Below are 72,089 nucleotides of genomic sequence, written 5' to 3' on the forward strand. Positions count from 1 at the left end.
TAATTCAGAATTTTTACTTTTTTTTTATGAAATTTAACGTTGTTAATAAATAATAAATATTAAATCAAGTATAATAAAAAATAAAATAATTATTAAAATATTTTTATTTTTTCTCCCATTATTTTGCTTTCATTTTTCATTTATTCTCTTCTATTCTTGAAGAAAAAAGATCGTTTTTTTTCTGATTTGATAATGAAATATTGGTTTAATAAATAACATTATTTTTTATCTCATAAGTCTTTTGCATATTATCTTTTATTAATATAAAGGAAAAAGTAATGCATTATGTGTTTTTTCAAAACCAATTTTTAATTGTGACCGATTATGATAAAAGTTTTTTTAGTCTTTAATATTATTTTTAAAACCAAAGGTATAATGTGAAATTAAATGTAAAATGATTTTTTTACGACAATATGGTTATTTTCATTGAAAAATAAATAGCTGAAAATTTTAGTTCATAAAATAACATATTTCAAACATTTACAAAATATTAAACGTATAATTATAGCCTCTTTAGACTCAATTATCCAAATCTATGCATTGACTCAGATATAAGTTGTGCACCGGTCATAAAAGTGAATTACGGTAAAGGCCCTGGCTCCACTTGGCCATACTAATATGAATCAATTTCTTGTGGACATGGTAAGTTACTTATGGCATCGTCTGATTAGGGATCTGACCCAATCCCATTGTAAAAACCTCCTTCAAATCTCACCACATAGACCACGACACTCTATATGAGTTTGTAAACCTAGTGGAGTATAGGATAGCTTCTGACCAGTAGATATCCCTAACCAATGCATACCAATCTACTAACGAGGACTGCACTTCTTCCTTATAAGCCAATACTCAAAACAATCATGTAATTCAACCTTAACCATTTCATTACACTGATTCACTTTTATACCCATAACCTCGTCACTTCTCCATAAAGCATGATTCCACATCAAGTACCTCATACCAAATAATCATACATAGCTCTTTCATCATATTCTTGCATAATCTTCATTCATCACATTCAATTACAATCTCAAACATATACAAACACAAAGTATATCAAAATGGTGAAAATTATTCATCTAACCACAAACTTCAAAACAATGATCCCACCAGTTAAACTAAAGAATCATGTGTCTAGGATCAACTGTCAAAATTTCAGCTCGATCCGACGATTAACAAAGCGAGAATGTTAATTTTATCAAGAGGACGACACCAAAAAAACAAGGTGGTGTCCGATGTTGGAAAAGTGGCACCCAACGCTCAGCCCCTAGAACCCACTGACTTCTAGCGCCTAGCTGTCCAAAAGTGATGTTCGGCGATGCCAAGTCAATGTGATAGAAGACTATCCCAAGATTCCATACAAGAAGAACTTGAAAATGAAGCTTTACAATTTAAAGGACCTATGACAAGTGCAAGGAGCAAGATATTGGAATATCAAATCTATTCAAGGCTCCTGATGCTACAAGAAATAAAAAATTCAAAAGATATGAAGATCATGGCTTGGAGCACATTTGAAGGATAATTTTTAGGAAAATTACTTTATGTTTTTAGACTTTGGGTTTTCTTTTGGAAATTAGTTATGTTTCTATGTCTTTGGGCTTTCTTTTATAGATTAGTTTATGTTTTTATGTTTTTGGACTTGAGCTTTCTTGTAGGGTTCTCAGATTTTCTTAAACTTATGTGCCTATATATAGAGGTACCACAAACTAATGTGGACACTTTTAGTCATATATTGAATTTGATTTCATTAACGAGAAGATTCTCTTTGTTCTTGGCTTGGGCCTCTGGTTCTTATCAAATATTAACATCTTTGTGGCGAATCTTCACTTGACTTATCAATATGCTAGATTGTGATGTCCTCCATATATGTCTCATTTCATGTTCTTCTCTGATTTATTCATATCATGTTTCTTGAGGATTCAAATTCAAAAACGGTCATACTATTTCCTGGATAGGATCGTATCATCTGGTATCAAAGAAAGGTTCTGGTTTGAATTTCCTCTTCTATCTTTTTTTTTGTCTGTCATATGAAAGAAAAACTAATTTTTTTGAATGTATGTGTGTTTTATGCTTTGTTTTGAAATTTTGTTTGTTTCATTATTCTTGGAATTTTGTTAGAAGTAAAGCCCTTAAGGTTTTTTCCAATTTGGTTGAATTTTTAATTTGTCATTTTTTTGTTCTCCGTTTAAATTGTGTATTTCTACATTTGATTCGTGAAAATTATTTGTTTTTGTGTTTAGGGATTTGCAAGTGCACTTACATTGATTTACATGAGTCTGAGGGTTTGAAGGATAAATTGTTTAGTTTGTTTGTGTGTTGAACTGCAAGAAAAAAAAATTATGATAAAAGTCAAAAGGAAAAAAATATATATTGAAAAAAAAAGTAAGGATAAAAAAAAAAAACAAAAAGGGGAGTTCAATATACTTTTTGTTGCAATTTTATTTGTGGTTTATTGATATTTTACTTGCAATCAGTCTTTCTTGTAGAGTCTCTGTGTTGTCTCCTTAACTCACTTTTGGTAGTCCTATATTTTTTTTTAATTTATTATGTTGTGTCTTTAAAATTCCTTGCAGTTTTGTCTAAACTTTTGTATTTTCTTTGATATTTTGAGTCAAGATTTAGATCTCGCAACATTTTTTACATTGTTTGTTCACTCTTTGCTTAAGCTACTAGAGTTTTTTGCCAAGCTCAAAAGGGAATTTGAGTGGTAAAAAGCAACAAAGTACATTCAAGAAAAAACCTATAAGTTTAATACACAAGGAAAATTTGAGTGAAACACTTAGAGGAATGCTGAGGTCCAACCAATAAAAAAAATTATTATTCCTAACATTTTCTTGCAGGACATGGCTTCTTCTTAGAATAGTGATCCTCCATCACCTAAGATTGCGATAATTATGGTTGCACTTGATAAACTCACATTACAAATGAATCAAATGCAGCAACACAATCAGCAACAATTTGCAAGGCTGCAAAAGGCTAATGAAGATGTGAGTGTAAGACTAGAGGGGGTGGAGAGAAGAAGGAGGAGACATGATGGGTCAAACCATTCTTCTCAGTATGATGAAGATGAACGTGAATTTAGACCAAGGAAAGGCCAAATACGAGAGGCGTTTGGGAACCACACGCCTAGGAGGGATAATGATGAAAATGAGTATGGTTTTAGACCAAGGCGAGGCCAAAGACGAGAAGAGTTTGGGAACCACACACTTAGTAGGGATAAGATGTGGAGGAAGATTATAATCCCTAAATTTAATGGAGCTAATGACCCGGAAGCCTTCCTGGCATGGGAAATGAAGCTTGACCAAATCTTTAGCTTTTATGATTATGAAGATGATGATAAGGTTCATATGGCTTCCTTGGAGTTTGAAGGGTATGCTATGAATTGGTGGAGTCAAATTATAGTGGACATAGCTAGAAGAAGGCAGTTGCCAATCGCTACATGGGAGCAATTAAAGGTGGCGATGAAGGAAAGATTTGCGCCTCCTTATTATAAAAAGTAGATCTTCAACAAATTACAAAGACTTACACAAGGAAATGGGAGTGTTGAAAAGTATGTTCAAGAGATAAAGGTCATCTTGATGAAAGCTGAAGTGGAAGAAACACCTATGACTACAGTGGCTAGTTTCTTGAATAAATTAAATAGAGAGATTCAAGATGTGGATGAAATGCACCATTATGAGACCTTGGAGGATCTTATTCACCAAGCCACCAAAGTGGAACAATAACTCAAGAGAAGAAACGCCTATAGGAAGTAATCCCCCTCATGGAGAGATAAGGAGAAATATAAGGAGGGTGTTACTTCTGCCATTTCTAAATCTAGGGAGAAGGAGTCTTCAAATGGTAAAGTAACTTCTTAATCTAATAATGATGATTCTTCACGTTCTAGTTCAAAAAAAATGTTTTAAATGGTTGGGTAGAGGATATAGCAGCTGAATGTCCCAACAAAAGAACTATGATGTTGTTGGAGAATGGTGAGTACATTAGTGAGCATTACGCAGGTGAATCATATGAATTGTAACATCCCGTCATGATATTACAAATTAAATAAAAGAAAATAAAAATAAACCATTAAATATCATTTATTATAATTCCATTTTCCAAAACGCGGGAAATTTAAAACTTTATTTCATCGTAAACTAAATTTAAATCCATACTTATAAAAATCAAGTACAATATTCAGGTATGATAATATAAAAGTTTACAATTGATTCAAAAACATAATAAAAACTCTGATAAACTTTTCTCCCATACTAGCCCCGCTCTAGCTCTATGCCTCACCAGACCCACCTGCAAGATCATCTGCTCACGTGTGACGCAATACACGATCATCGCAAAACACAAGTAGATAGGGTGAGCTATATTATAAAACATATCCAATTCAGATATATCAACACACAAACATCAAAGGAACTTCATCCTTTGATTCCAAACCACATGGCCACCACCATGTTATCCATGTTCTACGTCTTTATATGAATACCTCAAGATGTCTTGCCACCACAAATACAAGCCACAACTTATATAACACGTGCGGGAAACCAGTAATAGACCATACTCTGTAATGCCAGGTGGAGTTCCCAATACGAACATAGTTCGTATAGTCCCAAAACTACCAAACTCGTTAGCCACATATTATGGAGGGCAATCTATCTGGACCCATCCGTACGAGCCACACCTTGCACACTCACACCGGTAACACTTGCCAACCGAGCCACAAGTCAAGAGTTTCTCATGTTCATCCGTCATCCCAAGCCACAACTCAAGAGATGTCATTCTGAGCCACAACTCAAGGAATGCCATGTGTTTAACTCCTATCCCGAGCCACAACTCAAGGGATACGTTCCGAGCCATAACTCAAGGAACATCAGCAAGCCGACCTTAGAGGTATCACCAAAGCCTTGTAGACCACGCACATAAAAATCAACCAATCACTATTCCTTTGCATTATCACATGGTGCTGCTTCTGAGCCACAAGACGAAACACGATTCCAGACTGCCTGGCGGGGGACACGTGCTGCCAGGCTCCAAGCACCTCAGAGCCCACTGATCTGCAGACATCGCCTAACGGGACCATCCTCACCGCCATGCGTTGCTCACTCCAGGACCCCACTGTTTTTGTAGCTATCGCTTGGCGGGTCAATCATCCCTGCCAGGTGCTACATCAGTACTTGCGTAGTACTGATTTCTCAGATATCCCTGGACAATCCTTAGACATCCAACTCGTATTCATTTCATCCCGATTACCTCCAACATCTTTAGCTACCTTCAACCACAATCATTTTGTCACCCTTCATTATATATATATATATATATATATATATATATATATATATATATATATATCCAGTCGCTAGTAATTTAAAGCTAGGCATATAACCCTAATTGTGTACAATTTTTGTTAACTTATGGCAAAGCTAGGTATCCACCATGGTATCCATAATGTTACTGCTATCTCACACACTAGCCCCATCTTCCTTTCATACCAGTTGGTATTTGCACTAAGTGTACGCAAGGTAAACCATTTCACACAGACCACCCATTCTCATTACTTAACTACTCACTATCAATCCATACTTCCCACCATTTCTTACTTCTATTATTTCTCGTGTACTTATTCCTAGTTTTTCTCCTATTTAATTCAACCTGAATCCCCTTCATAGACCTTTAACTCGAGCCACACAGATTTAATCTCTAAAATCTAATTCATCATTGTCGCTTGGCGGCAAGTTATGAGCCGCCAGGTGGTGCATCACTTTCTACACAATTCTAGATTTGGTTATGCACCCTGTGCGAATTCTAATCACACACAACTCATACCGGTTTATCAATTTTCCACTCAATACCCTTCTATTATCCGTTTATAATTACCAATTGTATATTAGGCCTCCAGTACATAAAATCACATTATTTTTGTCTATGTAATTTACTCCAAAACGTAAATCCCCAAATGATCAAACCCTAATATGCACATCTATCATTTTTATTAATTTATTTCGCATCATACTAAAATTTCACCATAATCCCTTCCCATTTAATCAATCTATGATTAAAACACCTTTTCCACCTATCAAAAATAGCCCAAAGAGCTCAAAACATTAAAATTGAACCAGTTTGGCTCGCGTAGCCTGGCGGGTGATCATCACCGCTAGGCATTTCATTCAAAAACCCAGAAATTGGGTGATAAGGGATGTGTCACATGGCAGCACACGAAGTAAGATGAGTCGCCTAACGGCATTGAAGGCCCGCTTGGGGATTTCTGAAAAATTTCCAGAATTTCGCAATTTCATAACTTAAGCAATATTAAATCATCCAGAATACATGCAATTCATACAATTAAATGATACAATTTAAAAGGAATGGAGTCCAACTCCCCTAACCTGGATATGCTTGCCAAAGCTTAAAGATTCTTGGCTTCTTCCTTGATAAAATGATCTCCTAGAGCTTCCCATTTCAACTTTCCTTCTCACTAAATTAGCACAGTGCACACTCTAATTTTTCTCTCCTCATAGTTCTCTACAATGGGAGACTCATAAAACCCTCCTTCTCAACTCTAATTGGCCTTTTAATTAGGTCTTAATGGTGGTTAATAGCCAAAAACGAAATTTGATTTAATGGTGATTGTAATTGCCATTCAAGGACCATTATGAGTTGTTTTTCAGCCTCTCTTGGTTGTTCCCTTATCAACTAGGGTTTCTTTGCCCTTTCACATTCATACCAACGAAAATTTTGGCAAAAAAAAAGTTTAATTTGGATCTACCAAGATTCGAACCCATAACCATGCCAATGTCCATTGGTACACAACCATTCAACCAATTCATGTTTCATGATAAATCTTAACTCTCTAAGAACTGCTAGCACCACTCTCAGATGATCCGCGTGTTCTTCTCGACTCTTTGAATATATTAGTATGTTGTCAATGAACACTACGACAAACTGATCCAAGTACGACCGGAAGATCTTGTTCATGTAGTCCATGAATATGGCAAGAGCATTTGTCACTCCAAATGGCATCACCACATATTCATAGTGTCCATATCGTGACCTGAAGGTTGTCTTTTGCACATCCTTTCGCTTGACTAAGATCTAATGATATCCAAACCTCAAGTCAATCTTAGAGAACACCACTACTCCCGTTAGTTGATCCAACAAGTCATCAATCCTCGGCAGTGGATACTTGTTCTTGATGGTCAGCTTGTTCAACTAACGGTAGTCAACACACAGTGTGGAGATGTCGTCCTTCTTCTTCACTAACAACACCAGTGCTCCCCATGGTGATGCACTCGGTCAGATGAACTTTTTCTCAAGCAAATCCTCAATTTTCTTCTGTAGTTCAGCTAACTCTGCTGGTGCCATCTGATATGGTGCCATCGATATTGGGCCAGCTCCAGGGATGAGATCAATAGTGAAATCCACATCCCTACTTGGTAGTAGTTCTGGAATCTCATCTAGAAAGACATTTGCATACTCATCCACCAATGGTATGCTTCTGATCTACTCAGTTGTACTCCTCTTTTTTGCCTAAGCCACTATCATAAAGCAAGTAGCTCTAGCTTTTATCTCCTTCATCACCTTGTTAAACGATATCATCTCCTGGTTAAATGATATCATCTCCAGTCCTTCTGTATTTGGGAACACTACTTTGTGCAGTCTGCAATTGATAACAATGTGGTTGTTGGATAGCTAGTCCATCCCTAGAATCACGTCCAGACCCTCCATCGATAAGCATATGAGATTCACCTTGAACCTGCGACCTGCCACTTTTGTAGGGTATCCCACACAAACAGAATTGGTGGATACCTGTCCAGATGTTGGCGTCGCGACTATTAACTCGCACCCTAACTCTCGAATCACAAGTTCGGGCCTCCTCACACATTCAATGGATACGAATGAATGGGTAACTCTTGAGTCAAAAACACCACCACAGTATAATCAAAAGGCAAGCAAGTGTTCTGCACCAGATTACCTGACTGAGTCGCCTCAATGGTAGTCAGTGCAAAAACATGCCCCAGCGATCTTGGTCGCTATCCTATTGGCTTCTTTGCTAGACAGCCACCGGCTGGTTTCTTATTGGGACACTATCGAGCCCATGTCCAGTCTGCTCACATATATATTTTTGTACATGATATATTTTTATAGTCTTATCTTCAATAAAACTGTATTAATATACTTTAAACATTGCATTACCTATTTTAAATATTATAATGAAGTATTCTATTTATCAATTTTAAGATGGTAAAATGTGATGTTACACTTAACAAGTTGTTAGACGTTTTCATTATTTCAACGTATCTTCACTTTAATTCTAAGATTTATAAAAAACCTTTAATAATAGATTTATATGTCGATTTTTAATTGTATAATTTATTGATGTTTTAAAAGTAATATATTCAAATAAGTTGCTCGTGAAACCTAAAAGTTTCTTAGGCTCAAACTTAAAATTTATATCAAGACTCATCTTTAATGAGATTTTGATGGTCTAATATATTTGCACTCTGAAAGGTAATAGTAATTCGTGTATAAAGTTATAGCAAAGAAACACGTTTCAATATCAAAAGGATATATCCAGAGCCAAATTATAGAAGGGGTAAGATACCATGGTTCCTAAAATTTTTTAAATTAAATGTAGCATATATTAAAAATATTGAAAATTAATGAAAAAATTTAATTAAGTATTTTTTACCTTTTTTTATAAAAAATAACATTTAATAATAATAAAATATAAAATTAAATATAATAAAAAATAAAATAATTATTAAAATATTGTTATTTTCCCTCTCATTGTCTTGCTTTAATTTTTCATTTATTTTCTTTCATTTTTGAAGAAAAAAGATATTTTTTTTTTGTTTGGTTTGATCGAGAAATATTAGTTTAATAATTAATTTTAATTTTTATCTCATAATTCTTTTGTATATTATTTTTATGAATATAAAAGAAAAAGTAATGCACTATGTGTTTTTTCAAAATTAGTTTTTAATTGTGATCGAATATGGTTAAATATTTTTTAGTCTTAAACATAATTTTTAAGAAACAAAGGTATATTGTGAAATAAAATGGAAAATGAATTTTTTTACGATAGTCTGATTATTTTTATGGAAAAATAAATAGCACAAATTTTAGTTCTGATTCAATTATTGATGAGTTAAAGAATTTGAAAGAACAAGATAATCCTTTATACATGTGCGATGTATTCATCTTGATTGTATTAGTGAAATTTATTAAATATATAAATTTTTAGTATATTACTTTTATTTCTCACAATTATCGGTGAAGATCTCACAATTACTTTAACATAGAAATTTACACAATTGAACAATTAAAACTAAGTTATGTGAAAAAATAATATATAAAAATAATAAAAATGAGAAAAATAATAATATATATTTTAAAATCTATTTGAAAGTTAAATTTTCTCAAAATGAAATACACCATTTAAATAAAATTACTTAATAAAAAACAAATAATTAAGATTATAAGAAAGAGTGTATTTTGTGGACATTAAACAAGTTGAACATGAGTTAAGAAAGATAATAAAAAATTGTGTGACAATAGTAAGAAAAGAGATTTTTTCAAATAAAATGAAACTAAGGACATAATAAAATAGAAAAATAAGTTTGTTAAATTATACAAGAAATTTAATAATTTAAAACAAAGATAAAAATGAGAACGAAGACATTTAAAAAAACGAAAATAAAGATGGAAACATTATATATATATATATATATATATATATATATATATATATATATATATATATTCGTCTTTATTTAAATTTTCATACCCAATAGCAAATATCATTTGCTCTTATTCTCACCCAGTTAACGAACTTCCCGTCAAAATCATAATAAATTTGAACAGCATGAACAAATATTTTATGAAATCTAAGAAGTTGCTTCGTTTTATGAAAATACCTATAATTCTTTACTTTCAGTCTTTTTTATTTTCATATAATAGTAAGCATACATATGAAACATAATTAAAAATGAAATGAAGAGTAACTATAACAGAAAAAAAAATCGATATTTTATTAAACTTGAAAATCGGACTATTAAAAAGGGAAGAAAGTATTAAATAATTTTCCATTAATAATCATTTAGTGCTTTACATTATCAATCAATTATTATCTTAACATTGGCGTTTAAATTTTACAAGAATTACATAACATATTAATTAATTAATTTTAGTTTCAATGAAAATATGTCATATGAAAATACATTTTAAAAATAATTTTAAATACATAATTAAATTTCGCACCATTTACATAATTCATGTAAAGTAATATTGACATGTACATACTAATGTAAATATAAAAGATTATAGTACATTATAAAGAAGAGATGGATGAAAAGTAAAAGAAGCACAACCATTTATTTAATTATTGAGGTACAATACCATAGATATCAAGAAAATTAAAGTATAACATTAAAGTTGATAAAAAGAATCGAAACTAAATCAAGGACACTTAGGTTTTCCTTCCTTATTTTTCCAGGTGTTATAACATGGACATTCTTCCTTATTACCAAATGTTCCTGATGGAACACACAAACACTTGTCACAACACAAGTTACAGTAGAACAAACATGCTTGCCTAGCATTAGCCTTTGAACAACGATAGTCACATGCTCTAGGACACCCTGGAATTATACATGTAACCAATTACGACAGTATACATGAATTTAAATTAAAAAAAAAAACAATATAGAATACAAATGTTTAACAAACACAATTAAAATTAATCAAATTTTATAAAAAACTTAAAATTTAATTAAGCCGGATATTTTTCAAAGATTGATCTAAAATTAGTACCTTGTACTGTAAGAGATCCTTCACCACCACCCTAAACATGTACCAGAAAAAAAGAATTAGAATTGAAGAATGCAATTGAAACTACAATATACTTAGCGTCTTAAGCTTTTTCAAATGAATCTAAATAAATAAGAAGAAATGTAAATAATAAAGATGTAAGGAAAAATGTGTAGGAGAGAAGAGACTCACATAAACAAGTTGAGTTACAGAAGCCATGAGAAAGATGAGAAGAAATGCACACACAAACTTAGTCATGACTATTACTTTCTCTATAATGTTTCTTGTTTTTGGAATGCAACAAAGATTGAATGTGTAAAAGCTCTGGAAGTGAAGGATTTATATATAGATAAAAAAAATCACTAAGTAATTTAATTTAATTTAAGAGTTATGATTTCTTTCCATTTGAGACTTATGGGAGTATGTATATATGTAAGTACGTGTTTATGACTATTATTTGCAATAATTTGTATCTTTGACATATTAATAAAGAATGGTAATTTATTCTTGTCATTTATAGTTTAGAATCATCTCATTTAAGGATGAATTTAATTTTACTACATAAACCCGAACTCCACTTAAAACAAATTCAACTAAATATTTTGATCAAAAACTTTGAAAGACTAATAAAATAATTTGGATTGGCACCTAAATAAAAAAAAAAAAACCCTATATGTAAAACTAAGTATTTTTTTTAATTTAGAAACAATCACATATAATTGTTCATTTATGTAACATCACATTTTAATAGTTTAATACTACTAAAATAAAACATTTGATTAAGTATATTAAGCAGATAGATAAACCAATGTATATCGTAAATTAGTACAATCTTACAAGATAAGACTATAGTAATATCACTTATATACATTCTCAAGCTACTATACTAGTATCCTATCACAACACGATACATAACATGATCTAAAGTCATTCATCGTCCAGACAATTAACTCCTTAACATCAAGAGGTGCCTCTACACCTGTATCTCCATCTACTCACACCAATAAGGTGATCATTGTAAAAGAAGAACACAACACATACAAACAAACAAAAGCTGGTAAACTAGTTTATAGAATAAATAATCATATAACAATTAAACTTATTACATCATAAAATAGCATATTTCAAACATTCAAAAATATACCAAACGTACAATTACAGACTCTCTAAACTCAATTATGTCGATCTATACATTGTTAATACTTAATTACACGTTTTCATTATTTAAGTGTATTTTCACTTTTAATTCTAAGATTTATAAATAAAAAATTTAATAATAGATTTAAATAGGTCGATTTTTAATTATATAATTTATCGATGTTTTAAAAGTAATATATTCAAATTAGTTACTCATTCTTAAAACGTTTTTTAGGCTAAAAATGCCCATCTTTAGTGGGATTTTGATGGTCTAGTCTATTTTTACTTCCAATGGATAATAAATATTCGTGTATTAATTTATAAAATAATAATAAAAAATTATAACAAATAAACACGTCAATATTAAAAAGATATATCAAGGGCAAAATTATAAATGGTTCCTGAAATCTTTTGAATTAAATGGAAGATATATAAAAAATATTAAAATTAATGAAAATTTAATTCAGAATTTTACTTTTTTTTATGAAATATAACCTTTAATATTAATAAATAAAAAATATTAAATCAATTATAATAAAAAATAAAATAATTATTAAAACATTTTTATTTTCTCTCCCGTTATCTTGCTTTAATTTTTCATTTATTTTCTTTTATTTTTTAAGAAAAAAGATAACTTTTTTTTATAACTTGATAGTGAAAGATTAGTTTAATAAATAACATTATTTTTTTATCTCATAAGTCTTTTGCATATTATCTTTTATGAATATAAAAGAAAAAGTAATGCATTATGTGTTTTTTCAAAACCAATTTTTAATTGTGACCGATTATGATAAAATATTTTTTAGTCTTAAATAGTATTTTTAAAACCAAAGGTATAATGTGAAATTAAATATAAAATGAATTTTTTTTACAACAATATTGTTATCGTTATTGAAAAATAAATAACTGAAAATTTTAGTTCATAAAATAACATATTTAAAACATTCATAAAAATATTAAACGTATAATTATAGCCTTTTTAGACTCAATTATCCATATCTATGGATTGACTCAAATATAAGAAGTTTGCACCTGTATAAAAAGTGGATTACGGTAAAAGCCCTTGCTCCACTTGGCTATACTAATATGAATCAATTTCTTGTGGACATGGTAAGTTACTTATGGCATCGTCTGATTAGGGATTCGACACTCTATATGAGTTTGTAAACTTAGTGGAGTATAGGATAGCTTCTGACCAGCAAATATCCCTAGCCAATGCATAACAATCTACTAGTGAGGACCACACTTCTTCCTTATAAGCCAAGACTCAAAACAAGCATGTAATTCAACCTTAATCATTTCATTCCACTGATTCACTTTTATACCTATAACCTCGTCACTTCTCCATAAAACATGATTCCACACCAAGTTCCTCATACCAAATAATCATGCATAGCTCTTTCATCATATTCTTGAATAATCTTCATTCATTACATTCAATTACAATCTCAAACATATATAAACACAAAGTATATCAAAATTGTGAAAATCATTTATCTAACCATAGACTTCAAAAAAATGATCCCACCAGTCAAACTAAAGAATCATGTGTCTAGGATCAAATGTCAAAATTTCAGCTTGACCTGACGATTAACAAAGCGGGAATGTTAATTTTATCAAGAGGACGTAGACCAAAAAAAACAAGGTGGCATACGATGTTGGAAAAGTGGTGCCCAACGCTCAGCCCCTAGAACCTATTGACTTCTAGCGCCTAGCTGTCCAAAAGTAATGTTCGGCGATGCAAAGTCAATGAGATAGAGGACTATCCCAAGATTCCATACAAGATGAACTTGAAGATGGAACTTTACAATTTAAAGGACTTATGACAAGGGCAAGGAACAAGATATTGGAAAATCAAATCTATTCAAGGATCTTGATGCTACAAGCAATAAAAAATTCAAAGGATTTGAAGATCATGACTTGTAGCACATTTGAAGGATAATATTTAGGAAAATTACTTTATGTTTTTAGACTTTGGATTTTCTTTTAGAAATTAGTTATGTTTCTATGTCTTTGGGCTTTGGATTTTCTTTTATAAATTAGTTTATGTTTTTATTTTTTGGACTTGGGCTTTCTTGTAGGGTTCTCAAGTTTTCTTAAACTTATGGGCTTATATATAGAGGTACAAAAAACTAATGTGGACATTTTTAGTCATATATTGAATTTGATTTCATTAAAGAGAGGATTCTCTTTGTTCTTGGCTTGGGTCTCTGGTTCTTATCGAAGATTAATATCTTTGTGGCGAATCTTCACTTGACTTATCAATCTACTAGATTATGACGTCCTCCATATATGTCTTATTCCTTGTTCTTCTCTAATTTATTCATGTCGTGTCTCTTGAGGATTCAAACTCAGAAACGATCTTACTATTTCTTGGATAGGACCGTATCATCTGGTATCAGAGCAAGGTTCTGGTTTGAATTTCCTTTTCTATCTTATTTTTTTTCTATCATATGAAGAAAAAAAACTAAATTTTTTTAATATATGTGTGTTTTGTTCTTTGTTTTGAAATTTTGTTTGTTTCATTATTCTTAGAATTTTGTTAGAAGTAAAGTTCTTAAGGTTTTTTCCAATTTAGTTGAATTTTTAATTTGTCATTTTTTTTAATTTGTACATTTGATTCGTGGAAATTATTTGTTTTTGTGTTTGGGGATTTGCAAGTGCACTTACATTGATTTACATGAGTATGAGGGTTTGAAGGATAAATTGTTTACTTTGTGTGTTGAGCTGCAAAAAAAAATGAGGATCAAAGTCAAAAGGAAACAAATATATATTGAAAAGAAAAGTAAGGATCCAAAAAAAAAAACAAAAAGGAGAGTTCAACACAACTTTTTGTTGCAATTTTATTTGTGGTTTATTGATATTTTAATTGCAATCAGTCTTTCTCTTAGAGTCTCTTTATTGTCTCCTTAACATTCTTTAGGTAGTCCTATTTTTTTTTAATTTATTATGTTATGTCTTTAAAATTCCTTGAAGTTTTGTCTAGATTTTTGTATTTTCTTTGATATTTTGAGTCAAGATTTAGATCTCGCAACATTTTTTACATTGTTTGTTCACTCTTTACTTAAGCTACTGGAGTTCTTTGCCAAGCCCAAAAGGGAATTTGAGTGGTAAAAAGCAAGAGAGTACATTCAGGAAAAAGCCTAGAAGTTTAAAGCATGAGGAAAATTTGAGTGAAACACTTAGAGGAGTGGTGAGGTCCAACCAATAAAAACAATTAGGTTAAATTACTCTTTTGGTCCATCTATTTGTCAAGTAATATCAGTTTGGTCCTCAAATTTTTCGTTGTCTCAATTTGGTCCTCATTTTCTTAAAAATGATTCAATTTGGTCCTTACCGTTAATTTTGACCAAACGGTGTTAAAGTCAACTCCACATGTCAATTTCTGTTTTTTTTAATTTTAATTTTTTTTTAATTTTACTTTTACTTTTATATTTAAGTTTTTTATTTTTACACGTGTCACTTCACAGTTGTGCCACGTGTCAAAATGACTCAATTTGGTCTCTGTATTTGATTTTAGTTTCAATTTAGTCTCAATTTTTTGTAAAAATGGAACAATATTGTCCCTCCTTAAATTGACACTCAATTTAATTTTTTTTATAAATCTTATGATGATATTCTTAATAAAATTGACATTTTTATTAAATATTTGTCAAAATGTTTTTAAACAAGTTTTTTTTTTAGTTTTATTATTAAACAAAGTTAAACCCCAAACTTAATTTCAAAAATTAATAATTTTGTCATCATATATAAAGGCATCAAGTGTATCAAATTATACAAACTTAGTGAAGATTAAAAATCAAATAACTTGTCACACATAAGTTTGGAACTAAATTTCAAGCTCAAAACAAAATCAAAGTTTAATGTTTTGTATAGAATTTAAAGTTAATTTAAAATATTTATAGAAATATTTAATAAAAACGTTAATTTTAGTAAGAATATCATCATAAGACTTATAAAAAAGTAAATCAAGTGTCAATTTAAGGAGGGACAATATTACTTCATTTTTAAAAAAATTGGGACTAAATTGAAACTACAAACAAATATAGGGATCAAATTGAGTCATTTTGACACGTGGCACAACTATGATGTGACACGTGTAAAAATTTAAAGAATTCAAAAAAAATCACAAAATTCAAAAAATTCAAAAAAACCCAGAAATTGACATGTGGTGTTGACTTTAACATTGTTGGGTCAAACTAACGGTGAGGACTAAACTGAATCATTTTTAAGAAAATGAGGACCAAATTGAGACAACGAAAAACTTGAGAATCAGATTGATATTAGTTGACAAATAGAGGAACCAAAAGAGTAATTTAACCAAAAAATTATTATTCCTAACATTTTCTTGCAAAATATAGCTTCTTCTTAGAATAATGATCCATCACCTAAGACTTCCACAATTATGGTTGCACTTGATAAAATCACATTACAAATGAATCAAATGCAACAACATAATCAACAATAGTTTGCAAGGCTCCAAAAGTCTAATGAAGATGTAAGTGTGAGATTAGAGGGGGTGGAGAGAAGAAGGATGAGACATGATAGTTCAAAACATTCTTCTCAGTACGATGAAGATGAGCATGATTTTAGACCAAGGAGAGGCCAAAGATGAGAGGCATTTGGGAACCACGCGCCTAGGAGGGATAATGATGAAGAAGAGCATGGTTTTATACTAAGGTGATGTAACATCCCGACCGGATATTACGGATTTAAAATAATTATAAAGAAAATATAATTACTTCATTGAATGAAACCTCACAAAATCATGGGAAATTTAAAACTTTAATATGCAATAATGAAATACCTCAATTCATAATTATAATTATAAACTCCAATACATAACCAAAATCCGAGCAAAGGAAAGTTTACAAATCACTAAAACCAAAAACATTAAAAACTGCAGATAAAACTTTTCATCCCAAAATAGCCCCGCTCCGGCTTTAAGTCTCACCAGTTCCACCTGCAATATCCTCTACTCACGTCTACCGCATACACGATCATTGCCAAACACAAGCAGATAGGGTGAGCTAATATAATAAACACATATATATCAAATATACATATAACAAAACACATCAAAGAAAGCCCTTCTTTCATCCCACATGGCCACAACCATGTTTGATAACCATTCGCATCAAAGGAACCTCATCCTTTTCTTCAACATGGCCACAACCATGTTAATCGTGTTCTACATCTTTCGGTGAGTATCTCAAGATGCCTTGCTGCCTTACCTATCGGCCACAACCGATAGAGCACGTGCGAGAAACCATGCTATGGATCATACACTGTAACGCCAGGTGGAGTTCCCAAATACGAACATAGTCTGTAACGTCCCAAGACTACCAAACTCGTCGGCTAATTACTGAGGAGGGCAATCTATCTGGACCCATCCGTACTGGCCACAACCAGCACACTCACACCGGTAACACTCGCCAACCCGAGCCACAACTCAAGTGTTCTTTGTGTTCATCCGCTATCCCGAGCCACAACTCAAGGGACGTCATTCCGAGCCACAACTCAGAGGATGTCATGTGCTTAACCCCTATCTCGAGCCACAACTCAAGGGATACGTTCCGAGTCACAACTTAAGGAACACCAGCAAGCCCACCTTTGAGATATCATAGAAGCCTCATAGACCACACATCGTCATTCAAACATCAATAAATTCGATACCGTATAATTGATTGCCTTGAAACACACCATTGCTTCATCCTTCGCTTAAGCTTGAATCCTTTGCCTAAGCAACCAAGCCTAACTTGCTTAAGCTAGGTTACCTCGCTTAAGCGAGCAAGTAGCACAGTAGCAGCCCACGAAATCTCGCCTAAGCGAACTCCTTCTCGCTTGGGCGAGACCATCCCTCGCCCTGAGAAGAGATAAATTAAGATGGGAGTGAGAAGAGAGCAAGAGAGAAAAGAAGAAAGTGAGAAAATTCCAGAAAAAGGCAAGAAAAAGGAAAGTAAAAAATAAAGAGTGATAAAAGTCTTTTCTTGAGAGAAAAAGAGATAAATAGAGCGTTGATTAAGAAACAACCCTTATATTTGCTTATGCCTAACAATATTTGTCTCTCTTATATGTAAGCTTATTTGTCTTAAGGTATGGAGCAACTTTTTAAGAAGTATGATGATGTCTTTCCGAAAGACATCCTTCATCGTTTACCTCCTAAAAAAGGAGTATTGAGTATAATATAAATCTCATTTAGGGTGCATCCCTTCCTAAACGATCAACCTATAGGAGTAAACCAAAAGAAACTAAAGAGACATAAAAGCAAGTGGAGCAACTTATGGAAAAAAGATGGGTTCGGAAAAGTTTGAGTCCTTGTGCTATGTTAGTAATTCCGAAACCTAAGAAGGATGGATTGTGGAGGATATGTAATGACTACAGAGCCATCAATATCACTTTAAGGTGGGTATTTGACCTTGGAGGACCTTCCAAAATTTGGGTCGAATTCTCTCCAAATAAGGGAGAATGGTAAGGAATTTTCAAATGAGACGAATTTGAGGAAAAATTCTCTTTAAGAAGGAGGGTATGATAAAGGACTATCTCTTAAACTTTAAGTGATATGAATTTGAGGACAAATTCTCTTCAAGAAGGAGGGAATGATAGAGGACTATCCCAAGATTCCATACAAGAAGAACTTGAAGATGAACATTTACAATTTAAAGAACCTATGGCAAGGGCAATGAGCAAGATATTTGAAGATCAAATCTATTCAAGGCTCCTAATGCTACAAGGAATAAAAAATACAAAGGATATGAAGATCATGGCTTGAAGCACATTTGAAGGATAATTGATCATCATAGACTCATATAGAAGATTAAAAGGACACATGCAAGAAGAAAAGTCTCAAAAGCAACAGAAACTAGAAGAACAAGGAAAATGGCTAAAACTTAACTTACACGAATGGAGAAACTGGTCGGTCCAAATTGAAGAGTTTGCCACAAGGATCTCTTGTGGTCTTATATCTTCAATCTGGTGAACAAAGAATGAGAACTCCTAGTGAGAAGTCAAAGAACTCTGGAAAAGTGGTTTCTAGAGGGATGATGTGTTTTAAAATAATGAAACTCGTTTATAACAAAGTTATTTGGTTTAATTACTCGTAAGGTACCCAGTTTGGGTCAAGGGTGTCAAATTGGTACCCCGCGAAAAAAAAAGGTGTCAATTTGGTACCCAAATAATTTTAAGTGCATCAATCAAGTACATTTTCATTGACGCAGTTAAAGTCATTAACGTTGACGAATGAACAGAGTCTGTTGACACAAATATTTGACACGTGGTATGGCAATCATTTCTAACGTGGTATTTGAAAAAAAACAAATAGAAGAATTTGTAAATGAATTAAAAAAATTATAATTTTGAAAGTGTGAAGTGAGGAAAGGAGAAAAACTGAGTGAGAAGTGAGAAGGTGTTGAGGTATCTGCGATCAGGGTTTCTGGAATTCGAAGGGCAAATCGATTGGATAAGGTGGAATTGAGGTTCAAGCGATCAAAGGTGCGTATTTTTAAGACCCTTGTTCTTCCTTCTCTTCAGGTCATGGTTTTAGGGTTATTTTATTCGAATGCGTTTGCTTTGGAATTGGTGTGTTGCTATGCTTTAGGGTTTTCTTTTTATACGCGTTTATTGTTTCAATGTGCTTTTTTAGTAATGTGGTTGGGTGTGTAGTTGTTTAATCAATTTGGTGGTCCACCGTTTGTGTGAAAGTGACGGTGTTATAGTTGTGGTCCCCCATTTTAAAGTGTTTATCGGTGTGTATGTGGTCTTGATTGTAAATTTGGTATTATTGTTTGGGCAATTTTATAGTTAACAGATGGACGAGCAGTTTGAAGTTGTCTTCCACCTTGGGGGAAAGTTTATAAGTGATGGGTCACTAAAATATGTGGGTGAGAGCAATACCCTTACACCCAGACAGGTGGAGCTATTTTGAAATATTGTCAATTCTGAAGGAAATGGGGTATGTGAACGTCAAAGAGATGTGGTATTCAGTGGGTGAAGGTTCCGTGTTGGAAGGAAGGTTAGAGTTGCTAAGTGATGACAAAGGTGCATGCCATATGGTGAATATTGCCATACTCAATGGCCAAGTGCATCTTTATGTTGTACACATGTGTCTGAACCTCAAATAGTTCATTTGTTGGAATATGGTGTTAATGAGGTTGTAGCTGATGAAGAAGTTGATGTGGAAGATGGTGCAGAGGTAGGAGAAGATGGTGAAATTGGAGCTGCTGCAAAGGTATGAGAAGATGGTAGAATTGGAGCTATTGTAGAGGTAGAAGAAGATGGTGGAATTGGAGTTGCTCTAGAGGTAAATGTCGAGGTTGGGATTGGGGTTGCTCTGGTTGTTGATGTGGATGTTGGGATAGGAGGTGGTGCAGTTGTTGGAGAGGATGGTGGAATTAGAACTGCTGCAAAGGTTGATGTGGAGGATGGGATTGGAAGTGGTGCAAAGGTTGGAGAGGTTGATGGAATTGGAACTAATACAGAGTATGGGGTAGAAGGTGAGAATAAATCAGCTCAAAAGGTTGGGTTGGATGGTGGTGCAGAGGTGTCTGAGGAGGAATTATTTGAGGGCCATAGTGAGAGCGGTGATGATTTTGATGTTCATAGTTGGAATGAATCTGAGGAGGAATTATCTTCTGCTGATGCAGTGGAAGATGGTCTTTTTGATGTACCTATTGGAGGAGATGATGCAGTGCAAGATGATCTTTTTGAGGTCAGAATTAAAGAAGGTAAGGTTGGTGGAGTGAGAGGTTCATCTTCCCAAAAGCCCAACCTTAAACATGTGGATCAAAGAGGATTCTCTGACACCGAATGGCAGTCTGAAACATTAGACAATGATACAAGTGATGAAGATAAAGATATATATGGGAGTTTTGGTATATTTTCTAAGCCCAAAAATATGGAGGACTATAACTGGGAGGTTGGGACTTACTTCACCGAAAAGGAAACACTTCACTGATTCAATAAGAACGTATGGGGTGCATAGTGGGAGGAAGCTGAAAATATTTAGAAATGATAAAAGAAGAATTTGTGTTAAATGTTTAGGTGTGAAAGGTAAGTGCAAGTGGTATGTCTATTGTGCTTATAAGGCTGGCAAAAGCACTTGGCAATTGAGGAAAATAATAAACAAGCACACTTGTAGTCGTGAATTCAATGTCAGGCTAATGACTTCTAAATGGTTGAGTGGACGGTTGGAGAAGATATTAAGAGACAATACAAGTGTTAAATTGAATGCCTTGAAAAACAAGATTGGAAGGAAATGGAATATCGGTGTTTCTAGGTCTATGACCTTCAGGGCAAGGACAATGGCATATACAAACATAGATGGATCATTTAAGGAAGAGATGGAAATGACCAGATGCTCCCTTTGGCATACGCAGTAGTTGAAGTTGAAAATAAGGAGACATGGAGTTGGTTTCTGGATTTAGTGATTGGAGACCTTGGTGGGCCTGAACTGTGTTCCACTTATACATTTATTTCAGACCAACAAAAAGTAAGTTTCTTTTACATTTTTGTTCACTTTTCATATTCTTCTGCAACTGCTATGCTTTTAATAATGCATTACTTAACATTCATTTGACAGGGACTATTCCCAGCATTGCAAGAACTGTTACCTGGTGTGGACCAAAGGTTTTGCGTGAGGCATATCTATTCAAATTTCAGGAAGAAATTTCCTGTAAAAAATCTGAAGTTGTTGTTATGGAAAGTAGCATACTGCACACATCCTCAAGCATGGGAGGCAGTCATGAGGGAAATCAAATAAGTGAATGTAGACGCTTTCAAACACTTGTTAGCCATCCCCCAAGGTATGTTGTACTAATTCCTGCATTGTATTGTATATATTATGAACTGTTTTTAAAGTCAAATTCGTTTTGCAAACTAGGTTTTGGTCAAGGTCCAGATTTATAGCCAAACCTGCATGTGGTACACCGGTGAATAATATGTCTGAGGGGTTTAACAGTACAATTCTGGATGCAAGGAGCAAACCAATTATCACTATGATGGAAGAAATTCAGATTTATCTCATGAAGAGATGTGCAAGCAACAGAAAGAAGGTTAATACATTTGAAGGTACAATATGCCCACAAAGTAAGAAAAGAATGGAAGAGGATGCAAAAAAGACTAAATATTGGCTTCCAAGGTAATAATTGTGATTAAATTATTGTGATACTCATACATTTCATTTTCTATATCAATTGACTTTTTGTATTTTCACTCATAATAGTTGGTCAATCCAAAAATTGTTTGAGGTGAGCCATAGGCCAATGATTGGAGAACAATTTGTGGTTGACATTGACAAACAAGAATGCAGCTGTAGAAAGTGGACCATAACAGCAATCCCATGCTGCCATGCACTGACTGCAATTAGATTTTTAAATCTGAATGTTGAAGACTTCCTTCCACATTGGTTTCTTGCCTCAACTTATGAAGAGACATATTTGTCACTCATATACCCTGTCAACAGACCTCATCTGTGGGAGATGAGTTCTACATGTGATGTTTTGCCTCTAACAAAGAGGGTCCTGCCAAGAAGACCGAAAAAGAAACGAAGATTGGAGGCTTGGGAATTGAGGAAGGATGACACTCAACTGAGACAAGGTGGTACCCGTAAAAAATGTGGGTTATGTAGAGAGGTTGGCCATAAAAGAACAAATTGCCCACATGCTCCTCTTGCACCACCAGAAACTGCTCCATCTGGAACACAACAAAACACAGCTGCAAGTCCAGACCTTCAAGGAAGTCAGCCTACTCAACCAAGTCAGACTTCTCCACAAGATACTCAACCAAGTGAGACTACTCAAGTCACAGAGCCACAAAATCACATTCTTCCCACACAAGTAAGTCAGACTATTGTAGTCCATCAACCACAGTCTACTACAATAGCAACCTACAAAGAAAAATTGTCATTCAAGAGGGGCCCAATACTGAATTCGTGATTGCCTAATATTATGTCAATTTTAATTTTATTTGCTGTTGTGTTTTGGGGTATCTTGGAAGTACCTTTTGTAATCTGGTGTTGTATTTTGGTTAGCATTATGTATTTTGAACATCAAGTTGGTACCAACTTCAATTAGCACCTTTTGTGTTAGGAGAACAATATTGGATGAATATGATATTGGCTTATTATGCATAGATTGACTTATTATTGGATGAATATGATATTACTACAAAAATGATGTCAAAGGAAAATTGAGTTTGTGTGCTTTCATGATCCAGTTTGTGTGCTTTGATTACAAGGCTATATATTATTGCTTTCATTCATTCACTACAAAGCTCTTTTCATTGACTACAAAGCTCTTTTCAAATATAGTTCAAATAAAGTGATAGGAAAATTTTCTGCAAAGCTCTTTTCATTCCATAATCAAAATCCATTACAATAACATAAAGTAAATACAAATATTCGAACCCACTATACTGCATCCACACCCACTATATTGCATCCAGTTTAGAACAAAATAAAAAAAAATTGTTCAACGTACAAACCAATATTACATTCACCAAACCCAGAAAACAAATAACCCCTGTTAAAAACTTAATCCTTTTTTCAGACACCATAACTGATTTTTCAAGAGCATAGATTTTTCTCGTTTGTCTTCCTATGGTTGCATCACTTTCATCCCCATTGTCTTCGTTGAACCACTTGAAATAATTGCATCCTTTAGATTCTTCATTGGCACCACTTCGCTGGTTACAGGAAATGAAACCCACAAAATTGCTTACCACAAACAAACATTATGGAAGCAAAAATTCAAACAATAATTCATACCTTGTAGTTAGGGCAGCCAAGAAATTGTTTTCCAAAATTCTTAACTGTTTTAGCAACTCTCAACACTGCAACTTCCCCACAATAGCACATTGGTATTCCACCCACACCCCTATACGAAACAGTAGGGGAGAAGACACTATATTTTTGTGATGCCCACGAAGAACACACACAACCCTCAGTGCGAGACATTGAAAAATTGATTGGAAAACACCCTTAAGCTACGAACCACACACCACGAAACCACTTCTTCAGGTCTAAACGTGCAACCGAATGGAGAGGAAGAAGAAGATGATAAGGAACTATTACAGAGTTAGGGCAAATTTACACTTCACCATTCATTAAATGACCAATGCACACTGTACAATTATTTTTTTTACACGTCTTCTTCTTTCAATGACACGTATTCATTATGCATTGCCACATTACCACAATTTTAACTTCATTTCTAACAATCTAACGCGATGGACCTGATTGATGCACTTAAAATTATTTAGGTACCAAATTGACATTTTTTTTCGCGGGGTACCAAGTTGACACCTTTGACCCAAACTGGGTACCTTACGAGTAATTAAACCAAGTTATTTATACTAAAACCTTTTAATGTTAAAATAATTGAGTCTCACTATTTTTAAACCACTATCACTTTTATAATGCCATTTTCTAGGGTTTTACATTCTTCCCAACAAGAAAAATTTTCATCCTCGAAAGTTCACTCATTAGGTAGAAAGAAAACTATGCTCTCCTCATTTTCTATTACAACAACCACCTAGACTTGGTCGACTTATCGGCCTTAACACCTTAACTAATTAGAAATCTTGCCTTTGTGTTAAGCGTTATGGTGTTCAACAATATAGATTGGCCTAACCACTGCTCTCAAAAGCAATTTCTCAACCTATAACCTAAAGCTTTAATGATCCTTTACGCTCGACCAACCAATCTGTTTCTGATATACTGAACTCACCTTCCACATGCCTTCCACTACCTCTTGTAGGTTTTACCAAAATCTAAAGATAACCTTAAGTCTCAAACTAAAACATGCTAATTATCACTTCACACCACTTTATTCCTCATCAAAGCACCATTCAACTAACTTGGCCATGCACGACTCTTGACATACCAACAAGAAGTGAACGCTCTTCATCACCTTATCCACCACCATCCTCATCACATCATGCTTCCTTTATTGACTTGGACCAGTGGGTAACAAAGTCCATAACAATGTTATCCCACTTTTAAACTATTCATTTCAATCGTTGCAATGAAAAAACCAAATTCATGAAGGGACTTTCAGTACACACATGAATGGACACTCTATGTCTAGAAAGGTTCTGAGAGTTGGTTACTTTTGTTTGGCTATGGAGAATGATTGTTGCATGCATTTAAAAAATGCTAAACGTGTCAAACCTATATAGATAATATTAATATAGCTCATACAACCCTAAATGTTGTATCTGCACCATGGCCTTTTTCGATGTTTGAAATAGATGTTATTGGAGCCATAAGCCAAAGGCGTCTATGGGGCATCGTTTCATTCTAGTTGCAATTGACTATTTCACTAAGTGGGTGGAAACGACTTCTTACACCAAAGTGACCAGAAAAGTGGTGGTAAGATTTATAAAAAGGAAATTGATATGTCGATATGGGTTGCCTAACAAAATCATTACTGATAATGCAACCAATCTGAATAATCAAATGATAACAAAGTTGCGTGAAGATTTCAAAATTCAACATCACAATTTGTCTCCTTATTGTCCCAAACATGAATGAGGCAATTGAAGTTGCTAATAAGAGTTGTTCCTTAATGTATGGGATGGAAACAGTTCTTCCTTTCGAGGTAGAAATCTCGTCTTTAATAGTATTAATGGAAACTCAGTTAGAAGAAGTAGAATGGGTTTAGGCTAGGTTTGATCAACACAAACTGATTGAAGAGAAAAAGCTGATAGTGGCTTGTCATGGACAGTTATATCAAAGAAGGACAAAAATGATGTTTGATAAAAAAGTTCATCCTAGGGAGTTCCATGAAGGTGATCTCGTATTAAAAAAGATTTTACCTATATAAAAGGATCACAAAAGGAAATGGACTTCAAATTATGAAGGCCTATACGTAGTGAAGAAAGCATTTTTGGGCGGGGCGCTAGTTCTCACAATAGTGGATGGGGAAGAGTTACCTCTACCGATCAACTTTGATGTAGTAAAAACGTTTTATGCATGATGATCTCATAATGACAGGGAAATATTGACATTGTTCTTATGATTAATTGAATTATGCTTTATTGTAGTCAAGTTTGATTTGTTTTCATTTATTTATAACTTCATTTTACTTTCTTTTGTAAACATCTTTGGCATCACATTGAACTTTTTGAAATAAAATACCATGGATTCAATCACGAAGTACAATTTGTTTGGTATACCTAGAGATGTTCTTGAAGGGTGTCACAGAAGTGAGCAAAATAAACAAGGATCACATATTAAATTTTTTGACAACGAAATTATGAATATAATGCATCACTAGAAGAGACAAAAGAAAGTGACAAAAATTAATCAAAGTGAAGAGGCATGGCTTGTCTATGTTTTGTTGCATTGAGGGTAACAGATCAATACTTCCTATTTGAAGCACTTACATCCATGTTGCTAAAATCCTCCAATTCATTAGCTTTTCCCAAGACAAAGAATTAGCCAAGAAAAGAGAACATAAATATTACACTAGGGCACATTCGATAGCCTTGTTTGACTAAAAGGCTTATCTAAGTAAAGTTGAAAAATAAAAAAGAGAGAATAAATTTTGTGTGTACAAATAAAAAGATAAAGGGTGGAATGCATTAGAAGTCATTGAATTTTGTCATTATGTTAGTTCTCTAACAAAAATGGGGCAGTTAGGTGTTGAAGTGACGTGTGACCATCTTTTTCCTTATCCGAAAAAGTAAAAATATTCCCATTGTACCCTCTTTGAGCTAAAAATAATAATTTGTTTCTAAATACCCCTAAATAGGGATAATCAACATGTCAAGAGTTAGCTTGGACACATATTGTTGAGACCTAGAGTGAGGGTGAGTCTTGTTAATTAGTCCAACAAGTGCACTGGGTCAATTGTAGCACAAGGTCGTACCCACATGGATTTGATTTGATAAAACAATAATCTATAATTTATTCAAGTTTGTAATATCATAGTGATAAATGTTTGATAGTTTTGAATATAAGTTTTAATAATAGTAAATATAAGTGATGTTGATTAAGGTCTTGGGATTGAACTTGGCTTCATGTTTGAGCATTAGAGCCGTAGAGGTGTCATTCTAGATATTTCCAAACCGTCTTTCTTAAGCTTAAGCTGCACATTTTGGGCTTGGGCTACTCCAGATCTTTCCTCCTTATGAGGGTTTCCTTAATCGCCTTTGTGGCGCTTAACACCATTTCTACTGCTCAGCCCCATTAGTCACAATTTCCTTCATTTGACATGCAAAAATAGTACAAATACATGAAATTCCACTTTTAACTACTTCTTCTCTCCTCATTATGTATTTTAATGCAAAAGGGGTTGTTTTAGTGATTTTTACATTAAATTTATGCACGATAAGTGTCTAAATGAAATGCAATTTTACTAATGTTAGAAAAGGCCAAAATAGGAAAAAGTCCAAAATTAATTCAAAATTAAAAGAAAAAAGTAATACAAAAAATAGAAAAGGCCAAAATTCATAAATACAAAGAAAAAAAATCCCAAAGTGATAATAATTTGAAAGGCTTGAAAAGGGAACTGAAAAGAAATTGAAATGAAAAGAAATCCAAAGCTCAAAACCCTAGATGATAGTCGATGTGATAATCTTGCAGATGATCCTTGTTTAAGCATTTAAAAGCCACTAATAGTTTATTTGGGCCTTCAATATCCATTTCTTCGTAGCCCATCTTAATCCTCGGCCACGTTACAAGCTAACAAAAGTCCACACGGATTGAAAAATGTTTGTCAGATTTTGTTCATGGAATTAACTTGGAGACAGAAGAGTTTGGTTGATGACACGGTCATTGAAAAGAAAGTGAAATTGGAAAAAAGAAAAGAAGGATGATAGAAAAATAATAAAAATGATAAAAAAATAAAAAGAAGAAAGAAACATATCTCAGTCAACCGATAAAGTTAGACAAAAGAGTTTAAATGGGGCAATATTTTTCATACAATCTTTTCAATCAAATCATACCGTTGTTACAAAAACTGGGACAGCTTGGGAAAACCTTGTCCATTTATCCATGTGTTCAAGCATACATGAATTATATTATGCATTAAAAAGGAAAGTTAGAACATACAATGCCCTCATTTCACGTAAAGATTTGCCTAGTCTCTTGTGGTTCTGATATGAAGTGTGAAATGATAGTAAGAAAAACAAGTTCTGAGTATCTATTGAATATGATAATTGCAGTGACACTTGATTATAGACATGTGCCTTTTTGAAGAGAGAGAGAGAGAGAGAGAGAGAGAGAGAGAGAGAGAGAGAGAGAGAGAGAGAGAGAGAGAGAGAGCAAAGAAAAGGAAGAGAATAAGAAAGGAAAGAAAAATGAAAAGACAAAGGTCTTAGGTGATTCATGCATAACATGCATTTCATTAAAAAAAAGGATAAAAGACCAAGCAAATTTGCTCCTCTTTCAAAATATTTGTCTTTACTTCAAGGCCCTCTATGAGACTACGAGTATTGATTTCTTATGTTACATGAAGACCTTCTCTGATGGAATGGTCATTGATTTCTTTGTCACATCGAGACCCTCTGTGAGGCAATGGTCATCGATTTTCTTTACAATGAGACTATCTTTGATAGAATGGTCATTGATTTTTTTGTCACATTGAGGCCTTCTACGAGGAAATGTTCATTGATTTTCTTATGTTACATTAAGACCCTCTCCGATGAAATGGTCACTGATTTCTTTGTCATATTGAGGACCTCTTCGAGGCAATAGTCATCAAATATTTCTACATGAATACCCTCTCTGATGGAATAATCATTGATTTTGTTCTGTTTGCATCTCGGCCCTCTCCACAAGAAGTCAAACTTGTTTTCTTGCCTCGGGACACTCTCATGATCATGACCTTCTTCGTGGAATTATTTGCTTTAATTAGTTATTCTAGCTAATCATCGTTTCTTTGGTTTCTTTCATAATTTGAACAAAATATGTGTTTATTTCTTTACTTGCTTTTTAGTCCTATAATATAAAAATATCAAATTTTCATATTATCTAAGTAAAATATAAGAAAAGAGTGGAGAACTGTAAACATCCTATTTCGTTTAGGTAAGTAAAATTGTTTTAGAAAAATTTGAAGTTAAATTCTAGTGATAAATAAGTAAAAAAGGAGAAAAGTAAATAAAATGTGTGAGAAAAAAGAATTACTTTATGTTTGTGTATTTTGTTTTTTGTAGTCTTTTCATTTTCTTTTTCAAAATGGGTTAGCAGCAACCCAATTTTTTTTCCACACCTTTTCTTTTCTAAAGTGGCTGACAGAAGCCCAACTTTTATTTCTACCCTTTTCTAATTTTTGCACTTTTTTTTTGGCAGTGGGCTGACAGAAGCCCAACAATGGCCTATTGTTTTTTCTTTCCACCACTCTGTTTTAATTTTTCCACCCTTAGTTTCTGCACCTTCTTCCACAACTGGACCCAAGAACCCAATATTTTATTTTCATACCACCGTTTTGCTCCCCAAACAAAACGAAAACAAAAAATATAAACTAATAAAAATAAAAGTTTGTTCTGAATGTGAGGCGGGAGCCGTTGTTCACAGGCAGAGAAAAAAGACAAGAGCGGGAAATAAGCACAATCACGGTACACAATCTTCAACTTTGCTATGATTTTTTTTTCCTTTATTGTCGTTGCACGTTAATTTTAATCGTATGATGATCAAGTGAAAAGAACCAATTTCTCAATCTGTTACTATGAGATAACTAAGCATTCCACTGAAAAATTAAAATGACCTTAAGTAGGAACAGGGTTTAAGGGAATTAAAGTAGAAGAGAATCAGTGAATGCCGCCGGTGAATAGGGTGGTGATGGCGGCGCTCATTCGAACCTTGGCAGTAGCGGTGGTGATGTTTTCTCCGGTGAGGCAGTGGCGTCGTTGATTAATAATGTTGTCCCCCACGGTTGTGCGCGGAAGCGGAAACCCACGCGCAAAGGTGGTTTTGTTTAAGCACTGTGATGGCCCCTTTCTGTTTCCGGAAACGCTAGGCTTGGACCAAAGTGACAAGGGTTAGAAGAATGGAGAAGGAGAAATCGCGGTTGGGGTGGTGCCGATGTTGGAGTTTCGCGTGAGTGGCTGAGTGGTGGCTCTGTGGTGGTCGGCGCCGCTATTAACAATGAAGAAGATTAAAGAAGAAATCTTAGGGTTTGGTTTTGGAAAAGATGGAACCCTTGTGCGTGGGAGAAAGGTGTTGACGGCAGTGGTCTTGGTGGCTCGAAGAAGACGCAATCAAAGGAGGCAGTGCGGTGGTGTTTCGCACGGCTATGAGTGGTGAGGTTACGAGCAGCGCCGGGGCCGGCGTCGGCAGACTTTCGAGAGTGTCCGCCGTCGCTGCTGGTGGTCTTGCCGTGAGCATGGTCGGCGTCTGTAGTTGGTGGCCGCGCGTAAGAATGCATTGTGAGGTTGACGATGAAGTTGGAAGGAAGACTATTAAGTGCTACGTTTTGAAAGGTGAAGGTAAATTGTATTAAGGTTTGCCAGATCCGATATTACTTTATGCACCTCCATAATTTAATTTTCATATCTTGTTTCATGATTGGACCATTATTATTATTTTTTTTATTTACTTCATTTAATTTTATTTTACTTCCTGCGTTTTAACTAAGGATACACCCACACTACTTTAAGGACTAGGTTACATTTTACTTTCTGCATCACGCACCATATATCATGCACTACGCGATTCTCTTCATACACCTCATCCGGAGTGTTTAACTTTTTCTTTCTATACCACATACTATTATATACTTCCATATTTTCATTTCCAATTTTACTATTTTTTCCAACTTAATCTTTATATTTCACACATTTTCATTTTATAATATTTTATTTTTATTTTTATTTTTATTTTTACTCCATCAACTTATTATATATCTCAATTTTTTCTAAAATAATAAAAATATTTAACTTGAAATAAAAACTGAAATGGTTTTCCAAAAATGATAAAAATATAAATAAATAAAATTAAAAAAATATTTTCTTTTTCTTTTTTATCTTTTAGTGTGTATCTGAATACTAATGTTGCATGATATTCGTTTTCAAAATATAAGAAAAATGTAAAATGTAAAAAAATATTTTTTGTGTCTATTTGATCGCTCCCGTTGCATGATGCTTATTTTCAAAATATAAAAAATGTAAACAAAAACTATTAGAGTCAAGTCGGCTGCATGTGTCGCATGACACTAATTTTCAAAAATGTAAAAATGGAAAAGAAAACTTTTAAGAGAATAACAAAGTCAAACAAATATTCTAACCTTTTTAACAAAGAACTATGTAGCCTTGATTTCTCATTTTTAATGAGAATACGTAGGACCAAGGTTAAACCTTGTCAAGTTCTTTTCACCCAAAAATTTTATTTTTTCAATAATTTTTTATTTTTAGGAAAAATGAATATTTTAAAATAAACACATCTCTTTTTGAATATTAAATTAAAGGTATCGCCTTTGGGCGGGCGTTGTAGGGTTTCTAATACATTTCCTAAGCATAACTGATTCCCATATCCAAAATCTGATTTTCACGAACTATGTTTTATTTTACGATTTTTCATAATTTTCCACACTAAGTTGTGGTGACAATTTCAAATCTCTATTTTCAAACTAATTTCTTTTTGATTCGTCGTCCTGTCACGATTTAGGTTGCGATAGGGGAGAATGTAAAGCCCTAGAAATAGTGTTTTAGAAGTGATAATGGTTTAAAAATAGTGAGACTCGATTGTTTTAATATTAAAATATTTTAGTATAAATAGAATTGTTATAAACGAGTTTCATTATTTTAAAACACATTATCTATCTAGAAACCACTTTTCTAGAGTTCTTTGACTTCTCTCTAAAGGTTCTCCTTCTCTGTTCGCTTGATTGAAGATCTAAGACCGTAGGAGTGATCCTCGTGACGAGCTCTTCAATTTGAACTGACCAGTTTTTTTGTTTGTGTAATTTAAACTTCAATTTTTTCTTGGTCTTCTTTTGTTTATGTTGCATGTGAGGCTTTTTTTGCTTCCATGTGAGGTTTTCATCTTCCATATGAGTCTATGTTGATCATTGATAATAATTGTATGTCTTAAGCGTTCTTGTGATGTTTCTAGTGTACATAGAGCATCCTATGGAGTGAGAAGTGTTTTGATGTTCTTAGACTTGTTTGGGTTTGTAGAGCCACTTTGTTAGGTAAGGGAAGTTAAGTTTATGTTGAATTGATCATCTTGATAGTTAATTATGATGTGGTGTGTTGAATTGATGGGTTGTATGTTGAACTGTTTGATACTTGATTTGTGTTTGGTCTTGATTTGGTTAAAAGTTTGGATTTGTGTTTTGAGTGATTGGGTACAATTTTGAACTCTAAAAAATCATTTGGAATCAAAAATACTAAAAGGAAAGGTGTCCAATTAGTCAATTGCACAGGATCAATTTTCTCCCAAATTGTTGTTTTTGATACACCGTCAAGCGTCGTTACAAGGTCGTCGGGCACTATGCCATTGACTTGGTGTTGCCGAGTGCCACCTTATTTTTTTGGTTTGCGTAATCTTGGTAAAATGAAGATTCTCACTTCGTTAACTGTTGGATCAAGCTGAAATTTGGTAGTTGATCTTAGACATGTGATTTTTGTGGCGATAAAAAAAAATCTATTTATTTATTTATTATAGTATACTTATAAATATTTAGAGGCGAAAATTTATACACTAAGATATAATTATATTTAAAATATTCACATTTATATATATATTTACAATACTATATACTTCCTATATCCACATTATTTAGTACATTTTATATTTCCTATACTGGAAGAGGAAGAAGGATTATTTATTTATAGTTTCCCCCTCATATACGGTTTATCAAACAGGTGGAGGGAAAAGGTTATGGATAGGATTCACTTGGACTGTTGGGGGTGGATAAAAGGTAACTCCGATTTGTCCTTCGACGACAATCGGTGCATTCGGAGCAGAGAGAAAAGTAATGGTAGAGTTTCCCGTTCCCTAAAATGTTACAGAATTATTCACTACATTGGTTTGCCATGCATTTCCCGGAAAAATAGCCACAATGTCGGCGAAGAAGGGATCAGGCGTGTTCGGAGCAGCCATCTATGATAATGTTATAAAATTTTGTTTTTCGCACACAATCAAAAGAAATAGGGAAGTGAGACAAATATCACAAAAAAAACATATCATAATAAAATAAAATGAAATAAAAATTCTCCCAAGTTCATGAAACTGAATTTTTATTATACTTTTATAAAGATATTGATTAATTTTGTAGTGACTAGTCAGGATAAATGAGCTCATGGCCAACAAAGTAACTCAAGAACATCTCATCTTGAGTAATACTAACTCGTTTAAATCCCCAAGGTCATACCTCCAACTACAATAATCAAATCTTCATTTATCGTAAAATTTATTTCAATATTAACCATTTAATTATTTAATTAAATAAACATGATCGATGCATAATTAAAGAGAAAAATAATATATATATATATATATATAAATAGTTGAAGGGGACCAGTATATAACTGGAGATATAAATAAGTAAATGGAAGTAAATATAAATAGGATCAGTACTCAATTAGAGATGAATATAAATAAATAAATAGGAATGGGAACTAAATATAAACTAGAAAGAGGTTAGGGACACCTCACTTAAGGTAAATATAGAGATAAAAATAATTATGAACAGATAAAAAAATAATTAAAGTAAAAATAAAATGATAGATATCTCCTTCCCTTACCTTAATTATTGCGAAAGATATATCCCAAAACTTTGTGAACGTTTTAACTCCTTCTATTTTCTTCACTGTCGACTTATACTCACAAATTCCTCTTCTCCCTTTTTTTTTTCTTTCGTCTTAGTGTCTACCACTACTCCTATTTATACTATGCACCTAATCATTACATTTAGTTTATTTGGTTTGTAACAATGTTCAATTCTGTTTCAAATTCTAGTCACCGTTTGTTATGGATTAAGTTTTCATTTCATCTTTCTTCTTTCTTTAACATGTGATGTTACATGCATTTATTAGCTTATGAGCTCATCTCATGACGTAGGGTAATTGAACAGATAATGGTGAAGGCTTTTTTTTTTTCTTTTTCTTTTTTTTTTATTTTTATTATTATTATTATTTTTTTTTATAACCTAATATGTTCAGTTTACCTAACCATATTTAATTTCATACTTACGTAACTTAAGATATTAATTTTACGTTTCTTCTTTTTTTTTTTAAAAGTATTCTTTTTATTAACATTCTAAAATATTTAATATATATATTTGTAATAATAATAATAATATATAATAAAATGCTTATAATTATTTATTGATTTATGGATGTTACAATTCTCCCCTACTAAAAGAAATTTCGTCCTCGAAATTATTTATTTATTTATTTTTGAAATAAATAAGGATAAAGGTTTGTTATTTTCTTTTCTAATTCCCATGTAATATCTCCATTAGCTTCATTCCACATGACCTTCACTAGAGGGATTTGTCCGCCTCTCAATTCTTTGACCTTCTTGTCCATAATCTGTACAGGTATTGCATCAAATGTAAGGTTATTCTTTAATTGTACTGTATCAGGTCTTATCACATGAGTTGGATCAGAAATATATTTTCTTAATTGAGACACATGAAAGACATTATGAAGGTTGGAAAGGAACGTAGGTAAGCAAACTTGATAAGCAACAAGACCTATTTTTCTAAGAATTTGGTAAGGGCCAATAAACCGGGGAGTGAGTTTCTTTGACTTCATCACTCTACCAATTCCAGTGGTAGGTGTTACTTTCAAGAATACATGATCACCTTCTTGAAATTCAAGAGGTCGTCTTTTCTTGTCAGCATAACTTTTCTGTCTACTTTGGGTTGCTCTCAATTTGTCCCTGATCATCATGATTTTCTCTGTTGTCTGTTGAATCATGTCAGGACCTAATACTAAATTATCACCGGTCTCAAACCAACACAAAGGTGTTCTACATTTTCTCCCATATAATGCTTCATAAGGTGCCATACCTATGCTGGAATGGAAACTATTGTTATAGGTGAACTCAATCAAAGGCAGGTATCGATCCCAACTATCAGAATTTTCTAACACACAAGCTCTCAGCAAATCTTCCAAAGATTGAATGGTTCGTTCAGATTGTCCATCAGTTTGGGGATGATAAGCTGAGCTAAGGTGAAGCTTGGTACCTAAGGCTTGATGTAAACTTCTCCAAAATTTTGAAGTGAATCTAGGGTCCCTATCAGATATAATACTTATTGGAACCCCATGTAACCTGACAATTTCTCTTATGTATAAATCAGTCAATTTTTCCAACGAATACCTAATGTTAATGGGTAAGAAATGAGCAGACTTTGTTAACCTATCCACGATAACCCATATGGAATCAAATTTTTGAACGGTTCGTGGAAGGCCAACTACAAAATCCATTGCTATACTATCCCATTTCCATTCAGGTATATCCAAGGATTGTAGCATTCCTGCTGGCTTTTGGTGTTCTATTTTAGCTTTTTGACAAACTAGACATTTTGCTACATATTGCGCCACTTCCTTTTTCATTTTGGGCCACCAAAACATTTTCTTGAGATCTTGGTACATTTTTGTTGTGCCCGGATGTATGCTTAATTTGCTTTTATGTGCTTCTTCTAGAATCATTTCCTTAATTTCCTCATTATTGGGTACACACATCCTGTCCTTAAATCTTAAAGTTCCGGTTTTATCTATGCCAAAATTCTCCCCACCCCTTTGACCTATCAATTTCTTTTTCTTATTAATTAACTCATCACTTTCTTGTGCCTCATGGATTTGCTTTTGTAAATTGTTAATGATCTGAATGGAGTTTAATTGCATTTTATCCTGGCTTAGGGTGACCGACAAATTCATGTCTCTAAATTTTTCTAACAAATTCATTTCATGAATCATTAGTGAAGAGACATGTAAAGATTTTCTGCTCAACGCATCTGCCACTACATTTGCCTTACCTGGGTGATACTGTAATTCAAAATCATAATCTTTCAGAAATTTCATCCATCTTCTTTGTCTCATATTTAATTCTTTTTGATCAAACAAGTATTTGAGACTCTTATGATCACTAAAAATTTCAAACTTTCCACCATAAACATAATGTCTCCATATCTTAAGTGCAAAAACAATGGCAGCTAGTTCTAGATCATGGGTTGGGTAATTTTTTTCATGTGTTTTCAGTTGTCTGGAACTATATGCCACTACCCTTCTATCTTGCATAAGAACACAACCTAATCCCATTTTGGAAGCATCACAAAATATAACAAAGTGTCCAGTAGGATCAGGTAATGCTAAAACAGGAGAAGTGGTTAATCTTTTCTTGAGTTCTTGAAAACTATTTTCACATTTTTCTGTCCACACAAAAGCTTGGCCCTTTTTGGTGAGTTGGGTTAAAGGCAAAGCTATTTTAGAAAATCCCTCAATGAATCTCCTATAATATCCTGCCAAACCGAGAAAACTGCGAATCTCAGTCACTGTTTTTGGTGGTTCCCATTGTAAAACTGCTTCTACTTTGGTTGGATCCACTGACACTCTGTTATTGGAAATCACATGTCCTAAGAATTTTACTTCCTCTAACCAGAATTCACACTTAGACAATTTAGCATACAATTTCTTTTCTTTCAAGATTTGCAAGACAATTCGAAGGTGTTCCTTATGTTCCTCAAGAGTCTTAGAGTAAATAAGAATGTCATCTATAAAAACAACCACAAATTGATCTAAAAATGGATGAAAGATCCTATTCATGTAATCCATGAATATTGCAGGAGCATTGGTCACACCAAAAGGCATCACTTGATATTCATAATGACCATACCTAGTTCTGAAAGCAGTTTTTTGTATGTCTTCTGCTTTTACTCTAATCTGATGATATCCGGACCTTAAATCTATCTTAGAAAATACAGAGGCTCCTCTCAATTGGTCCATCAAGTCATCTATTCTAGGAAGAGGGTATTTATTCTTTATGGTGAATTTATTTAATTGACGGTAATCTACACACAACCTAAAACTTCCATCTTTCTTTTTAACTAACAAAACAAGGGCTCCCCAAGGTGACACACTAGGACGAATGAACTGTTTTTCAAGTAACTCTTCTAATTGTTTCTTCAATTCTGCTAATTCAGAGGGTGACATCCTATATGGTGCCATAGAGATTGGTCCAACTCCAGGCATCAGATCTATGGAAAATTCAATTTCTCTGTTAGGTGGTAAACCAGGAATATCATTGGGAAAGACTTCAGGAAAATGTTGAACAACTGCTATATTTTTCAACTCAACTTCCTCTTTTATTTCCATAGAAGATAATAACAAGTACCCTCGAATTTCATTCCTTAAAGGCTCACTTTTTGAATTGGTAGGTGATTTTAGAAGATTCTCAGAGTTTGGAAATATCACTGATTTCTTAGCACAATCCAAAAGGACTTGATTGGAAGATAACCAGTCCATACCTAAGATTACATCTAATTGAGATAAAGGTAGACATATTAAATTTACAAGGAATTTTGTATTCTCAATGAACAGTGAGCAGTCTAAACAAACTCTATTGGTTATTACTGAGTCATTTGTGGGAGTTGAAACAACCAAACTAGTTTTTAGAAAAGAGGTCGACATATTAAGATGTTGAACACAATGATTGGAAATGAGTGAGTGAGTTGCACCTGAGTCATACAGTACATTTAAAGTTTTTCCTTTAATAAAACACATACCTTGAATTAGATCATGGTTTTTAGCAGCTTCAGCTCCAGTCATGGTGTACACTCTTCCTGTTGTGGTAGGTCTTGTCTTGGTTGCAGTTGGATTGAAATGTGGCTTCTGTTGTCCACACTCAGAGAATATGTGACCAGGTTTCCCACACTTGAAACAGACTGGTCCTTTAAGGTGACAATCTTTAGCATGATGACCTTGTCCGCATTTAAAGCATCTGATATGATCATATACAGGTCTACTAGAATTTCCTGATGAAGATTGGTTGGATTGGGTCCTCCATTGTGGGCGATTGTAAGGTTTTCCCTCATTGCGTTTATTTTTATTTATCTGGGGTCCAAAATACTTTGGTTTGATATTTTGGTTGTTCTCAAAATCTTCCAAAAATCTACACTTGTGAATAAGCATAGGAAAATCAGCAATTTCTAGTATCCCTACTGCTTTTCTCAATTCATCTCTAAGTCCATTTTCAAATTTTATACATTTCATCCTTTCCTCTGGGTGATAAAAGAAAGTAGAGTATTTTCCTAATTCTTCAAACTTGGAAGCATATTCCCCTACAGTCATACTTCCTTGCTTCAACTGCATGAACTCTATTTCTTTTGCTCTCCTCACATCATTAGGGAAATATTTTTCTAAAAACCTTGTTCTAAATACATCCCAGGTAATAATTATTCTTCCTCCTTCAAGTAATCTCCTGGTACCATCCCACCAATATTCGGCTTCTCCTATTAACATAAATACAGCATAATTCACCTTTTGGTTGTCAGCACAGTTCATAACTCGAAATATTTTCTCCATTTCTTTAATCCATAATTCAGCCTTTTCTGGATCATATCCTCCAGAGAATTGTGGGGGTTTGTTTCTCCTAAATTCAGCTAATCCTTGTGATTCAGGGTTTCCTTCAGGTCTTTGATTCCTCATTAGAGCAGCAGTCATGTCTCGGATAGCTTGCATTGCTTTAGTTAATTCATTGTTTCTTCTAATGTTCGCCATCTGGAACTGTATGAGTTAGAAAGAAAATATATATATATATATAATGAGCACATTTCACAGATCTCGCATGAAACGTCGCTCTGATACCATCTAATGTGGCGATAAAAAAAATCTATTTATTTATTTATTATAGTATACTTATAAATATTTAGAGGCGAAAATTTATACACTAAGATATAATTATATTTAAAATATTCACATTTATATATATATATTTACAATACTACATACTTCCTATATCCACATTATTTAGTACATTTTATATTTCCTATACTGGAAGAGGAAGAAGGATTATTTATTTATAGTTTCCCCCTCATATACGGTTTATCAAACAGGTGGAGGGAAAAGGTTATGGATAGGATTCACTTGGACTGTTGGGGGTAGATAAAAGGTAACTCCGATTTGTCCTTCGACGACAATCGGTGCATTCAGAGCAGAGAGAAAAGTAATGGTAGAGTTTCCCGTTCCCTAAAATGTTACAGAATTATTCACTACATTGGTTTGCCATGCATTTCCCGGAAAAATAGCCACAATGTCGGCGAAGAAGGGATCAGGCGTGTTCGGAGCAGCCATCTATGATAATGTTATAAAATTTTGTTTTTCGCACACAATCAAAAGAAATAGGGAAGTGAGACAAATATCACAAAAAAAAACATATCATAATAAAATAAAATGAAATAAAAATTCTCCCAAGTTCATGAAACTGAATTTTTATTATACTTTTATAAAGATATTGATTAATTTTGTAGTGACTAGTCAGGATAAATGAGCTCATGGCCAACAAAGTAACTCAAGAACATCTCATCTTGAGTAATACTAACTCGTTTAAATCCCCAAGGTCATACCTCCAACTACAATAATCAAATCTTCATTTATCGTAAAATTTATTTCAATATTAACCATTTAATTATTTAATTAAATAAACATGATCGATGCATAATTAAAGAGAAAAATAATATATATATATATAAATAGTTGAAGGGGACCAGTATATAACTAGAGATATAAATAAGTAAATGGAAGTAAATATAAATAGGATCAGTACTCAATTAGAGATGAATATAAATAAATAAATAGGAATGAGAACTAAATATAAACTAGAATGAGGTTAGGGACACCTCACTTAAGGTAAATATAGAGATAAAAATAATTATGAACAGATAAAAAAATAATTAAAGTAAAAATAAAATGATAGATATCTCCTTCCCTTACCTTAATTATTGCGAAAGATATATCCCAAAACTTTGTGAACGTTTTAACTCCTTCTTCTATTTTCTTCACTGTCGACTTATACTCACAAATTCCTCTTCTCCCTTTTTTTTTTCTTTCGTCTTAGTGTCTACCACTACTCCTATTTATACTATGCACCTAATCATTACATTTAGTTTATTTGGTTTGTAACACTGTTCAATTCTGTTTCAAATTCTAGTCACCGTTTGTTATGGATTAAGTTTTCATTTCATCTTTCTTCTTTCTTTAACATGTGATGTTACATGCATTTATTAGCTTATGAGCTCATCTCATGACGTAGGGTAATTGAACAGATAATGGTGAATGCTTTTTTTTTTTCTTTTTTTTTATTATTATTATTATTATTTTTTTTTTTATAACCTAATATGTTCAGTTTACCTAACCATATTTAATTTCATACTTACGTAACTTAAGATATTAATTTTACGTTTCTTCTTTTTTTTTTTAAAGTATTCTTTTTATTAACATTCTAAAATATTTAATATATATATTTGTAATAATAATAATAATAATATATAATAAAATGCTTATAATTATTTATTGATTTATGGATGTTACAATTTTTCACTTTGATTGGTGGAATCTTTGTTTTGAAGTTTGTGCTTATAGAAATGGTTTTCACCGTTTTGATGTACTATATGTATAGCGTCATTTGCCTTATTTTTTGTCTTTCTCCTGTTTAACTGTTTTGAATGTTTTTGTGATTGATGTTAAGCATACTTTATGGCTTTTATTATTATAATTTAAGGTGAAAATGTTATTGTGGGTATATAAGATGGCAATTGATACAAAATGTTGTGGAGCATTTGAAATTATGATGTTTAAGGAAGTTCAAGGAGAATTTCATGGAAGTGGTGGTTGTGGTGGTAATGATAGTGTATCCTGAACTTTAATAATCATTCATATTCAAGTAGAGTAGAATGAGTTATGTGGTGAGAGTAGCAAAAGATCCTAGTCTTGGGATGTATTAGGCCCTAGGCATGAATGGGATTAACCCTATGTGTGGTTGGGTGATGACCCTCTTGGCTAGACTTTGCAGAGTTTATCAACCATCACATGTGCATACCTCTTGTGTACCCTATATCAAAGACATGTATTCGGATAATTGAATTTAGTGTCAACTGCTTGTGTGATTAACAGACATAGATATGTTTTATACCATGTTGTAGGTTTTTGACATGATTTAAATATATGTATGAAGAATTCTTTTGTATACTAGCTTACCATGTTGTGTGTTTTGTGTCTTTTTGTATTGTTCGCCACTTCTTTTGCGATGATCACCTATTTGGTGGGATCTAGTGAAGTTGCAAGTTTAAAGGCACCTCTGGAGAATCAGAGGCCATCAGTTAGAATAGTGGAAGGTTTCAAGGAGCTGTAGTGTGTGGTTGGCTGGTGTATAAAGCTTTGTTGGTTTTTAGTTGGTATAAATGATATATTTTTATAGTCGTATCTTTTGTAAGACGATATCAATATACTTTATACACTCGATTCCTTCTTTTAAATATTATAATGAAACGTCCTATTCTATTAGTTTTAAAATGCTAAAATGGGAAGTTACACTTAACATGTTTAATTGTATATTGATACTCATTCATAATAAATCTTAGATATAGAATTGATTTTAGTTAGAATTGTTACACATAGATAAGGAATTGCTAGACATTTTCATTATTTAAACGTATTTTCACTTTTAGTTCTAAGATTTATTAAAAAACTTCAACAATAAATTTAAATAATTTGATTTTTAATTATATAATTTATTGATATTTTAAAAGTAATATATTCAAATAGGTTGCTCGTCAAACCTCGTTATTTAAGCTCAAACTCAATCTTTATAATAAAAAGGCCCATCTTTAATGGGATTTTGATGGTCTAATCTATTTGCACTCTCAAGGGCAAATACATTATTATATTATAAAATAATAATAATAAAAATTTATAGTAAAGAAAAATGTTTCGATATTAAAAGGATATATTGAGGACGAATTACAGAAGGGGCATGATAGTCACGGTTTTGAAATTTTTAAATTAAATGTAACATATATTAAAAATATTAAAATTTAATTAATCACTTTTTATTTTTCTTTTTAAAATAATTAAATTTAATGTTAATAAATAATAAAAAATAAAAAAATTATTAAAATACTTTTATTTTCTCTCTCATTTTTTTCTTTAATTTTTCATTTATTCTCATTTCATTCCTAAAAAAAAGATAATTTTTTTAGTCTTGATAGTGAAATATTAGTTTAATTATTTAAATTATTTTTTATATCATAAGTCTTTTGTATATTATCTTTTGTGAATATAAAAAAAAAAGTAATTTATTATGTGTTTTCTTAAAACCAATTTTTAGTTGTCATGAATTATGATAAAATATTTTTTTGGCTTAAACAATATTTTTAAAAAACAAAGGTATATTGTGAATTAAAATAAAAATAAATTTCTTTACCACAATATAGTTATTTTCCTTGAAAAGTAAATAATAAAAAATTTTAGTTTTGATTCAATTATTGATAAGTTAAAGAATGTGAAGGAACCAAACAACCCTTTATATATATTTTATGTAATTATTTTTATTGTATTATTAACATTAATTAAATATATAAATTTTGAGTATATTTTTTCCAAAATTATTCAAAATTATTAGTGAAGATTCACCACAAGATATATGATAGGAGTTTAGACGATTGAACATTTAAAATTAAGATATTTTAATGTTAAAAAATAATATATGAAAATATGAAAATGAGAAAAATTAATTAATATGTATTTTAAAATTTATTTGACTTATTGAAATTTATATTTATATTTATATTTCCTCAAAATGAAATACACTATTTAAACAAAATTACTTAATAAAAAACAAATAATTAAGATTTTGATAAGAAAGAGTGTACTTTGGGAACATTAAACACGTTGAACATGAATTAAGAGAGAAAATAAAAGACATGATAAAATAGAAAAATAAGTTTGTTAAATTATGTAATAAATTATATAAGCGTTTTATTAATTTAAAACAAAGACAAAAATAGGATGAAGATGATTATAAGAATGGGAATAAAGATAACAACATGAGAGATATATACATGCTCATCTTCATTTACATTTTCATACCTAATTTAAAAAATCAAATATTATTTTAGCAAGATGAACAAATTTATTTACCATCACAATATTGAAGGCTTAATTGTGTTAAATTATATTATCAAATCTAAGAAAAGCAAGCCCTTGCTTCATTTTACAAAAATAACTATAATTCTTTACTTTCACTCTTTTTTATTTTCATATAATAGTTAGTGTACATATGAAAAATAATTAAAAATTAAATGAAGAGTAACTATAATTGAAAAAAAATTCGATATATTATTGAACTTTAAAATCTGACTATTAAAAAGGGAAGAAAGTATTAAATAATTTTCCATTGTCCATCAATTATTATCTTAACATTGGCAATTTTACATAAATTACATAACATATTAATTAATTAATTAATTTTAGTTTCATTATTTAAAAATATATCATATGAAAGTACACATGAAAAATAATTTTAAATAGATAATTAAATTTAGCACCATTTACGCAATTTATGTAAAGTAATAATGACATTACAAATTAATATAAATATAAAAGATTATAGAACCTTAAAAAGAAGAGATGTACGAAAAGTAAAAGAAGCACAAACATTTATTTAATTATTGAGGTATAATACCATAGATTGCAAGAAAAGCAAAGTATAGAATTAAAGTGAATAACAAAAAAAAAAATTGAAGCTAAATCAGGGACACTTAGGTTTTCCTGACTTATTTTTCCAGTTGTTATAACATGGACATTCTTCCTTGTTACCGAATGTTCCTGATGGAACACATAAACACTTGTTGCAACACAAGTTACAGAAGTACAAGCAGTCTTCCCTACCACTAGCCTTTGAACAACGATAGTCACATGCTTTAGGACACTCTGAAATAATACATGTAACAAATTATGACAATGTATTTGAATTTAAATTAAAAAAGTATATAGAATACAAATTTTTAACAAACATAATTAAAATTATTCAACTTTTATAAAAAACTTAAAATTTAATTAAGCCTAATATATTTCAAATGTTGAACTAAAATTAATACCTTTAACAGTAAGAGATCCTTCACCACCACCCTAAACATGTTAAAGAAAAATAAATTAGATTTGAAGAAGGCGATTGAAACTGTGATATATACTTAGGCTTGTTCGAATGAATCTAATTAAATAAGAAGAAATGTAAATAATAAAAAAGTAAGGAAAAAAAATGTGTTGTTGAGAAGAGACTCACATAAACAAGTTGAGTTACAAAAGCCAAGACAAAGATGACAACAAATGCACACACAAACTTAGTCATGACTGTTATTTTCTCTATAATGTTTCTTGTTTTTTGGAATGGAACAAAGATTGAGTGTGTAAAAGCTTTGGAAGTGAAGGATTTATATATAGGTCAAAAAAATCGTTGAGTAATTCAATTTGATTTAAGAGTTATGATTTATTTCCATTTGAGAGTTATGAGTGTATGTAAGTGTTTATGAGTATTATTTGCAATAAATTGTATCTTTGATATATTAATAAATAATCGTAATTTATCTGTTTCATTTATAGTTTAGAATCATCTCATTTAAAGATGAATTTGACTTTATTGCAACAATTGAAACTCCCCTTAAAACAATTCCAAATAAATATTTTGATAAAAGACTTTGAAAGACTAAACAAATAATTTGGATTGACACCCAAATAAAAAATAAAAAGTAAAACAAATTATTTTTTTTAATTCAGAAACAATCACATATAATTGACCATATGTGTAGCATCCCATTTTAATAGTTTAATACTACTAAAATAAAACATTTATTAAGAATATTCAGAAGACACATAAACCAATGTTTATCATAGATTAGTATAGTCTTACAAGATAAGACTATAGTAATATCACTTATATGCATTCTATAGCTACTATACTAGGATCCTATTACTATATTATACCTAACATGATCTAAAGTCGCTCATCACTCAAACAACTAACTCCTCAACATCAAGAGGTGCCTATATTTCCATATGCTCACATGAATAAGGTGATTTCTGCAAAAGAAGAACATAATACATGCAAACAACAAAAATAAGAGGTAAGCTAGTTTATAAAAGAAACAATCATACAACAGTTAAACTTATCACATCATAAAATAAAATTTTTCAAATATTCTTAAAAATACTAAATTTAGTAGCACCCTAAGTGTGTATATATATATATATATATATATATATATATATATATATATATATATATATATATATATATATTTAAAGAAGTAATCACATATAATTGATCATTTGTAACACTCCGTTACCATGCTACTAAATTACGTAGGAAATGTTCTAATTAAGAAAAAAAACATCCTTTATTTCATCAAAATAAACTTTCCAATTTAAAGAATATCTAACGTCCCAACTTATTTGACTTATAAATTTCTAAGATAAAATTTTTCCAAATATATTAGAAATAAAAACATCCTTCCCAATGCAATCCCCAAGCTCCTCATTGTTGTACATCAAAATCAACACCATCTGTAACGTCACTCTACTCTCGTATAACACAAGTTATACGATCATCGCAGGTGGAAACCACAACCACAAACACGCAGAGGTGAGCTATCCAAATAAAACAATGCATAGCAATATAAATCAACATAGAACTCACCTACCATGATTACATAATATATGCATAACTTCCACCAAGATTAAAATCCATCACATGTTCCAAAATCACAACATGTAATTATTAAAATATTACCCCCAAGTAATGTCAAACAGTATGAAATTCTCTCATAACCAACCACTCTACCTTTTTTGCATAACAACGTCTCTTGGGAATGTTCTTTCCCCTGCTTTTCATAGACTACAAGCAACCTCAACAAATCTTTGGTAAAAGCACTCTTACAAGATCATGCCAAAGACTTATGGCCGAAAGAAACCCTTTTACCCTAACTCAACAAAGTCCTCTAGATAAAGGAATCTTCATGGTTTTACAGCTTTCAGAGAATTCATACTGTCTCATCACATATGTATACATATACATATACATATCATAACTCCTCACATGATCAAACATACCTCAACTCATCATTTAATTTCATCATATCATGACACATCATACCTTAATACACATATATGATCATACCAAACTCTACAAACACATTCCAAATAAGCATAATGCACAACCATAATTCTTACACCAAAATTTCAAAACAAAATTTATCATCACAAAACCAAAAATACTACAATAATGCGTGACATAGCTCTCAAACTACAGACCTCTAATCGATGATCCCTCCAGTCAAACCTAAGAATAGCATGTTAGGAACCAAATATCCAAATTTTAACTCAATCCAACGGTTAACGAATTAGGAAAGTCAATTTTACTAAAACTGTGCAGACTAAACAAACACATTCACCTAGAAGACGAAAAACAACATTTTATAATACTTCGTGACATATTTCTTAAACTACATACCTGTAATAGATGATCCCACCAGTCAAATTGAAGAACCACATGTTACCAATCAACTGTCAAAATTTTAGCTCAATCCAACGGTTAATGAATTGGGAAACTTAATTTTACTAAAAATGTGCAGACTAGAAAGAATGCAGTCGCCCAACGACCAATCCACTCATCCAACTACTACCAGACGGTTCCAGAATACGAAAAAACAACGTGAAACAACACAATTTTATGAATTTTAAGGCACCCAACTTTGGAAAAATACCACCGTTCACAATAATTTCAATTTCTTTCCTTGTTCGCCATCCAAATTGAACCTTACATGCTTCTGTAACATATAAGCAACCACTTAATCCATTTGCTAAATGAAAACTCCACTTAACTCATGGCTCTTAACAAAAGTTAACAAAATTATTCGTTGTTTGTACTCACATTGCACCATAAAATTCTGCACCTATCAATTTATCACCTAATTTCATCGCCATTGCCCACCAGTTTCTTTTATTATAAACAACATATGATTGAACGTACATCAAAGACCCATTCTACAATTTTTTTCAAGTTTTGGTGCCAACAGAAAATCTATTTTGTATCCTTAGAATAAGTTATCCACTGCACTCAACAAAACTTCATACTACCGATGCCAAAACTAAACCTAAAACCCTTAGTTTCTATTTCTTAAAACATTGAAGAAAACAAGATGCTAGCATCTTTATAAAACCAAAACATCACCTACCACTTTTCTTTTACTGTCCATAATATACTAACAAAATGCCAATTCATAATGCCCTATTATCAAAGAAAAATTAGATCGTAAAAAGAAAATCAACTCACCTACCCTTGAAATCTTATAAATATATATTACATTTTCACATAATAATAGAAAACCAGGTAGCAAAGCACCATCTTCAAAACCACAATTTTTCATTTAAAAGAAAACTATTCTGCAACCCAAATTCTTTTTCGAAACACCAAACCCATCGCACCAAGTTTATAACCAAATAGAATACAATTGCATGCTACGTAACAATATATATCTTAATATTTTATACCTATAACCCATTCCAACTATAGGAAAAAAACGTAACTTAAATATAGTATGGTATATATAAGGTTAAATCATTTCATTGTTGTAACGTCCCATTTAAATATTACGCGAAAATAAAGGGAACGTCACACAATAATAGTACTGTAGCGTAGTCCTGGGGTCCTTAACACAACCCCTACAACCTTGGGCACACCACGATGCCAACAGGAAACTAGATACAAGTCTACAAAAGAGAATAGAGTAGCAAAGCGTAAACAATACATGGGCCATAGCCCTAAGAAAACCATGAAGGAAATAAAATCCAGCTCCGATGGCTAAGCAGCGGAATCTCCACTTCCTTGCTGATCACGAGAACCTCGCCCATCTGCTCCCATCAATTACATTGATGATCATCGCAAGAAAGAAGAGCCACGTACAAGACAACCATACAATAAACAGGGTAAGCTAGAGCCAACAACATTTTCATCATATAGTCGAACATAATTTCACCATTCAATATCCATACAACAACCAAGCATGTTATGACTCTTCAATCAATACACTACGACTCGACTCGACTCATCCGGATACGTATAACTTAGTCGGATTCAGCGGATGCTTGCACTTGTGGTGGATACCTCTGCTCACCCCTGAGCTGCTCACCCCCGAGCTGTGTGTTACAAGTAATACAATGGATCAATTTTCCTCACCACAAGGTTAGCCCTTAATGAATTTCAAGCCTCCTGCTACTCTCACCACATGAGTCAATCCGCTCTAGGTGAGACTAACTGACTCCTTAGAGCGTCAAGATGCAACCTTACCTTGAATCCTTACCTAGTTATACAGATGGGACACCACCATGGACACCCACTAACAGGGGCCATGGAATTACGTCCCGACCACTGAAGCGCGACCCTGAAAGTCCCACCTAGAGACCCCAAGGTATTACGCACTAACACAGACAAAACATGGTCACACAGTCAAATAGTATTTGTCATGCAAGGATACATTCATCATGTCAACCTTTAAAACCAAACCCTTTCATGTTTCCAATTCCAACTCATTCCAATTCATCATAACCCATCCATGCACATGGGATTCAACTCATCTCGTTATCATGCCTCTTTAATAATAACCACCTCATTTAGTTCACATGCCAAGTCCATACCATACCCATCATCTACAATTCATGAATCATGCCAAGCATACATAATTTTCCATTATATACATGTTTCTCATCATAACGTTCATTCCCAAACCAATACTAATCATCCAAGAACATACAAGCATCCAAACAGCACACTGCCTCGCCCAACCCTTCGCTCAGGCTGAAGGGTCTCGCTCAGGCGAGACGAGCTCGCTCAGGCGAGCCCCCTTCGCCTAGGCGAGGGCTCGAAAGAGCATCCAGAAACCAACGCGGGATCTCGCTTAGGCGAGACCCCTCTCGCCTGGGCGACATGTTTGCTCGCTCAAAAATTTGAGCGGGTCACCTGGGCGACCTTTCGCGCAAACTGGTTTGGGCGACTCCCTGTTTGTCTTGCCTAGGCGATACTGGCTCGCTTGGGTGAGATTAACAGGTCTCGCCACTGTTTCACCTGCATCAGCTTTATTTCTGAACCCACAAATCATACAAGATATCCCACGCACCACAAAACAACGATTTTATCCATACAAACATCCAACAAGCTGAAAAACAGATCAAAGACAACTCAAAACAGATCAGAGACAACTCAAACTCGAAACCCTAACTTCCCGTACCTGGAGGAAGGTTTAACAGAAGCCTTGGCGGCACGATAGCGAGCACTGCTACCCTGGGAGCGGCGGCTAAAGAGTTGAAAATAGTGGATAAATAGAACAAAGGCCAGAATATTAAGAAACCCTAACTGTCAAAGACGAAGAAGGCCGATAGAAATCACACAACCTAAAAAGAAAGTACTTACGTGGCGTAGGAACAGCTTAAGCGAACTTGAAATGGTGAGGAGGTAAACCCTAGCAGAAGTGTGGCTGCGGCTCTTTAGGATTAGGGACAGTTTCTGAAATGAGAGAAATGTTAGGTTTAGGGCAGACTTGGGGACCTTATCTGTTGGGCCAGTCCTCAGGCCCACTTATAAGGGCAGCCCCTTTACTTTAGGACAGAAAGAATAAAAGGGTTTTTAATGGGCCTTACAATTGTTCCTCATTTTTTTATGGAAATCTTAAGTAGGACCTTTTTTTTTGTCTCAATCAAGTCATTATTTTGGGAAAATTGCTGCAATTAGGTCATTTTCATTAGTAGTACACTAGCAACGTTAATTATGTGTCACGTGTTAGCACGTGATTTTTTTGATCATTGCTAAAGAACACAAAACATACAAACAACAAATAAAAGAGGGTAAGCATGTCTATAAAAGGAATAATCATATAACAGTTAAACTTATTACATCATAAAATAACATATTTCAAACATTCATAAAAGTAACAAACGTACAATTCTAGACTCTCTAGACTCAATTATCTGAATCTATGCATTGTTAAGATTTTGCAGTGTTGTGGTATGTGGTTAGCCGATGTATAGAGCTTTGTTGATTTTTAATTGGTTTGTATAGATGATATATTTTTATAATCCTATCTTTTGGTAAGACTGCATTAATATACTTTATGGACTAGATTACTTATTTTGAATATTATAATGAAGTCTTATCTATTAGTTTTAAGTTGGTCAAATGGATGTTAGACTTAGCATGTTGTTTAATTGAGTATTGATACTCATTCATAACAAATTTTAATATGGAATTAATTTTAGTTGGAATTGTTACACCTAAATATGAAATTGATTTTATTTCGAATTGTTACACCTAGATACGGAATTGTTAGATGTTTTCGTATTTTCACTTTTATTTCTAAGATTTATTAAAAAAAAATTCAATAATAGATTTAAATAGGTTGATTTTTAATTATATTGTTTGTTGATGTTTTAAAAGTAATATATTCAAAGGTTGTTGGTCAAACCTAAAACATGTTTTAGACTCAAACTTAACCTTTATAGTATAAAGGCCCATCTTTAATGGGATTTTGATGGTCTCTAGTTGCACTCCTAAAGGGTAATAAACATTCATGTATTAAATTATAAAATAATAAAAGAAAACTATAGCAAAGAAACACGTTTCAATATCAAAAGGAAATATCCAAAGGCAAATTATAAAAGGGAAAAGATAGCCATGGTTCCTAAATTCTTTTAAATTAAATGTAACATATATTAAAAATATTGAAAATTAATGAAAATTTAATTAAGTATTTTTTACTTCTTTTTTTATAAAATATAACATTTAATATTAATAAATAATAAAATATAATAAAAAATAAAATAATTATTAAAATATTTTTTTCTCTCCCATTGTCTTGTTTTAATTTTTCATTTATTTTCTTCCATTCTTGAAAAAAAAAATTGTCTTATTAGATAATGAAAGATTAGATTAATAATTAACATTCTTTTTTTTATCTCATAAGTCTTTTGTATATTATTTTTAATGAATATAAAAAAGAAAGTATTGCATTATGTATTTTTTCAAAATCAATTTTTAATTGTAACCGATTATGATAAAATATTTTTTAGTCTTAAATAGTATTTTGAAAAAACAAAGGTATATTGCGAAATAAAATGGAAAATGATTTTTTTTACGACAATATAGTTATTTTCATTGAAAAATAAATAGTTGAAAATTTGAGTTTTGATTCAATTATTGATGAGCTAAAGTATCTCAAAGAACTAGACAACCCTCTACATATGTGTAATGTATTCATTTTTATTATATTACTGATATTAATTAAATATATAAATTTTAAGTATATTATTTTTTTCTCAAAATTATTATTGAAGATCCATCACGGGATATATAGTAAGAATTTACACAATTAACGCTTAAAATTAAGATATTTTTTTGTGAAAAAAATAATATATAAAAATATTAAAATTGAGTAAAAATAATTAATACGTATTTTAAAATCTATTTGATTTAATTAAATTTATACTTATATTTATATTTCCTCGAAATGAAATACACCATTTAAACAATATTACTTAAAACACAAATAATTAAGATTATGATAAGAAATAGTGTACTTTGGACATTAAACAAGTTAAACATGAGCTAATAGAGATAATAAAAACTTGTGTGACAATAGTAAAAAAAAGAGATTTTTCAAATAAAATGAAACTAAGGACATGATAAAATAGTGAAAATAAGTTTGTTAAATTATGTAGTAAATTATATAAGCGTTTTAGTAGTTTAAAACAAAGCCAAAAACGAGGATGAAGACAGTTATAAGAATGGAAATGAAGATGGAAACATAAGACATATACATACTCATGTTCGTTTACATTTTCATACCTAATTTTAAAAACCAAATAGTATTGGCTCATATTCTTTCCTTCTTGGCGAACTTTTCATCAAAATCATAATAAATTTGAACAAGGTGAACAAATTTATTTACCATCACAATATTACAGGCGAAATTGTGTTAAATTATTTTATGAAATCTAAGAAAAGCATTAGTTGCTTTATTTGACAAAAAAATAGCTATAATTCTTTACTTTCACTCTTTTAAATTTTCATATAATAGTTAGTGTACATATGAAAAACAAACAAAAATTAAATGAAGAGTAACTATAATTGAAAAAAAAAATGATATATTATTGAACTTTAAAATAGGACTATTAAAAAGGGAAGAAAATATTAAATAATTTTCCATTAATAATGATTTAGTCTCATGAATTACATTTTACATTTTATTATCTTAACATTGGCGTTTAAATTTTACATGAATTACATACCACATCAATTAATTAATTTCAGTTTCAGTATTTTAAAATATATCATACGAAAATACATAATAAAAATAATTTCAAATACATAATTAAATTTAGCACCATTTACACAATTTATGTAAACTAATAATAAAATTTACAAACTAATATAAATATAAAAGATTATAGAGTATTAAAAAGAAGAGATGTACGAAAAGTAAAAGAAGCATAAACATTTATTTAATTATTGAAGTATAATACCATACATCACAAGAAAAGTAAAGTATAGAATTAAAGTCGATAAGAAAAAAAAAATTGAAGCTAAATCAGGGACACTTAGGTTTTCCTGACTTATTTTTCCAGTTGTTATAACATGGACATTCTTCCTTATTACCGAATGTTCCTGAAGGAACACACAAACACTTGTCACAACACAAGTTACAAAAGTACAAGCAGTCTTCCCTACCACTAGCCTTTGAACAACGATAGTCACATGCTTTAGGACACTCTGAAATAATACATGTAACCAATTATGACAGTGTATTTGAATTTAAATTAAAAAAGTATATAGAATACAAATTTTTAACAAACATAATTAACAATTATTCAACTTTTATAAAAAACTTAAAATTTAATTAAGCCTAATATATTTCAAATGTTGAACTAAAATTAATACCTTTAACCGTAAGAGATCCTTCACCACCACCCTATACATGTTAAAGAAAAATAAATTAGATTTGAAGAAGGCAATTGAAATTGTGATATATACTTAGCGTCTTAAGCTTGTTCAAATGAATCTAATTAAATAAGAAGAAATGTAAATAATAAAGAAGTAAGGAAAAAAATGTGTTGTTGAGAAGAGACTCACATAAACAAGTTGAGTTACAAAAGCCAAGACAAATATGACAACAAATGCACACACAAACTTAGTCATGACTCTTATTTTCTCTATAATATTTCTTGTTTTTGGAATGGAACAAAGATTGAATGTGTAAAAGCTCTGGAAGTGAAGGATTTATATATAGATAAAAAAAATCGCTGAATAATTCAATTTGATTTAAGAGTTATGATTTATTTCCATTTCAGAGTTATGAGTGTATGTAAGTGTTTATGAGTATTATTTGCAATAAGTTGTATCTTTGATATATTAATAAATAATCGTAATTTATCCATTTCATTTATAGTTTAGAATCATCTCATTTAAAGATGAATTTGACTTTATTGGAACAACTGAAACTCCCCTTAAAACAATTCCAAATAAATATTTTGATAAAAGACTTTGAAAGACTAAACAAATAATTTTAATTGACACCCAAATAAAAAATAAAAAGTAAAACAAATTATTATTTTTAATTCAAAAACAATCACATATAATTGACCATATGTGTAACATCCCATTTTAATAGCTTAATACTACTAAAATAAAACATTTATTAAGAATATTCAGAAGACACATAAACCAATGTTTATCTTAAATTAGTATAGTCTTACAAGATAAGACTATAGTAATATCACTTATATACATTCTATAGCTACTATATTGGGATCCTATTACTATATTATACCTAACATGATCTAAAGTCGCTCATCAGTCAGACAACTAACTCCTCAACATCAAGAGTTGCATATATCTCCATCTGCTCACATGAATAAGTTGATTTTTGCAAAAGAAGAGCACAACACATGCAAACAACAAAAATAAGGGGTAAGCTAGTTTATAAAAGAAACAACCATACAACAATTAAACTTATCACATCATAAAATAACATATTTCAAATATTCTTAAAAATACTAAATTTAGTAGCATCCTAAGTATATATATATATATATATATATATATATATATATATATATATATATATATATATATATATTAGAAGTAATCACATATAATTGATCATTTGTAACACTCCGTTAGGGTGCTACTAAATTACATAGGAAATATTCTAATTAAGAAACAAAACATTCTTTATTTCATCAAAATAAACTTTCCAATTTAAAGAATACCTAATGTCCCAACTTATTTGACTTGTAAATTTCTAAAATAAAATTTTTCCAAAAATATTAGAAATAAAAAAATCCTCCAATACAATCCCCAAGCTCCTCATTGTTGTTCATCCAAATCAACACCATCTGTAACATCACTCGACTCTCGTATAACAAAAGCTATACGATCATCGCATGTGAAAACCACAACCAAACACATGCAAAGGTGAGCTATCTAGATAAAACAATGCATAGCAATATAAAGTCAACATACAACTCACCTAGCATGATTATATAATATATGCATAATGTCCACCAAGATTACAATCCATCACATGTTCCAAAACCACAATACATAATTATTAAAATATTACCCCCAAGTAATGTCAAATCGTATGAAAATCTCTCATAATCAACCACTCTACCTTTTCTACGTAACAACATGTCTTGGGAATGGCCTTTCCCCTGCTTTCCATAGACTACAAGCAACCCCAACAAATCCTTGGGTAAGAGCACTCTTACAAGCTCATGCCAAAGACTTATAGCTAAAAGAAAACATTTTACCCTGACTCAACAAAGTCCTCTAGATAAAGGAATCATCCTAGCTTTACAGCTATCAGAGAATTCATATTGTCTCATCACATATGTACACATATACATATCATAACTTCTCACATGATCAAACATACCTCAATTCATCATGCAATTTCATCATATCATGACACATAATACCTTAATACACATATATGATCATACCAAACTCTGCAAATGCATTCCAAATAAGCACAATGCACAACCTTAATTCTTACACCAAAATTCCTAAGCAAAATTTATCATCACAAAACCAAAAATATTGCAATACTGCGTGACATAGTTCTCAAACTACAGACCTCCGAATGACGATCCCTTCAGTCAAACCTAAGATTAGCATGTTACGGACCAACTATCCAAACTTTAGCTCGATCCAACCGTTAACGAGTCAGCAAAGTCAATTTTACTAAACTTGTGTAGACTAGAAAAACACACTCGCCTAGAATATGAAAAATAGCATTTTGAAATACTTCGTGATATATTTCTTAAACTACATACCTGTAATAGATGATCCCACCGGTCAAACTGAAGAACCACATGTCACTAATCAACTGTCAAAATTTTAGCTCAATCCAACAGTTAACAAATCAGGAAACTTAAATTTACTAAAACTATGCAGACCAAAAAAATGCAGTCGCCCAACTACCACCAAACGCTTCCAGAATACGAAAAAACAACGTGAAACAACACAATTTTATAAGTTTTAAGGCACCCAACTTTGGAAAAATACCAGCGTAACATACAAGCAACCACTTAATCCATTTGCTACATGAAACTTAACAAAACTTCACACTACCGATGCCAAAACTAAACCTAAATCCCTTAGCTTTCTAAAATATAAGAAAACAATGACCTCTGGATATTACCCAAGTACCCCAATTTAAATGAGTAACATCTGTCCTCTTTTTTGGTTTTTCAATAAAATCCACTTTTCTTTCTCTTTTCAGCTTCTGTTGTGAAAATTTTGTAAATGTCCATATTTATATATGTGACACGTGTCCTTATTTTTGGTTTTTAGTAATTGAAGTGATTCTTCTCTCAATTTAACTTCCGCTCACCACTCAATTCAAAATTCAAAAATATCTTTCACATCCCACTCTCTTTCTTAAACTTTTTATCCTCCTGCTGTTAAAAACTTCTCAGACCATCTTCTACCCTCTGAGTTCCTAACCCTAAAACACATTTTTTGTTTTATCAACCACACTCTTTTCTTTAGAACCAACAATAATCGAGGGTTTTGTTCGTCAAGGTTAACATGGTTTTGGATTTCAACAAGTGCACTCTTCCATTATTCAAGGTTCTTCTATGACACTCCGACCACTCAAGGTTGTTCTACTTTTTCCTTTTCATTCGTTACTTTTTTTTTCTTTCTTCTCTAATTTTTTCTTCTTTTCGTGTTTCTTTGTTGAAAGGTCATCTTGGTACTCCAGATTGATCCATGCAATGATCTTGGATTACTTGTTAAATGTTTAGTTGATGCTGGGCTTTTAGGTTATTTTGCTTTTCCCACTACATTTCATGGTTGAACTTTGCTTTCAAATGTCTCTACTTTACAGAAAAGCAGTTTGCAAAAGATCTCTAGGGATTTCATTTTGCTGCGTACATGAAGCTTTGCAGAAAAACAATTTGCAAAAGATCTTTATGTTCTTTGTTATATTTCTCTGTTGGATGGATGCTTTGCTCTCAGATTGATGAATACCGTGTAGAACATCAGAAAGGTAAGAACTTTTCTTCTTGTCTTGGATTTTTGTGTTTTTCTACCACATTTAACTATTTTTCTTTGTTGTATTTCTTTGTTGGATGGATGTCAGATTGATGAATACTGTGTAGAACACCAAAAAGATAACAACTTTTTTTCTTCTCAGTGATTTTTTGTTCCTCTACCTTATTTAACTACTTTTCTTTGTTGTATTTTTGTATTTGATTGATATTTTGCTCTCAGATTCATGAGTACCGTGAAGAACATAAAATATGTAACAATTTGATATTTTTTTTGTGAGCTTGATGAACAGATTGAAGAACACAAAAAAAGTCAAAGCTTTTGTTCTTTTATTCGATGGATCAATTATTTATGGGACATCCATGAAGATTTTTCGTGAAATAGTTGAATGAACTGATGGAAGAATGCCTACAAGGTGTAAGCTTTTTTTCTTCGCTCTGATCTTTTTTGGCTTCTACAATATGTAATTACTTTTCATTGTGGATGAAGGTTTTTTTTAGATTCATGAAGAGAATGAAGAACACCAAAGAGGTAAAAGTTTTTCTTTTTCTTTGACTCTTTTTTTTTGTTTCTTGGTAATTGGCGAATGACGTTTTTTCTGTGAGATTGATGAACCAATTGAAGAACACAAAAAAGGCTGAAGTTTTTTTTCTTCTCTTTGATGGATCAATGATTTATGGGACATCCATGTAGATTTTCTGTGAAATGGTTGAATGAACTGATTGAAGAACACCAATAAGGTCTAAGCTTTTTTCTTCTATCCCATCTTTTATGCTTCTACCACATATAACTACTTTTCTTTGTACTACTCCTCTGTTTGATGAAGGTTTTTCTTTGAGATTCATGAAGAGAAAGAAGAACACAAAAAAGGCCAAAGCTTTTCTTTTACATGATTAAACAAAATTTTTTTACTAGCATTATGGTCTTGAGTATGGTCTTCTTCTACCATATTTCTTTTACATTTATGAACTTATTGAAGAACCAAAGAAAGGTATAAGTTTTTCTTGCTTTGTCTGATCTTTTCTGCTTTTACCACATGTAATTACTTTTCATTTTGTACTTTAGATTTTTTAAACCGGTTGAATCATAGTTGTCTTTGAAAAATCTTTCATTTTATTATTAATTAATGATTATTTTATTTTATTTTTACTCTTAATTATGAAATGATTTTTACTAACAAAGTGCAGTAATAATTGTGACTCTTGAAAGTTCTATTTCTCATTATATAACTTTTTATTAATAATGTTTTTAATGAAGGTTTTATTTGATAAATGTTATATTATTCTTCTTCTTCTCTTAACATTCTTCTTCCAATGCAATTTGTTGATAACATCAATGTCTGTGAAGATAGGTTGTGGTTGGAAAAAGTTTTCTACCCTTCACTCACTAAGGGAGAAGGACTTTGTTAGTTTGGAAGTTGACAGCGAAAAAACATACATGAAAGTGACCGTGAAATCCAGTGTAAATTGATCATAAGACCAACATTTGTTAAGAAAGGAGCTAGGTGGAAAAAGTTTTGTTTGCTTCATGAACTATCTGCAGAGAATCACCGTGAAGTTCTTTTTGAAGTTGAAAGTGAAAAAAGAAGCATAGATGTCAAAGTTCTCTATCCATTAAATTGCTTTTAAAGTTTAGTACTTTATATGTAATTTTAATTTAAACTTCTTATAAATTTGTAGTTATACATCTTCATATTAAGTTACGTGTCTTTTGTTTTTATGTTATATACTTTTTCCAAAGTCATTAATTAAATTGTTAAATACTTGAATCAAATTACTGAAAATAAAAAATGTTAAATAACTATAAATAAATGTTAAACATATTTTGAAATAATTATAATTAATTATAAAAAAAGTTAAAGAACTTTATAAAATATGTTTACTTTAAAAACTAGAATTAATATTTAAAACATATTTTCAAGTAAATTTGAAATGAAAATGTCACTAGCATACATTAAATATTAACTATTAAATAATTTTTATTAAAATCATTTAACATAAATATTAAATATTAATTTTTGAAAATAAACGCATTCCAAAATCATTTAATGTAAAGTTTATTACTGCTCAAGAAGTTCAAGATTTAATAAATATGAAAGATTGTACTGCATTGGAAATCTAAAGTGATCATTGTTCAAGATAAATATGAAAGATTGCACCGCATTGAAAATCCAAAGTTATCATTGCTCAAGAAACCTTGCATGACTTCCAATGAAAAGATTTTTAAACGTATTTACATAACGTCTATATACTGAATACGAACTCTGAATAAACGTTTGAATAAATTTCTATAATTATTATTTGCACTACTGCAAATAATCATCATTGCACCACTGAATAATTGAACCGCTCCATTAATTTGAACTGCTCGGAATCAACGTGTTCTGAAGATTCAACTGATTGGGATTTAAATATTAAAATAATCCATTAATCTCTCTTGATATCCGAATATGGTGCACCTTTGTATAAATATTTTTTCATTATTATTTGCACTGCTCCAGATAATCATCATTGCACTGGTCCAGATATTTCAACTGCTCCATTTATGGTTTCATCTCCAACACGCTTTCATGATTCAACTTATTCAGATTAAAATATTCAAAATATACATTTACTTCTCTTCACATTTCACACTTCATTTACGTCTCTCTTCTTTGTTTGATCATCATTGCACTATTTCAGATATTGTTCAATCTCTCTCACACGCTTTCATCATTTAACATTTTCGGATTCCAACACTTAAAAAAAACCCTGAAAATGATATTCACAAAATACATTTTCAGAAAGACTTGAAAACTTCATTTTTATATTTAATTTACCAAACCAAGTTTTTGTCATCATCTATTTCCAAATTTGGTTGATTAATAATTATTTTTGTTATTTATTTCTAAATATTATTTAGTATTTATATTAAAATTTATATTCAATATAAACATATTCCAAATAAAATAATTTTATAAATCAAGTAATTAATATATTATTACAAATTCAGTAAATGGTTTCGTATTCCAAGATTAAAACTGCTTACATTTACCAATTCATTAATAAATATTTATTAAATGATTTATATAAATAACTCATAAATGGGTTCATATTCCAAGATTATAATTGTTTCGATTGCATTGCAAATAAACGTAATCCAAGATAATGTGCAAGTTATGACTACTCATGAAACAATGTAACTATCTTTGTAATACTAAATTAGACCTAATCCAAGATAATGTGCAAGTTATGCCTGCTCATGAAACAATGCAACTATCTTTGTACTACTAAATTACTAAATTCCAACTTATAAAAACAAAACTTCCAATAAAGACGTTTTTAAATCTATTGGACCGCTAATATTTTTATTATTGTATTTTATGTCTTTAGGAGTGTCTTCTTAAACTTATGTCTTTATTGCAGCATAAAGATATAATAATGTATCATAGGAGTAATTATTTAATTCTTTGCGTCTATATATTGCATGCTTTGCAATTTTGCATGACAGAGAACCAATGGAACTTCTCTTTTAGTAATAATACTATTTTTATTATGAAAATCTTATTCATCATAAATTGAAATGTAATAAAAATTAAAAGTTACCAAACTATAAATTTATATATATATATATATATATATATATATATATATATATATATATAAATTAATGCATTAAAAATTAATTAAAATTTTTAGGACATATATGATATAATTATTCTATTTAAATATTTAAAAATAATATTCAAAATTCTTTAATCAAACTTAATTATTTTTTTAATACAATACAAAAAATTTAAATTATATTTACATTTTTAATCATAATAAATTTTTATTTTAATTAAATATTTGATTTTTTTCACTCCCCATAGTTTATTGCCATATTAAAAAAGTTTATTTACTCTATTGAACAAAATTAGGAGCAATATTATTGAATTAGCATTAAATGGTATCAACCTTTTCTTTTATTCACCAAAAGACATGAGCAATATTACTGAATAAACATAGAAGACTTTCGTATTGATATATAATAATATCATGCTAAAATAATGAATTAATAATTATATATAATTGATACGATAAAAATAAACATTTAAATTAGTTTTTTATTAATATATAATAATGATGAAATTTATTTTAAAAATTAAAAAATAAAAAATAAAAAACATGACTTGTGCATATGCACCATTCTTCTCTTTATATATTGTTATAGATATACTTTTATTTATTTATTTTATATATTATTATTTATTGAATATTAAAAAAAAATTAATTACTATAATACTTTCATATTTATTGTATTATGTTTAACTTTTATTATAAATTCAATGTTTACATTGATAACAACATCTACGTGTATTTTTGTTTACAACTAATTTAAGAGTGAACTTTGAAAGAACTATTATATCATCTTATTTAGTTTGTTTGTATATATTTAGAGGTTAAATATTTGATTAATAATTTTAGATAAAATAGTAGTTACCAAACTATAAAGTTTATAAATATAAATATATATATATATATATATACTTTTTATTAATAATAATTATAATTATTATAGTTATAATTATTGTCATTATCAAATATAATTATAATTATATTTTTAACAACTATAATTATTATACATATGACTCATAAATTATTTTCATTTAACGCAAACAAATTTACATCCAAATATTATTGGATAATCATAATATTTTCATTTTAAACAAAAATAAAATAAAATATGTGTACCCATCAAGAATTAGTTATTATAAATTTAATGTCTACATTGATAACAGTAGTTGCATTTATTTTTGTTTAAAAATGTTAACATCAATCTTACATTATGTTTGCATTTTTGTTTAAGTTGATTATTCATGTGTGGACATTACTTTTGCACGATACCAAAGTTCTCAATATTTCTATATCTTATTTTAACAACAATATGTACATATTCATTTCATTTCAATATAATATAATATATAACTCAATGTACATTTTAAACAAAAATAAAATAAAATGTGTGTACCCATCAAGAATTAGTTATTATAAATTTAATGTCTACATTGATAACAATACCTGCATTTATTTTTGTTTAAATGTTAACATCAATTTTACATTATGTTTGCATTTTTGTTTAAGTTGATTATTCATGTGTTGACATTACTTTTGCATGAGACCAAAGTTCTCAATATTCGTATATTTTATTTTAACAACAATATGTACATATGTATTTCATTTCAATATAATATATAACTCAATGTACATTTTAAACAAAAATAAAATAAAATGCGTGTACTCAAGAATTAATTATTATAAATTTAATGTCTACATTAATAACAATACCTGCATTTATTTTTGTTTAAAAATGTTAACATCAATTTTACATTATGTTTGCATTGTTGTTTAAGTTGATTACTCATGTGTGGGCATTACTTTTACACGAGACCAAAGTTTTCAATATTCCTATATTTTATTTTAACAACATTATGTACATATGCATTTCATTTCAATATAATATACAACTCAATGTACATTTTAAAAAAATAAAATAAAAGGTGTGTGCCCATCAAGAATTGGTTATTATAAATTTAATGTCTACATTGATAACAATACCTGCATTTATTTTTGTTTAAAAATGTTAACATCAATCTTACATTATGTTTGCATTTTTGTTTAACTTGATTATTCATGTGTGAACATTACTTTTGCACGAGACCAAAGTTCTCAATATTCCTATATTTTATTTTAACAACAATATGTACATATGCATTTCATTTCAATAAAATATATAACTCAATGCATTTCACAATATGTTTGCGTTTTTCCATTTTTCTTTAAATTGATTATTCATATGTGGACAATACTTTTGTACGAGACAAAAGTTCACAATATACCAATATTTTATTTTAATAACGATATGTAATATGCACGGAACAAAAGTTCACAAGACACCTGATTACTATACTTTGCCGCCAAAACCACACCCTTCATATTTATTCTCAAATGTAGTCATTTCAATATTTCAATATAAATTAAGTATAACTATAAATCATGTATTGTGTAACTATGGATTATATTAATATATAATGAACATAATTAACGATCTTGAATAATTAGATAATAAAGCAAATTGTCATAATTAGCCAAAATCTAAATGATATATTTACAAATCCACATAAATTACATCAATAATAGCAATACTTTAATTTAACTTTTAACCAATATATTATATAATATTTAAACAAAATACCTATAACAACAATAACACAAAAACAAACAAAAACCTGTGCGTACGCACGGATCTCATACTAGTTGTTTCTTAAAACATCGAAGAAAACAAGATGCTAACATCTTTAAAAAACCAAACCATCACCTCCCACTTTTCTTTTACTATCCATAATATATTAATAAAATACCAATTCATAATGCCTAATAATCAAAGAAAAATTAGATCGTAAAAACAAAATCAACTCACCTACCCCTAAAATCCTATAAATATATATTACATTTTCACATAATAACATAAAACAAGGTAGCAAAGCACCATCTTCAAAACCACAATTTTTCATTTAAAAGAAAACTATTCTGCAACCCAAATTCTTTTTCGAAACACCAAACCCATCACACCAAGTTTATAACCAAATAGAATACAATTGCATGCTACGTAACAATATATATCTTAATATTTTATAACTATTACCCATTCCAACTATAGAAGAAAAAAAAAATGTAACCTATATATGGTATGGTATATATAAAGTTAAATTATTTTATTGGTCTCCATTTTCGTATGAAAATCTCAAGTAGGTCCCCTTTTTTTATTTTGTCTCAATCATGTTCTTATTTTGGAAAAATTGGTGCAATTAGGTCATTTCCATTAGTAGTACACTAACAACGTTATTTATGTGTCATGTGTTAGCACGTTGTTTTTATGATTTTTTTATATTTTTATTTTAATTGTTTTTATAATTTTTTTAAAATTAAAAATTGTCACGTGTCAAACTCACGTTGTGCCACGTGGTAGAGGCAAGGTGATTTGGTAGTAGCAATGTCACATGTCACTATTAGATGTGAAAAGTATCAATGTAGTCTCTGAATTTGTTATTTTGTCTCAATTTGGTCCCAATTTTTCTAAAACTAAATTAATTTTATCCTTATACCAAATTTAATTTTGGCTTAAATAGTCATTTGGTCTTAGTTTTGATCGACTTTTTTCACTTTGGTCCTACTTTTGAAATTGTTTTCAATTTGGTCCTACCTTTCGTTAAATTTTTTCAATTAACTCATTTTTGTTAACTCCGTCTAAATGGTTAACAGAACAGTGACCAGCGTGGTTATTTTCTATGACGTGGAGCACTATGCAGTGACGTGTTTGTTTAATTATTGTGCTAACCATTTAATTGTAATTGTAGAATCATTTAGGGTTTAGGTTAATTGAATTGGGTTTAGGTTGTGTTTGTCGAATTAGGGGATTTGGTGTCCAATTGGGGATTAGTTCGTCGATTTGAGGATATCCTTCAATTGGCCATTTCAGATAAATTTTTGCCATCCAATTGACGTTGATCTTTGTAGAATCGTTCGCGGAGGGTTGAAGGTGTTGTTCGCGGAGGCATGTTTTGGTTTAGGGTTTGATTTTTGCTGAGTATTGTTTGAGATTAGTGTTAATGATTAGGGTTATTGACGTCTCTGCAAAACAGAAAAAGAAGATGAAAGTGAAACAATGAGAAACAAACCTTAAAGTTCGCACAGCCCCAAAATTGTTTATCCAAGTTCTTTGTAGTTCTAGTTGTGCGCACCACTGCAATGTCTCTGCAATCACAAATTGGGGGTGAGCCTGAAATTCTAGAACCACCATGGCATGAATAGCAAGCTCGGTGAACCCAACTATTGCAAGAAGAGGAAGATGCCCCACGAGACATTCCTTTTTAGCTGAAGATGGATGGAAGGCAACTACAATTCAAGAACACACAAACCCTAACTTTCAATTATAACATATGCTCTATGCATACAGTGAAAACGGACATGTCACTGAACAACAATCCACGTCACAGAAAATAACCATGCTGGCCACTGTTTCGTTAACCATTTAGACGGAGTTAACGAAAAGGAATTAATTGAAAAAATTTAACGAAAGGTAGGACCAAATTGAAAACAATTTCAAAAGTAGGACCAAAGTGAAAAAAGTTGACCAAAACTAGGACCAAATGACTATTTAAGCCTTTAATTTTTATATAAATTTTACAATGGTATTTTTGTTATAATTGATATTTTTAACAAAATTAAGTTTAGTTAAATGTATATTTTGCATTGAACTTTATATAAATTTTGTTTTAAATATTTATATATCTATAATTTATAGATAAATGTTAGATTTCTTTTTTAAAATAACAACTTCACAAATTCAAATATAAAATTTTTAAAAAATTTAATAATACTTTAAAATAAATATATTTATTTAAAATTTTACAATTCAATTTATAAAGTTGTTATTTTTAAACCAACTTTGACATTTGCCTATAAATTATTGATATATAAATATTTGAAACAATATTTAAATAAAGTTCAATGTAAAATAAAAAGTTAATCTTGTTAAAAATATTATTGTGACATTTCTATAAAGGTTGAATTTTAAATTTTGTATATATTTGAATAGGGGTGAAATTGCTTCATTTTTTCTAAAAAATTGAGACCAAATGGAGATAAAATAAAAAATACAGAGGCTAAATTGAGAATTTTACATTCAATAGTGACACGTGACACTGTTACTACCACATTATTATTCAATAGTGCACAACGTCAGCTTGACACGTGGCAATTATTATTATTATTATTATTATTTTTAAAAATTTATAAAAAAATAAAAACAATAAAAATTAAAAAAAATAAAAAAAGAAAAAAATCACATACTGACATGTGACACATAGTTAACGTTGTTAGTGTGCTACTAACGGAAATGACCTAATTGCAACGAATTTTCCAAAATAGAGGCCTAATTGAGACAAAAAAGAAGGCGACTTACTTGAAATTTCCCTATGAAAATAGGGACCAATAGAATGATTTAACCTATCACAAAGTTGCCGTTTTTTTACCACACCTGCAACTTCTAAAATTGATTCTACCCTACCAAACACATCAATCCCACGTTTTAATCATTACCAAAAACTAAATATATTATAATAGTTCAAAAGCCATGATACTTTTAAATATTCACTCAAAACTACAAATATCCAAACAATATACACTTTTATCTCACCTTATCTACAACCTCAATGAACTCATTGCAAAGTGTAGATGATTAAAAAAAATAAAATAACAACATTACCATTATCCAAACAAAACAATATGTTAAATCTCATAGGATACATCATCCCATAAAAAAAAAAACTAAATAGATCACCCTACCTGAAATTTTCCTGATCACAATTTCTTTCTTCCAATAGAATTTTTTTTTTTTTGCACCAGAAGATGACTCTCTTTCTTTTCTCTTCTAGTCTTAACAAAATTTTGAAGCTTATATTACCCTGAAGTACTTGGAACACTTGGAAAAATACACATTTTGCTCTCCCTTTTAAAGGTTAATTCCAATTAACTCTAATTTCTTAAGAGGACCACAAAAATATTCAACGAATTTGCCTTCAACTTTCCATCTTCATAAGAAGACCACAAAAATACCAAAAAGATAAAACCAAATATTTATTCCTTTTGCTCTACCCAATGTTTGATAACACAACCTCCAAGATCTAAACAACCACTCCTAACCAAACAAATTATCACATTTATCTTGTTAACTACACCCACAACAAACATGAAAAATACTATTTACACTAGTGATGCATTCAAAATAAATTATAAAATTATACAATATATATAACTCAAATTGCACACATAAACACTTTCAAAAATAATTATAAAAAAATATTTAAAATAAAAACAATACAAATGCACATATAAAGAATTGAATCCATAACCATTAACCCATGACTAGTGCTTCAACCAACTATGCTACACTTCACCACTATTGAATTATTTATTTATTAATTTAAATAATACTCCCCTTTCCAATTACCACTCTTGAAAATACAATTATTTTTCTTGGGTATTACACCATTTGTGTAACATTGCATTTTAATATCTTAATACTACTAAAATAAAACATTTCATTAAGAATATTTAGAAGACAGATAAACCAACGTACATCGTAAATTAGTACAGTCTTACATGATAAGACTACAGTAATATCACTTATATACATTCTCAAGTTACTATACAAGGATCCTATTACAATACTATATCTAACATGACCTAAAGCCACTCATCGCCCAAATAACTATCTCCTTAACTTCAAGAGGTGCCTTCACACCTATATCTATATCTGCTCACACCAATAAGGTGATCATTGCAAAAAGAAAAAAAAAACATACAAACAACAAACAAAAGAGGGTAAGCATGTCTATAAAAGGAATAATCATATAACAGTTAAACTTATTACATCATAAAATAACATATTTCAAACATTCAAAAAGGTAAAAAACATAGAATTCTAGACTCAATTATCTGGATCTATGCATTGTTAAGATTTTGCGGAGCTATGGTATGTGGTCAGCCGATGTTTAAAGCTTTGTTGATTTTTAGTTGGTTTGTATAGATGATATATTTTTACAGTCCTATCTTTTTGTAAGACTGTATTAATATACTTTATGGACTGAATTACTTGTTTTGAATATTATAATAAAGTCTTATTATCTATTAGTTTTAAGTTGATAAAATGGGATGTTCTACTTAGCATGTTGTTTAATTGAGTATTGATACTCATTCATAACAAATCTTAATATGGAATTGATTTTAGTTGGAATTGTTACACCTAGATATGTAACTGATTTTATTTGGAATTGTTACACCTAGATATGGAATTGTTAGATGCTTTCATTATTTAAACGTATTTTCACTTTTAATTCTAAGATTTATAAAAAAAACTTCAATAATAGATTTAAATAGGTCGATTTTTAATTATATAGTTTGTTGATGTTTTAAAAGTAATATATTCAAATGTTGTTCGTTAAACCTAAAACATGTTTTAGACTCAAACTTAACCTTTATAGTAAAACAACCCATATTTAATGGAATTTTGATGAGTTCAGATTCTCTACTAGTTTTTTGGCTGTTATTCTCTGTTGAGCATTAAAAATACACTATATTGATATTTTAAATATTTTTTAATATATTTTAAAACATCAAAATTAGTAGTAATCAGTATATTATGGAGACACAGTAAAAAAACAACACAACAAAATTAAGTAGAGAAACCAAATTCAATTTTGATGGTCTCTAGTTGCACTCCAAAAGGTAAATAAACATTCGTTTATTAAATTATAAAATAATAGAAGAAACTATATCAAAGAAACACGTTTCAATATCAAAAGGATATATCCAAAGGCAAATTATAAAAGGGACAAGATAGTCATGGTTCATAAAATTTTTTAAATTAAATACAACATATATTAAAAATATTAAAAATTAATGAAAATTTAATTAAGTTTTTATTTTTAGTTTTTTTAATAAAATATGACATTTAATGTTAATAAATAATCAAATATAATAAAAAATAAAATAATTATTAAAATATTTTTTGTCTCTCATTGTCTTGCTTTTATTTTTCATTTATTCTCTTTCTTTCTTGAAAAAAAAATTGTCTGACTAGATAGTGAAATATTAGATTAATAATTAACATTCTTTTTTATCTCATAAGTCTTTTGTATATTATTTTTTATGAATATAAAATAGAAAATAATGCATTATGTATTTTTTCCAAAATCAATTTTTAGTTGTAACCAATTATAATAAAATATTTTTTAGTCTTACATAGTATTTTTAAAAAGAAAGGTATATTGCGAAATAAAATAGAAAATAAATTCTTTTACGACAATATGGTTATTTCCATTGAAAAATAAATAGTTAATTTTAATTCTGATTCAATTATTAATGAGTTAAAGTATCTCAAGGAACTAGACAACCCTCTATATGTGTGTGATGTATTTTTTTTATTCTATTATTGATATTAATTAAATATATAAATTTTGAGTGTATTATTTTTTTCTCAAAATTATTGTTGTAGATCCATCATGGGATATATCGTAAGAGTTTACACAATTAAACACTTAAAATTAAGATATTTTTATGTGAAAAAAATAATATATAAAAATATTAAAATTGAGTAAAAATAATTAATACGTATTTTAAAATCTATTTGATTTAATTAAATTTATACTTATATTTAGGGATGGCAATTAGGGCCTGGCCCACGGGCCCGGCCCGCAGGCCCGCAGAAAAAACGCGGGGCAGGCCAGGATAGTGAGCCCGCAGGCCCGTGCAGGCTCGGCTCGGATAGGCCCGCGGTCCACGCGGGCCGGCCCGCAAGCCCGCATAAAATTAAAAAAAAAACTTGCACTTGTGTATATTAATTACTTCTTTTATAGACTCTTGCATTAACATTTCAAATTCTTGTATAACTGGAAAAGACAAATATTATGTAATTTTTAATGTGCTAAAATTTAAAGAATAGATTGTGTATGTCATAGTATGAATATGATGAAAATGTTGAATTATCAATTTATCATCTAATTCCCCAAAGTCTTTACTTAATTTTGTGAACTTCTTAAAATTTCCCAATTTTTAAACATTGAAAGTTTTATCATAAAAAAAATAAAAAATAAAAAAGCGGGCCGGCCCACGAGCCCGCGGACCAACGTATATGCGGGGCGGGCCAGAGTATGCGGCCCGCATAAAATGTGCGGGGCGGGGCGGGTCGGCCCGCGGTGTGCGGGCCTTATGCAGGGTGGGCCTAAACGGGGCGGGCTGGCCCGCATTGCCACCCCTACTTATATTTATATTTCCTCAAAATGGAATACACCATTTAAACAAAATTACTTTATAAAACACAAATAATTAAGATTGTGATAAGAAATAGTGTACTTTGGGGACATTAAAAAGTTAAACATGAGCTAATAAAGATAATGAAAACTTGTGTGACAATAATAAGAAAAGAGATTTTTCAAATAAAATGAAACTAAGGACATGATAAAATAGTGAAAATAAGTTTGTTAAATTATGTAGTAAATTATATAAGCGTTTTAGTAATTTAAAACAAAGACAAAAATGAGGATGAAGACAGTTATAAGAATGGAAATAAAGATGGAAACATAAGACATATACATACTCATGTTCGTTTACATTTTCATACCTAATTTAAAAAACCAAATAGTATTGGCTCATATTCTTTCCTTCTTGGCGAACTTTTCATCAAAATCATAATAAATTTGAACAAGGTCAACTAATTTATTTATCATCACAATATTAAAGCCCAAATTGTGTTAAATTATTCTGTGAAATCTAAGAAAAGCAATAGTTGCTTTATTTGACAAAAATAGCTATGATTCTTTACTTTCACTATTTTTTATTTTCATATAATAGTTAGTGTACATATGAAAAACAAACAAAAATTAAATGAAGAGTAACTATAATTAAAAAAATGATATTTTATTGAACTTTAAAATAGGACTATTAAAAAGGGAAGAAAGTATTAAATAATTTTCCATTAATAATGATTTAGTCACATGAATTACATTTTACATTTTATTATCTTAACATTGGCGTTTAAATTTTACATGAATTACATACCACATCAATTAATTAATTTCAGTTTCATTATTTTAAAATATATCATACGAAAATACATAATAAAAATAATTTTAAATACATAATTAAATTTAGCACCATTTACACAATTTATGTAAACTAATAATGAAATTTACAAACTAATATAAAGATAAAAGATTATAGAGCATTAAAAGAAGAGATGTACGAAAAGTAAAAGAAGCATAAACATTTATTTAATTATTGAGGTATAATACCATAGATCACAAGAAAAGTAAAGTATAGAATTAAAGTTGATAAGAAAAAAAAATTAAAGCTAAATCAAGGACATTTAGGTTTTCCTGACTTAGCTTTCCAGTTGTTATAACATGGACATTCTTCCTTGTTACCGAATGTTCCTGATGGAACACACAAACACTTGTCACAACATAAATTACAGAAGTACAAGCAGTCTTCCCTACCACTAGCCTTTGAACAACGATAGTCACATGCTTTAGGACATTCTGAAATAATACATGTAACCAATTATGACAATATACTTGAATTTAAATAATATATATATATATATATATATATATATAAAATACAAATTTTTAACAAACATAATTAAAATTATTCAAACTTTATAAAAAACTTAAAATTTAATTAAGCCTAATATATTTCAAATGTTGAACTAAAATTAATACCTTTAATGGTAAGAGATCCTTCACCACCACCCTAAACATGTTAAAGAAAAATAAATTAGATTTGAAGAAGGCAATTGAAACTGTGATATATACTTAGCGTCTTAAGCTTGTTCAAATGAATCTAAATAAATAAGAAGAAATGTAAATAATAAAGAAGTAAGGAAAAAATGTGTTGGTGAGAAAAGACTCACATAAACAAACTGAGTTACAAAAGCCAAGACAAAGATGACAACAAATGCACACACAAACTTAGTCATGACTCTTATTTTCTCTATAATGTTTCTTGTTTTTGGAATGGAACAAAGATTGAATGTGTAAAAGCTCTAGAAGTGAAGGATTTATATATAGATCAAAAGAATTGCTGAGTAATTCAATTTGATTTAAGAGTTATGATTTATTTCCATTTGAGAGTTATGAGTGTATGTAAGTGTTTATGAGTATTATTTGCAATATCTTTGATATATTAATAAATAATCGTAATTTATCCGTTTCATTTATAGTTTAGAATCATCTCATTTAAAGATGAATTTGACTTTATTGGAACAATTGAAACTCCCCTTAAAACAATTCCAAATAAATATTTTGATAAAAGACTTTGAAAGACTAAACAAATAATTTGGATAGACAAAAAAAAATAAAAGACCTATACGTAAAACAAATTATTTTTTTTAATTCAAAAACAATCACATATAATTGACCATATATGTAACATCCCATTTTAAACTACTACAATAAAACATTTATTAAGAATATTCAGAAGAGACATAAATCAATGTTTATCGTAAATTAGTACAATCTTACAAGATAAGACTATAGTAATATCACTTATATACATTCTCAAGCTACTATACTGGGATCCTATTACTATATTATACCTAACATGATCTAAAGTCGCTCATCACCCAGACAACTAACTCCTCAACATCAATAGGTGCATGTATCTCTATCTGCTCACACGAATAATGTGATTATTGCAAAAGAGGAACACAACACATGCAACCAAAAAACATAAGAGGTAAGCTAATTTATAAAAGAAATAACCATATAACAATTAAACTTATCACATCATAAAATAACATATTTCAAATATTTTTAAAAATACCAAACGTATAATTACAAACTCTCTAGGCTCAATTATCCATATCTATGCATTGACTCAGATATAAGAAGTTGTGCACCTATCATAAAAGTGGATTGCGACAAAGGCCCTGACCCCACTAGGCCTAACCAACACGAATTAATTTCCTATGGACAAGGTAAGTTACTTATGGCATGGCCAAATTAAAGGTCCCACCCTTAATCTCGCCA

General features: G+C 30.7%; 5 protein-coding genes across 5 annotated transcripts; all 5 read right to left on the reverse strand.

Moving 5' to 3' along the window:
• Positions 1–10,386: 10,386 nt before the first annotated feature.
• LOC146883269 (peamaclein-like) lies at positions 10,387–11,090 on the reverse strand. The gene is made up of 3 exons (XM_085667240.1): positions 10,993–11,090; positions 10,804–10,834; positions 10,387–10,631 (listed from the first exon to the last, which is right to left on the reverse strand). Exons 1-3 carry the CDS (start codon positions 11,056–11,058, stop codon positions 10,450–10,452), a joined length of 279 nt encoding a protein of 92 aa, XP_085523366.1. The 5' UTR covers positions 11,059–11,090; the 3' UTR covers positions 10,387–10,449.
• Positions 11,091–34,345: 23,255 nt separating this feature from the next.
• LOC146883270 (uncharacterized) lies at positions 34,346–38,604 on the reverse strand. Its single transcript, XM_085667870.1, has 2 exons — positions 37,611–38,604; positions 34,346–34,413 (listed from the first exon to the last, which is right to left on the reverse strand). Exons 1-2 carry the CDS (start codon positions 38,602–38,604, stop codon positions 34,346–34,348), a joined length of 1,062 nt encoding a protein of 353 aa, XP_085523996.1.
• A 5,026-nt stretch (positions 38,605–43,630) lies between these two features.
• LOC114165686 (gibberellin-regulated protein 12-like) lies at positions 43,631–44,269 on the reverse strand. The gene is made up of 3 exons (XM_028050251.2): positions 44,165–44,269; positions 43,980–44,010; positions 43,631–43,812 (listed from the first exon to the last, which is right to left on the reverse strand). Exons 1-3 carry the CDS (start codon positions 44,228–44,230, stop codon positions 43,631–43,633), a joined length of 279 nt encoding a protein of 92 aa, XP_027906052.2. The 5' UTR covers positions 44,231–44,269.
• An 8,242-nt stretch (positions 44,270–52,511) lies between these two features.
• Positions 52,512–53,148, reverse strand: LOC114165521 (peamaclein-like). The gene is made up of 3 exons (XM_028050124.2): positions 53,054–53,148; positions 52,862–52,892; positions 52,512–52,693 (listed from the first exon to the last, which is right to left on the reverse strand). The coding sequence occupies exons 1-3, from the start codon at positions 53,117–53,119 to the stop codon at positions 52,512–52,514; spliced, it is 279 nt and encodes a 92-aa protein (XP_027905925.1). The 5' UTR covers positions 53,120–53,148.
• Positions 53,149–70,416: 17,268 nt separating this feature from the next.
• On the reverse strand, positions 70,417–71,038 carry LOC146883271 (gibberellin-regulated protein 12-like). Its single transcript, XM_085667576.1, has 3 exons — positions 70,973–71,038; positions 70,782–70,812; positions 70,417–70,598 (listed from the first exon to the last, which is right to left on the reverse strand). The coding sequence occupies exons 1-3, from the start codon at positions 71,036–71,038 to the stop codon at positions 70,417–70,419; spliced, it is 279 nt and encodes a 92-aa protein (XP_085523702.1).
• Between the last annotated feature and the right edge of the window lie 1,051 nt (positions 71,039–72,089).

Source organism: Vigna unguiculata, chromosome 10 (genome assembly GCF_037176805.1).
Source record: "Vigna unguiculata cultivar grain cowpea cultivar isolate G323 ecotype 2 chromosome 10, ASM3717680v1, whole genome shotgun sequence".
NCBI lineage: Eukaryota > Viridiplantae > Streptophyta > Magnoliopsida > Fabales > Fabaceae > Vigna > Vigna unguiculata.

What these genes read in the sequence shown, in the direction of transcription:
- LOC114165686 (XM_028050251.2), bottom strand. Translation starts at nt 44,230, where the DNA reads ATGACTAAGTTTGTGTGTGCATTTGTTGTCATCTTTGTCTTGGCTTTT. An exon ending in TTGTAACTCAACTTGTTTAT is followed by an intron (nt 44,011 to 44,164) that starts GTGAGTCTCTTC and finishes TAACATGTTTAG; the next exon opens with GGTGGTGGTGAAGGATCTCT. An exon ending in AGGATCTCTTACTGTTAAAG is followed by an intron (nt 43,813 to 43,979) that starts GTATTAATTTTA and finishes GTATTATTTCAG; the next exon opens with AGTGTCCTAAAGCATGTGAC.
- LOC146883269 (XM_085667240.1), bottom strand. Translation starts at nt 11,058, where the DNA reads ATGACTAAGTTTGTGTGTGCATTTCTTCTCATCTTTCTCATGGCTTCT. An exon ending in CTGTAACTCAACTTGTTTAT is followed by an intron (nt 10,835 to 10,992) that starts GTGAGTCTCTTC and finishes GTACATGTTTAG; the next exon opens with GGTGGTGGTGAAGGATCTCT. An exon ending in AGGATCTCTTACAGTACAAG is followed by an intron (nt 10,632 to 10,803) that starts GTACTAATTTTA and finishes GTATAATTCCAG; the next exon opens with GGTGTCCTAGAGCATGTGAC.
- LOC146883271 (XM_085667576.1), bottom strand. Translation starts at nt 71,038, where the DNA reads ATGACTAAGTTTGTGTGTGCATTTGTTGTCATCTTTGTCTTGGCTTTT. An exon ending in TTGTAACTCAGTTTGTTTAT is followed by an intron (nt 70,813 to 70,972) that starts GTGAGTCTTTTC and finishes TAACATGTTTAG; the next exon opens with GGTGGTGGTGAAGGATCTCT. An exon ending in AGGATCTCTTACCATTAAAG is followed by an intron (nt 70,599 to 70,781) that starts GTATTAATTTTA and finishes GTATTATTTCAG; the next exon opens with AATGTCCTAAAGCATGTGAC.
- LOC114165521 (XM_028050124.2), bottom strand. Translation starts at nt 53,119, where the DNA reads ATGACTAAGTTTGTGTGTGCATTTGTTGTCATATTTGTCTTGGCTTTT. An exon ending in TTGTAACTCAACTTGTTTAT is followed by an intron (nt 52,893 to 53,053) that starts GTGAGTCTCTTC and finishes TAACATGTATAG; the next exon opens with GGTGGTGGTGAAGGATCTCT. An exon ending in AGGATCTCTTACGGTTAAAG is followed by an intron (nt 52,694 to 52,861) that starts GTATTAATTTTA and finishes GTATTATTTCAG; the next exon opens with AGTGTCCTAAAGCATGTGAC.
- LOC146883270 (XM_085667870.1), bottom strand. Translation starts at nt 38,604, where the DNA reads ATGGCGAACATTAGAAGAAACAATGAATTAACTAAAGCAATGCAAGCT. An exon ending in AAACCATGATCTAATTCAAG is followed by an intron (nt 34,414 to 37,610) that starts GTATGTGTTTTA and finishes ATACCTGTACAG; the next exon opens with ATTATGGACAAGAAGGTCAA.